This window comes from Danio rerio, chromosome 12 (genome assembly GCF_049306965.1).
Source record: "Danio rerio strain Tuebingen ecotype United States chromosome 12, GRCz12tu, whole genome shotgun sequence".
Taxonomy (NCBI): Eukaryota; Metazoa; Chordata; class Actinopteri; order Cypriniformes; family Danionidae; genus Danio; species Danio rerio.
Window position 1 is genome coordinate 32621996 of NC_133187.1, and position 72089 is coordinate 32694084.

The window sequence follows — 72089 nt, forward strand, 5'->3', positions numbered from 1 at the left end:
AATTATGCAACACATGACATGCATCGCTCTCAATTGACGGGCTCTGCTTTCTGTTTTAACATAATCAAGCAGCTTAAAAAATAATTTGATGAAGAGAAATGACAGGAAAAAAAATAATAAAAAAAAAAATAAAAAGATTAAACGTATCGGGACTGTTAAAAGAACATTCCTCTTTAATATATTCTTTCGACTCAGATACATCAGCTAAGATTATGAATGACGGAGTAGGCTATCTCTCCTGCTTGCCTCAGCAGCGTGTGTCCAGCTGGTTATGAACGAGGACGCGGAGAGAATGCGCTGTTTAGTTTCGGTTTGATATAAAAACTAACACCGAACTGCTTATAACGCTCAAAAAGTTAAACTAAAATGCACAACCCTTGTTGGTTGCACCCGCAAGTTGTGTTATTTATATTTGTGGCTGTGAAGTTTATTAATATATATATATATATATATATATATATATATATATATATATATATATATATATATATATATATATATATATATATATATATATATATATATATTGAGATACTGAGCCATTACAAGTAAAAAAAACAACAACAAAAAACTAAAATTTTACTTTAAAGAAGAACAGACGTTTTGAGAAAAAAAAAAACTGAACAGAACTGGAACTAAATTATTAAAACTAAACTTGCAGGACTTCGTTTATGTCCTGCGGCAACTTTATTTTTATAACACTTTTTTTTTGCCCCGAGTCTGGGAAAGATGGCTTGCCGTCATTACACCGATCGCACACGAGTTACATGCGTCAAACACATAAATAAATAAATAAATAAGGGAAATAAAACATCTAACCTTATAGGCTGAGGTCTTTTTGCTTATAATCGCCCTTTCCGTTTTAAAGGCTGTTGCATAATACAATTTTAATTTATAAGTGACTTTGTTGCGTCCCCTTGATGTTTCAATAACGCATAATAATCTATACACCATATTAAAGACAACAGAAAGACATAAATCTTTACAAATTACCTGTCCCCTTTTGTAGACTCAAAACAAGTGTCAAATCTTGAAAAAATTGCCTGAGCCATATTAAAATATAATTTAAAGAATTATTATCGGATAAAACCGCATTAAATAAATAAACCAATATAAAACAAGCAAAAGCAAGCTATAACAGTTTAGGTATAGGTCTATGTAGCGTACATAAATGAAACCGTTAAAGTCAAATTAAACTTTCATTTTACAAGATATTTTTTTTTTAAAGATTTTAGATATTTTCTAAAAACAATAAACACCAGAGAAAGTTTAAATAATTATATAGTGGTTACGATGATAATAATTAAATCGTTCAAACAGGGCTGCGTTTCCCGATAACGATTGATCTTAGCACTTAAGAGCGTTTTCTACGAGTCATTTTGCGAACGTTCGTTATTGTTTCACGTGCGTTTCCCAAAAATGGACTTAACACAATTGCACGTAGCCCAGCTTTAAGTGCAACTTAGGAGTCGCTATCCGTTTGTTAAGTGCTGAAATGTCACGCTATAGAATGGCTCGTTATTGTTGCACATGTTATAGCAATCCATATAATTGTTCTTCTACTTGTGTGAATGTATATTCAACTCGAATAGCATAAAAAAAAAATATTTTTGAGCCAGTTTAAAAACATAAATTAACTGGAAATGTCGTACTGTAAAAACACTGTCTTGCTCCAATCTCGCATAAAACTAATTCTAACAGTCCTTGCCGGAAATGACATCAGCATCATTTTCGATATTTATATGAAACCTTAATTAAGTAGAATTATTTATCAATTTCTTTATCAAAAATTGCTTATCTCACATCAAAATAAATAAATAAGTAAATAAATAAATAAATAAATAAGCTCTTACATTTATTTTTGAAAAGTTTAGCCTAATTATCCCCACCTGATGTGCATTTGCTAATAGGACAAAAATATAAATGAATAGAGATATACGTACAAATAAAATGAATAATGACTTTGAAGATAAGTAAATTGTAGGTGCAATTTGCCGGTTGTCCAGCAGGTGCCCTCATAACTCTGTCTCCTTACGATGCACTTAAGGCTTTACGATTACTCCAGAGCACTCGTAGATCCACTAAGATTTTCAAGTGCTACTTAAGTTACGATGCTTTTGGGAAACAGACCGTAATATTAAGATCATCATTTCTACGAACTTCTTAGGCTTACGATGCTTTTGGGAAACGCAGCCCAGGGCTGCGTTTCCCAAAAGCATCGTAAGCCTAAGAAGTTCGTAGAAATGATCGTACGACTGATCTTAATATTACGGTCTGTTTCCCAAAAGCATCGTAACTTAAGTAGCACTTGAAAATCTTAGTGGATCTACGAGTGCTCTGGAGTAATCGTAAAGCCTTAAGTGCATCGTAAGGAGACAGAGTTATGAGGGCACCTGCTGGACAACCGGCAAATTGCACCTACAATTTACTTCTCTTCAAAGTCATTATTCATTTTATTTGTACGTATATCTCTATTCATTTATATTTTCTACACATTACACAATTCAATATACAAATAATAATAATTAATAATTAGGCTAAACTTTTCAAAAATAAATGTAAGAGCTTATTTATTTATTTATTTATTTACTTATTTATTTATTTTGATGTGAGATAAGCAATTTTTGATAAAGAAATTGATAAATAATTCTACTTAATTAAGGTTTCATATAAATATCGAAAATGATGCTGATGTCATTTCCGGCAAGGACTGTTAGAATTAGTTTTATGCGAGATTGGAGCAAGACAGTGTTTTTACAGTACGACATTTCCAGTTAATTTATGTTTTTAAACTGGCTCAAAAATATTTTTTTTTATGTTATTCGAGTTGAATATACATTCACACAAGTAGAAGAAGAATTATATGGATTGCTATAACATGTGCAACAATAACGAGCCATTCTATAGCGTGACATTTCAGCACTTAACAAACGGATAGCGACTCCTAAGTTGCACTTAAAGCTGGGCTACGTGCAATTGTGTTAAGTGCATTTTTGGGAAACGCACGTGAAACAATAACGAACGTTCGCAAAATGACTCGTAGAAAACGCTCTTAAGTGCTAAGATCAATCGTTATCGGGAAACGCAGCCCAGAGCATTTTTTGGGGAGAGTGAAAGCAGAATGCGACCTTTTGATGAATTCGCTCTAACCTTTGACAGTTTTTTTTTCTTTCCGCGGTTATGCGCGCATTATATTTCAAATGCATATGCAAGGTGACTGAAATTGAAATTAAAATACAAAACATACTAGGCCATTAAGTAAAAAAAACAAAACAACAGTTATACTTATAGAGAACTTTAAAGAGAACATTGTTGTTTTGAAACAAAAAAAAAATAACTGAAAACTATTAAAAATAAACCTGCTAGATATGTCCTGCGGCAAAATTATTTTATGAAGCAGTATTCAACTTAAGCTCTTTAGACCATGCGCCTGACCGTTTCTTAGTGTTTCACCACATGTCCTTAAATACATAAGGCCTATTTTTATTATTTTTCATTATTCGTTTATTATTATGTACATTAATTGTGACATAAAATTAAATAGTAAAATATAATCAACAACGAAAATGTAAATAAAAAGGTAAATTAAAACATAAATGAAAAGGTCTTGTGTTAGTCCTACCAAAATAGCAAACACTGAAAATCTCTTTACATTTAGGCTAAAAGACTGCTTTAATTTTTTAATTTAGGCATACTTAGAATATTTGAACTGAATGTTTGTGCTTTCATATTAGTTGTCTTTAACTTATTCAATTCTATTTTTCAAAAAGAATCCTCTTTGCACCTAAAAAGTTTAGAATAGCAATAATTCGTGTTAACAAATTTTAAATGATTAATAAAGGAATTATAATGCTTTGACTTATTGTTTAATCTCATTTACAAGCACATAGCATATTTAAGGCTGCTGTGTGGGCTATTTCTGTCGGTTCGCATCCCGTCCCTTTGCGCCCCCTGGCGGCTCATTCACAAACTGCGGTCATACACTAAAAACAAAGCGGCTCCTATTTCAAACGGCAGCGGTATATGACGCGGCGGTAATAGTCACTTTGAACTCTCACCTACTGTATATATATATATATATATATATATATATATATATATATATATATATATATATATATATATATATATATTGACAGAAAACTGGCAAAGTATAGATGAATTACCATGTTTGTAAAAATTAAAGATGCGCACACCGAGGTTGCAGAAAAAAACCGGAGCACTAGCATTTACAGCGAAGGAATGACATCTGATATTGGATAAGACGAAATGGCCAAGCATCCAGCCTGAAATATGCAATCTCATTGAAGCTCCAAGTGTTTTTACAAGAGAGAAGTTAAAGGCCTACTAGTCTTTGGATGCCAACAATTTTGTTCTGTGTGGTCATGTGTAAGAAATAATGTTCCATAATTACCAGATTCAAAACTTAGTGCTAGAAACCGAGGTTCTGCCTAGCCAAAGACAAGGAAAAAAAGACTGAGCTGTACAACCCCTGGGTAATCACCAACAAGCAAAACAACTGTATTCTGACAGGGAACTGCACCTGTATGGCAGGGTATGTGAACTTACATTTCATTTTAAGTATTCAGTGTTCGCAGTTTAATTAACCATATATAACTGTTTTTGCTAAAATCATTGCTGCGATCAAAAACGGGTAATGTGTATGATTCAGCATAGCGTGAACTTACCTGATATGAAAACTGAAGAGTCGAATATTTTCAGTTAGGCCATCACTTCATTCAGCCCCCTTTTAGCCAAAGACGTCTACGGTTGGCATTAAAAGCAGTGTGGTGTACAGTAAAAGTTAAGTTTTCTATTTTCGGACTTTGAATTTGGCATCCTAGCACACAACACAACATGTTTGCTATTGCAACCATTCTCTACTTGCAACCGGGAACCCGTTTGACATAGGTTAATGGTAATTCCTCTATTCACTGGACTTTGGATTCAGATTGTAAATAAGGGATGTGTGTTGTAAGATCATAATATATATATTTTGGGAAGATCACCGAGCCTATGTATATCACTTTCAACTTAAAGGTCACTGTCCGGTAGGTGAGAGTTTTTTTCGTAAATAATAAATAAAAACAAAAGACAAAATTGTCTAAACCTGAATTATATATAATATTCTTATATCACCTATACTTTTCAGGTGTAAACTCCAGATGTGTGGTGACAGCTTAAAAATGTGTATTTATTTTAATAGTATTTTAACAAAAGAAATGATACTTTTATTCTGCAATTTATGTTACAAAAAAAAAAAATCTTAGTTCAAGTTATACATTGAGACATTACAAAGGTACTTAAATTGCTCATGTAATGGATTTCAGCTTTGTCAGCACCAGCTTTGTTATGCAGATTTATCCAGTAGCACTGCATGAAAGTTTATAGCTGAAAGAAGAGAGGCGACGATGCGTTTGCATGCCTGTAGTTTATGCTTATGACTTTGTATTATACAACATTGTGTGTATCTGCAGGGGAGGAGCAGTCCAGCAGTGAGAAGGTGGAAGTGAAGGTGGATGGTCATTCTGGGACAGCCTTATCAGATTGTGCAGACAGGTTGCAGAGGCTCCGCTGCTGTTTGCATTTGACTGCGGTACATCTACGCGGAGCACTGTGGGGTGTCGCTATGGTCATCTGCATCTGCATGTCTTGGTCAGGAAGCACTCAGTTGGCCAAAATAACTGTTAGACGCTTGAATATCCCATTCACCCTCACTTGGTTCTCCACCTCCTGGAACTGTGCCATCTTCCCCATCTACTACCTGGGTCACCTGTGCTGGAGCAAGGACAGACAGACCCCCAGACAGCGCTTTAGGTGAGATGGGTTGTGTTCATACAAGGAGATATATTTTTTTTCGGATTCTATACTGAAATTCACTGCATGCCAAAATAAGAAGTATTTGCAAAAGTGCTGCACTTTGTAATAGTCTGGATTTATGCAGACACCTCAATTTGGCTTGCAGAACTAGAGTGACTGTTGACTTTGCAGTTTTGTTGCGCTGGGCTGCTCAGATAGAGGACTTGACCCCAACCTCATTTTCTTAACAATGTCCCATGGCATCTTGCTTTTTTATGAGTTCAGCACAGCATACTTATTTTAAAGGTTGTCTTTTGTGCTAAGCTGCACTTCTGAAGTAGGTGTAGTTCAACAAAAAATATAATTTCACTGGTTTGGGTTCAAATTGGACAATTTTATTGAGTTTAAATAGTGAATATTTCTTAAAGTTCTTATTTTCCACTCGTGTTTTCAGTGATGTTTTTTTTTCAGGTATTGACATGCAATCAAATGTGTCTTTTTGTGACCACTTGTGTTCAGATTTCATTTAGACAATTCCCTCATTTTATCACGTTTGACAGCACCTTTACTGGAGTGCTAATGTGCAAACATTATTGGATGAACAAATCCATGTTGCACGACTTTAAGAAAGCAAGCAGTTTAATTGAATGTGGATATACAGATACAATTTTCATAATGTGTATGTTTTGGTACAACGCAGAAAAGCCTTAAAACGTTGTTTCAGCGCTCTTTCTCAAAACATGTTCCCAAACACTTTAGGTCGGATGGAAAGTCTTATGTAATTGTTTGAATGTATTCAGCTCTAATTTTTTTTCCTTTACAAAAGCAAATCAGGTGAGTTATTTAGTCTGCCTCTGAAAATTATTGAATGTGGACAAATTCAAAACATTAGACCCTGTTTTGACATGCCAATATTCAATAATTCAATATATTATGGTAATGAACATGCATGACATTGATATCATGGGCACTTCAAAATAAGGTGAATAGTTGTTTATTATTAAAATTTTTACTGTGCACTTCAAGAATATACAGATTGCTGTATTTCACAGCAGCGAATAATAAACACTTGACAGATGGTTTATTTTTAAGCATAATCATTATTTAATGATCATAAGTTAATCTGACTTACGATGCTGAAAATTCTGACTATCTACTGTAAAGCCCTTTCGTTTATTAACTGAACAGTAAGGCTTCATTTGTTAATGTCATGTAAAAAGCATTTTCCACTTGTGATAGGGACAAAGCCACCCTGAAAATCCATTTGCCATCCATTAGAAATGTTTTAGGTCTTATGTGCATCTAATTAGAGGATTTCATGTCTAAGGGAAAAAAGTTCTTATCTGCATGTGTGTGGATTCACAACAGAGAGTGTTGTCAGTTTCTGGGAGATGACGGCTTGTCTCTGAAGATGCTGCTCTCTCGCGTGGCTCCCTTTGGAGTCTTGTGGACTCTCACCAGCTACTTATACCTGCAAGGCCTTCGCAGAATCCCTGCCACTGATGCCTGTGCGCTGTTCTGCTGCAGTCGTGCCTTTGTCTTCCTCATATCCTGGATTGTCCTGCGGGATCGCTTCATGGGAGTAAGGGTGAGAATATGTCAAAATTATTTTGTTGTGGTTCAGTTTTAATTTAGCATGATCCTTTAGTATAATTTAAGGTAATAACAAACTTGTTAATAAAATTTTAAAATCCCCCCATTATGTCATAACAAAGTGTCATCTTTGCATTGCATCACTGAGTGAATGACACTGCAATTCATGAAATCTAATTCATATCCATGACATGTATCAAGTAATGATTATGAAGGTTTCATGCCAGTTTTATGAACACCCCTTCAAGTAAAGTGTTACTTTGTTATTATAAAGTTGTTGGTGTTTATCTGTATTCTCATCATAGAATCCATTGTTTATTTCGTCATTGTTTATTTTTATCATTTCATCCATTGATTATCTGTATTCTATCTCAGATTGTGGCGGCCGTTTTAGCCATCGGTGGGATTGTTATGATGACATATGCCGACGGTTTCCACAGTTACTCTGTGATCGGCATCTCACTTGTCGTTGGGTCTGCATCTACAGCAGCTATTTACAAAGTAAGAGATGATTATTAAGCAAAACAAACACATTTTTCAGTGTCATACAGTACTGACCAGTGATGTTTATAATGAGCATTCAATTATGTGTTTCTTCAGGTTCTTTTCAAGCTTGTTTTGGGTAGTGCGAAGCTGGGTGAAGCGGCGGTGTATCTTACCATTCTCGGCGGAGCTAATTTGATCTTCATTAGCGCTGTACCTCTCATACTGCTGCTCACTGGGGCAGAGGACTTCATTTCACCTAGAGATTTACCCTGGTCAAGCATATGTGGCATGTCTGCTTTACTACTGGGTAAGAGGATGGACACAAATACACAAACTTGGTAAATCCTAAAAGCTTGTTATCTCCTCTTATAATGTCATAATAACATTCTTCTTTGGTTGCACTCCTAGTGTTCAACTTCCTGTTGAATTGTGGTGTTTTGATAACACTTCCTACTCTGATTTCTCTGGGTGTTGTCCTCAGTGTGCCGGTCAATGCTGGTAAGTCATACTGGAACCAGTTGCTGATTTTAAAGGGAAAGTTACATCAAAATTGTATCTGATCATTATTTACTAAGCTTTATGTTTTTACATCTGAAAGCATATAAGTGTTGCTCTTTTCTATTGATTAGGAGTGGTGACTGGGAGCTATCAATCTGCAAAAATTGTAAACAAACTAAATAATTAATAAACTAACCTTCCAGTTGTGTTCAGGTCAAATCTGACTGATTTACAACTTAAAACACAGTGTTTCACATCTGATTGCCTTAAGGCAGGGGTGTCCAAAGTCGGTCCCGGAGGGCCAGTGTCCTGCTGACTTTAGCTCCAACTTGCTTCAACACACCTGCCTGGAAGTTTCTAGTATATCTAGCTGGAGCTTGATTAGCTGGTTCAGGTGTGTTTGATTAGGGTTGGAGCTAAACTCTCCAGGACACTGGCCCTCCAGGGCCGAGTGTGGACACCCCCGCCTTAAGGCCTTATGATATCCTCCACACTATGTACTTGAACATATAAAAGTGATCACCTCTTTCATTGAATTTTGAGTGTTTTAATCAACCTTGTTACACCTGTGGTGTTCCCTGTCAAAATTGATGGCCATAGGAAATAAATGGGTATTCAGACTATATTTAACCATCAAACAGAAAACATTCCCATACACACCACACCACCCCAACTCACTCTCTCATACATGAGTTTTTGTAAACATTTTCAGTCTATTTGTATTTTCACTGCATTTGTTTTATGTCTAATTCTATAAATTCATGTTAAACACTAGTTGAAATTGTTCACAGCTAAAGAATGTTGAATAAATATTTGGTGGTGGAAAATGCTTTTTGAGCAATTTAAGAGCAGTTAAAGAGAGCGCTTCAATGGTCAATTTTGACGGGGAACACTAAAGGGGCGGGAGGTGAACATGACAGGAAGGTAAATAAAACATTTACTATAAATGTGCAAAAATTTAAGTTACTGTGTTTTTTATTTGTGCAATTTTGCATATTTTTTCTCCCCAAAAAAACAACAACTCACATTTAGCCTGATGTCATGCCAAACCAGGATTAATGCATTTTTCTCATCAAGAAAATAAGATAAATTTAGTGGAATGTGAAAACTTGGAACTCTATTTGGACAACTTTTTAGTCACCATTCACTTTTACTGAATACATTTTTTTTTTATTAAACTTTTTTAAAAGAATATGGCTACTAAGTAAATATTTTATTATATATTTATTTCTTATTGGTGTTTTGGGAAAAAAAATGCCCACCAAGGCATTTATAAAATACAGTTTATCATACTGTACTTTACAATAAGGTTTCATCAGTTAATCTATTTACTAACATGTCATGAATGAATTACTGTATGAACAATACTTGTACACCATTTATTAATCATAGTTTATGTTTTATAATTGAAAAATTATAAGAAAAGTTTATTTATAAACTAATTTCAAGAGGATCACGTGCTTATAATGCACCACGACTGGACCCACATTCGCTAATACATGATTCTCCAATCAGACGATTCCTAAGTCACTATAAATAACCATAGCCTTCATACCACAGTCATCTTCGTCTTGAAAAATCCCCCTTCCTCCCCTATTCCTCCTTTTTTTTTTCTTAATCCTTACTAGGCCAGTCAACTTTTCTGTGCAGAGTTTACATGATCTCCCCGTGCTCGTGTGGGTTTCCCCCAGGTTCCCCTGTATCCTCCCACCATCCAAAGACATGCTTCATAAGTAAATTAACTGACCCAAATTGGCACCATAGTCAAGTCTCTATCCAACAGTATTTTTTCCATCAAGCAATTCGTCATTATCCATAAACAATAAGGGAGTTCTCGAGATCTACCTGAGCTCAATCACCCCTCTTGCCCTGCAAACCCAAGGGGAGCCCAGGGCTCGAGGATCTTATAAGCTCAGGGAACTCTACCAGGACAGCATGCCAAACAAGCTAATAATCACACATCAGCTAAGTGTGAACTCTTGAATTTACCAAATCATATTAATTAACATTCACTAATGCATTATTAACATCCAAATTCATGCTAGTTAATGTTGAACTTGGAACAACTGCATTTTCTTTAACCAGTGCTATCTAACATGAAGAAATACTGTAATAAATGTATTGTTCATTGTTTGTTCATGTTAGTAAATGCATTATTTAACATTACCTAATATCTTATTAGAAAATGTTACCCAGAGACATTATCCCAACCCCATACATCAACCCCCCCTCTCCTCACTTTCAACTTGTCAGAGGGCCCGTGGCGGCCAGCGGCAACCCTTCATACAAATATTGACTGTTTTAATACTATGATGGTGAAGCATGTTTTTGAGAGGGGTCTAGATGCAGACCTGGTGCAGTGCAATCTGAGCTGCATCCAATGCTTTTTAATGCGCTTACCCCACCCGTCACAGTGACGTCACTCACTCCATTGAGTGCATTGTGTCTGACATTGCATCGCCGAGTGATGCAATCTCAGCTTGCATCATAAAGGTTGCATCCAGATACTATTGATGTTTTTGGCAGCAATAATGCATTTTACAGCATCACTTGATCTTTAAGAAATATTCTAAAATGATGATTCAGTTTTACAATGTTAAAGTATTAATCCTACCAACAATTACTACTAACCCTAGACTTTTTGAATGGTAGTGCAAATAAATCTTTCTTTTTTTTTAAATAGTAATCATTAATTAGATTATTTAAACGTAATATACTGTATCTACTCCATCCTCTAGTCATAGATCGCTACATGTATGACATCCAGCTCAACAGCGTGCGCGTCATTGCGGTATCCATCATCTGTCTGGGCTTTCTTTTGCTCCTGCTGCCCGAGGACTGGGACCAGTGCCTGCCGCAATTGCGATCAATCCTGCACAGCCGAAGACAACCACAAGAGAGCGCCAGAGACAAACACTCAGAGACGCTTCACATACGACCCAGAGAGGCCAAAAACTGCAACTCCAAAACTACCGGTGTCCGCTGAATCCCCGTTTGATTCAATCCACGAGCTTCGTATGGGAAAACAACTCCTTTAATGACTCTCTTGGACATACATGATGCGCATCAAGTTATTGAATGGGAATAACTACGCGGAGAAATATCAATAAAGGAAGGTGCTATCCCTAGAATATTAGAAAACTGACTAATTCTATGCAAAGCTTTAAGATTTGATTGTTTCTGTACTGTCAATGATGAGTAAGTTATTTTTTTAAGCACAACCATGTGAGTTTGGAAATTTGTATATTTAATTGCCGCTTGAAGTATATTTGGTAACACTTTAGGTCACAATTCACAGTATTAACAAACCATGAACTAACACTACAAGCGTAATAAATGACTAATTGGCTGCTTTCCTATTAATAGTTAGTAGGGTAGAAGTTGGGTTTAGGTTTTGGGTAGGATTAGGGATGCAGAATAAGATCATCCTTTAACAAACGGCTAATATCCTAATAATAGACAGGTAATAAACCAGTAGTTATTAGCATGACTTGTGACCTAAACTAAAGTGTTACCGTATATTTGCCAATATATTCACTGCAAAAATATTCCTAATGAATAAGCCCATCTATACTCACACTGGGTCTATATATCATTAATATGTATATGCCCGTGTTATTGCCTCTTGTGTGATCTGTAAGAAAGGCTATTGCTATTGATTCATCATCAGATTAATCTCCTATGTTGTATCTTTATCAGTGGCAATATTTTGTTCATATATTCCTGTGGAATTAAGGCTTGATGTAAACCTTTGTAAGGATTTTAGTTACTTCTCAATAGCAATAATAATCAAGAATCAATGTGTATCTCATGCATACTGTCGCAAGAAAAAATATTATAAGGATTATATTAAAACAATTCTATATTATGACAAATGTTCAAAATAAAAAATAGTTGTAATTGTTGTGATTTTTTTTTAATCAACCAAATTATTAATTTCTTAATGGTTTTGAAGGTAACTATTAGTATTGTGTTGTCTAAAAAAATAAATATAAAAATTAAAGTTGAAAACTGGATTTTCATTCATTATCAAAATCTCACTTTTAAAAAAAAATATTCATCAGGAGTTTACAGAATAAACCAATATTTTACTTAAATTACTTAAGTAGGGGAGAGCGTAACATGGGATGAAAGTAAAAAAAAAACGATTTTCTCGAAGCCCTGACAACATTTGCTTTCTAGGCTGTAACAGCACATTCAGCAATCAACCCTTGATGAAGCTGCCAAATATCAGCTGATTTCGTCCCGCAATAAGCTCCAAATTTTATCTTTGATGTGCAAAAAGAAATGATTGTATTGCAGTTTTTTTTCCGCATTACAAGTTGTGTTCCTCTTTTCATGGATCACACTAATGATCAACTACAGGTTATTTAATGCAATAACACATTATTGAGTTTGCAATCAAACTCAAATCAATTTTAAAAGTTTTTCAGTTTAAAAATAAATCAGGTTTAAATGACAAAAGCTCCTGTGGGAACGAAAGTAACACTGTTATTTATGTCCCACTGCTAATAGCCAAACCCTATTTTTCACTTCCACATTAGAGTTTGCAGTGTTTGGATTGAGATGTTTTATAAGATTAATGCATATTGCCAATAAAAATATTCCAAAATTGTAGAAAATTTTAACATTTTGCATTGTTGGATTGCTTTTGAGACATTTGATGGAAATTCCATTTGATATTTTTTGTGAACATAAAGGACAAAATATTTTTGTTGTAAACATTAACATGGTCGTAGTCAGATGTATTTAAAATAAACAAGATAAATTTAGCAAATATTGTTACTTTTGACCTATGTGTTACTTATGTTTTTACTGACGGGGTCAAAATTAACAATATGCAAAGTGAACTCTATCGCTAGAAAGAATGCCAAATCATTTGAGTAGCTATATATACTTTGTAAAACCCAAAAAGTTAAGGTATGAAACCGTTTGAGGAAAACCGATTGCAGCAAACCATTTAAGTTAAAAAAAAAATAATCCTAATGAGAACTGTGAACCTAATCAGTTTGAGTAAATGAAGCAACTTGAGCTCAGTAAAGCTGCAGTCACGCTGGATTTTTCTCCCTATAGACTTCCATTCATACGCACGCGAATGCCTCAGATCGGAAATGCAAGGTCATGCTTCAAGTTTGCAGGTCGCTGTGGTGCAAAGTTCAAGCTTGGTGAACTCTGACCTGCGAAATCGCATCACTGCGCGAGACCAATCGAGGATCAAAACATGACATCTCTGGACAGAAATTTAAAACATAGAGCAATCACACGCTTTTTAAATGTCCAATTCTTTTGTTTAATCCCACCCCTTTTCGCAGAGCCGTGCGACAGAATTTCACAAGCTCAAACTCTAGTGTGACCGCAGCTTTAAACCCTATAAATAAAGAGAACTTAAACCAACTACTGCAAAACCCAATAAGTTAAGGCAGCTCAAACCATTTGAGGAAACCGATTGCAACAAACCATTTGAGTTAAAAAACTAATCTATATGAGTATTGTGAACTTACTCCATTTACGTTGCATGTAATGAGGTATTTAATCAACTCATTACTTTCAACACTGAGATCAAAACTCTTTTCGAATGAGTAGAATTTACTTTCAGTCTATTTTGAGTTATTCATTTAATTTGATAAAGTTGACTGTTGGGTTTTACAATGTAGTTGTTTGGACTTCAAGTTAATTGATCAGTTTAAGTTAATTGAACTAATAGGGATTTGATAAACTATTTAAGTTACTGATACTCATAGTAACTTATTAAGTAACTTAAATACTAATACGTTTGATGGTATTAACACAAATGATATATGTGTATGTGACACAACATATACATTTACAGTACTCAACCATTTTGTTAAAAAACTTACATGGTTGCCGCAATCGATTTCCTCAAAACTGTTAACTTATCAGGTTTTACGGTGTTTTTATAAAGAATGTTACACTGTACAACCCAACAGTCCACTTTATTAAATGAAATGAGTGTAGTTAACTCAAAATTGACTGAAAGTTAATTCTACTCATTTGAAAAGATTTTTGGACTCAGCGTTGACTGTTATGAGTTAATTAAATAACTCATTACTTCAGCTTAAATGAAACAAGTTGACTGTTCATTAGATTCGTTTTTTTTTTAACTCAAATGGTTTGTAGCAATCAGATTTTCTTAAACGGTTTGAGTTGACTTAACTTTACGGTACTCAGTTGGTTTGAGTTCTCTTCATTTATTGGGTTTTACTGTGCTTAAATTGCTTCATTTACTCAAATGCACTCAAGTTTACTCAAGTTCACAGTACTCATTAGGATTAGTTTTTGAACTGAAATAGTTTGTTGCAATCGGTTTGAGTTACCTTAACTTTTGGGGGTTTACAGTGTACTTTTGTCCCTGCTCACCGCTATCAAGCAGCTCAATTTAATTTAATTTACCATTTTGTACCCTAATTTACCCTATATTTACATTTACTATAAATTCAATATGAGAATAAAATTAATAAAACAAGATTTTTTATTTTTTTACATTTGAATATTACTTAATATTGTTTATATTTACTTGAATTGATAAATGCAGCCTTGCTGAGTGTAAGAGACCTTTTAGAAAACAAATGAAAAAAGTACATTTAATAGAAAAGTTGCTACAATTGTACATAAAATAGATAAACACAACATCTCACATAATTTTACACATCAACTCAGAGCATACAGGTTTTTCAGATCTGGAATGTGTCTTACAGAAGCAGACATGAACAAATGATTACTTTAACTTTTTGTTACATTGTGATATTACAAAATATGGCGAAACAAACTGACACACAGAAAAAGCAGAAAACAAACATGCAATGACACTTAAAATGGCCTCACATTTTTCAATTCATTAAAAATGTGCTATGCTGAAATTACATATTTAAAGATTGATATCCAGTGATAATACATATGAACAAGGCAAAAAAGATCAACATCAACGACAAGAAACTGGCATCAAGATGTGTGCTTTTCTTTGCATAAATGGGGAGACCTTCAATTCAGACTAAACGCACACCATATATCCAATGTCAGTGCACTTTTCGTTTGAAGGTAGCTCGCCAACCCTTTTCCACCCAGTCCCCAAAAGCTAAAACCTGACTTGATTTTTAAGAACATTTAAAGTGGTCACAAAGAAATGGGCAAAGAGTTTAATGTCCCTTCAGCTGCAGTGGAACTAGAAACCCATTACTCTCCTAAAACCTGCTTGTCCTTCACATGAGGTACGGATTCTTTGAAATGTAAAACCGCTTGGATAAAGGCAAAACCTGATTTCGGATCTATTAATATTCTGCAGAGATAAAAACACATCCAATATTAAGAGATCACAGCACAGTATTTTTGTCTAAATAATGTCTTTCTGGGCTGTTTTAGTAAAGCGACGGAAATAAATGTAGGCCATAATGATGAGGACGAGTATCAAAAGTGAGAAGAGGATCATAAATGTGACGTATCCTCCATGAGGCATCAGTGGCTTGTCTGGATCTTCAGCCGGAATCATGTTGGTCAGGTTAAGCATGTAACCTAAAGTCCAGCCTGCATCACTGTCTCCAATCTGCACAAAAAGAGCAAGTCAGTGACAAATACGGCAAGCTGTTTAAAAATTTAATCTAAAACTAAGCTATTATTTGTTTTTTACAGTATATAGCCATTTCATATACTTATTTTCTTCTTCTTATTTATTTATTTTTTTTGCTTTTTCGAAAGTGAACAATACAGAACACCAAAAGTTAACAACAAACAAAATAATACACACACAGCATATACAGCAGGGAAAATAAGTATTGAATATGTCATGTTTTTTCCTTAAAATAATACTTCTAATGGAGCTCTTGACATGGAATTTTAGTAAAAACCCAAACAATACAAAGCTTGATTTTCTGTCTGGGCCTTCACTTCTACACCTCCATTTCTTCATGTGTTCAATGCTTTTTCCCTGTGGCATTTAATTTTATTACACATAACTTAATTTGTAAACCATTTAGATTTGTTTTCTTTGCATGTATTGGTTTCTGTGGTTGTTACTCAGATACAGCATATTACATTTGAATGTGATAAACTGCCATTAAAAAATGTATAGACTTAATTTTGCACCTTTAACAATATTATTGATAAGTAAATTGGTGACGAGTTCAATCCTTATTTTCCTCTCTGTAAAAATAAATAATACAAAGCAAGGAGATACAACTAAAGGGGTAAACTATTTTGTCAAATCAAATCATGTGGTGCTGTTTTTACATAATTCAAATTATCAAAAATTATCAAAAAATTATCAGAAAATTGAATCAAATTCAAATCTTTTTAAACAATTTACCACTTCCACTTAAAGAATATGTGATATTCTCTAATATACAGTTGCAAACTTCTGAGATTCACTTCTCTATTTATTTTTTCCCCCAATTTCTGTTTAACGGAGAGATGTTTTTCAACACTTTTCTAAACATAAAAGTTTTAATAACTCATTTCTAATAACTGGTTTATTTTATCTTTGTCATGATGACAGTACATAATATTTGACTATATTTTTTCGAGACACTCCTATACAGCTTAAAGTGACATTTAAAAGCTTAACTAGGTTAATTTGGTTAACTAGGCAGGTTAGGGTAATTATGCAAATTATTGTATAAAGATGGTTTGTTCTGTAGACTATTGAAAAAAATGTAGCTTAAAGGGGCTAATAATTTTGACCCTAAAATTTTTTTTTTCGGCTTTTATTCTAGCCGAAAAAACAAAACAAAAGACTTTCTCCAGAAGAAAAAAATATTATCAGACATACTGTGAAAACTTCCTTGCTCTGTTAAACATCAATATTTGAAAAACAAAATCAAAATAAAAATGGGGCTAATAATTCTGACTTTAACTGTATATACTTATTCTTTAAGTGTTTTAAACATTTTACATTGTCATTTAGCAGGCACTGTAAATTTAGCTGGCAATACACAAAATAAGTGCTAATTATACAAATGAACTGTTAGCGCTTATAGAGTATTATGCACTAAAGTAAGGAGGGAGTGTTTTTATAGAGAGATGGGTGTTTCTACCACAGGTGGTTTGTCAAGCCCACTCACCTATGTGAAGAACACTTCATTAATGCAGTGTTTATTTATTTATTTTGAGATATGGAGTGATTATAAAACTGTCTGGTGCAAATGTCCATTAAAGATGTTAGAGAGCTGAAAGTGAAAGTTTTCTACATGTGGTTTGTCAAGCCCACTTACCTGTGTGAGGCACACTCGGAAGTGAATAATGTTTAAGTTAGATTTGAAGAGAAACAAGTCAGCATTGCTTTTATTTCCATCACGCTCACCTTCTTGATAAACTTGATGTCGTTCCAGTTGTCTGAGGTGAAATTGTATCCATGTTCCAGGAGAGTGAGAATGTATGTTGCTGAGAAGCAGTATTCAGAAAGGTACTTCTCTTTTACTTTTGGGTGATCTTGTACAATCTGAAAAAAGCCAAACATGTTCACATTTACATCCCAACCAAGATACCAGCATTTTACACAGAAGTAACTCAATTTCACCTTTTGCCATGGGGTAGAGCAGTACATTGCCAGCCTCTGCTTTGTTTTGTCCAATGAATCGTTTTTCAGATTTAAAAAGTCCATTACAAAAAAGAAAGCAGAAAAAGCCTAGAAAGTCAAACGGCACAAGTGTTAACACAGATTGTGACTTAAAACTTAACCAATTCATACAAACAATCTTCATTGTTTCCTACCCCAAATTTTCCTTCAACAGTAGGTTGGAAAACACCATTGAATGAGCAGCCTGAATAAGGACAATGGCTAGTATTAAAAACCTTTCTGATTGATTCTTGGCACTGAGACCAATTTCCAAGCCCCACATGGGAGAACTGCTCCTTTGGCATTTTCAGTGGTTTCATACATGGTGTATTGACACTTTCAAGCGTCTTGGTGGTGTTATATCCAGGATGAAAACAAGGATCCCTTAACAAAATGGCATCTGTCTTTCGAAGGAAAGAAAACGGATTAAAAAACATATAGTAAAATCACATGTAGCCTATGAAATGCAGTAGTTACATTTAACAGAAGTTTTCATGCCAAAATGCAACTTCCAATTGAAAAGTTTGCACAGTTCAAACTAAGTCGCTTTAGACAAGAGTGACTACTAAATGGCTAAATGTAAGATTTGCTTTCTCAAAGCTCCTCATTTCTAAAATCCTAAATACCATGAATTGGTCAGCTGTCAAAAGTTTATAGTAAATATCAAAATGAAATGTCTATTAGTATATCTAATATCAGGCAGCGCGGTAGCGCAGTGGGTGGCGCTCTCGCCTCACAGCAAGAAGGTCACTGGTTCAAGCCTCGGCTGGGTCTGTTGGCATTACTGTGTGAAGTTTGCATGTTAAAATTAAAATATTAAGGATATATATAGGATATAATAAAAATATATAGGATATAAATATAAAGGATTACAATATTACAAAACATATTATTTTCTAGCCTACATAAATTTAAAAACCACTGCCTTCATGCAGGCTTTTTCAGTTCATTAATAACAATTTGCTTTTGTATAATGTTATCATTATTAGCAGTATTATTTTTTATATGCATGTTTATATTTGTTTTATTAAAAACAAGCTTAGATTTGCCCACCTGTCAGGTTTCAGACCACATGGGGCACAGCATGTGTATTTTGATATAACTCAGGTTTTTGACCCTTCGTTATTATTGTTCATTTATTTGTTTGCTGGAAATTAGAACTGAATTTAGAAATAGTTTTGAAACAAATCTTTCCGCTTAACAAACGAAATTAATTATTTAAAGGCTAAAGTCTGTGCGTACAAGATTTCCCTATCCACGAGAGCGAAAGTGAAAGTAGATAATGAGACGCCTTATCTTTCATTCTCGCGCTGCAGATGCTCTGTTTAACTGTTTTCTTGCTAGTGAAATGCTCATTTTTTCCACTTACAAAGTCCGTCATGTAAATAGCAAATGCGCTTATGGCGCGACGCAACTGGCTCTTAAAGGGAATGGGAGATGACACTCTGATTGGTTTATTCTCAAAACACAACTATAACTCATTAAAAAAATAACATTTTTATAAGATAAAGATTTTTCCGTCCTTATATTAGCAAAAGTGGAATCTGACATGCCTTGAAAGTGTTTGTGCCCTGCGCTTTGCACTCCGTCAAAATAGAGCCCTTAATCTATAACCCGTATCTATTTTCATGTTACTAGTGCTTTTTTTTTTTTAGATATATTTAGCTTATTTTTTTTTTACTAGTACTTATTCATTAGATACTAGTGTTTTTTTTTAAATATACTAGTTCTTACTCATTAGACACAAATTATTTTTATTAGATACTAGTACCTATTAAAAAGATACTAGTTTCTAATGAATTAGTACTTGCAGCTAATGAATAAGTATAAGACCTAATGATTAACTACCAGCACATAAACAATATGTACTAGAATGAGATGAGTACTAGTACCTATTAAATAGACACTAGTATAATGAATGAGTACTAGTATCTGATATATGAGTACTAGTACATATTAAATAGACACTAGTATAATGAATGAGTACTAGTATCTGATATATGAGTACTAGTACATATTAAATAGACACTAGTATAATGAATGAGTACTAGTATCTGATATATGAGTACTAGTACCTATTAAATAGACACTAGTATAATGAATGAGTACTAGTATCTGATAAATGAGTACTAGTACATATTAAATAGACACTAGTATAATGAATGAGTACTAGTATCTGATATATGAGTACTAGTACATATTAAATAGACACTAGTATAATGAATGAGTACTAGTATCTGATAAATGAGTACTAGTACATATTAAATAGACACTAGTATAATGAATGAGTACTAGTATCTGATATATGAGTACTAGTACATATTAAATAGACACTAGTATAATGAATGAGTACTAGTATCTGATATATGAGTACTAGTACATATTAAATAGACACTAGTATAATGAATGAGTACTAGTATCTGATATATGAGTACTAGTACATATTAAATAGACACTAGTATAATGAATGAGTACTAGTATCTGATAAATGAGTACTAGTACATATTAAATAGACACTAGTATAATGAATGAGTACTAGTATCTGATATATGAGTACTAGTACATATTAAATAGACACTAGTATAATGAATGAGTACTAGTATCTGATAAATGAGTACTAGTACATATTAAATAGACACTAGTATAATGAATGAGTACTAGTATCTAATGAAAAGAACTAGTGTCTAATGAGTAAGAATTAGTTTATTTTTAAAGTTTTACTTAAACTAGTACTTAATGGAGAAGACATCTAAAAAATTAGCACTAGTAACATGAAAATAGATACTAGTACAGGGTATAGATTGTCAAAATGGCTTGCCACACATTCTATACTATGATACACTATGGAAGGCTTGTTACCAGTATTGAAAAAGATTTAATGACGGCAGCTCCCTTATTTGAATATGATGCAGGAATTTAGGACAAACAATTAAAGCTGGTCGATATAACTGTATCAGTCAAGAAATTCTCATTTTTAATATTATTGTTATCAGGCAAATAATGAAATTAAGTATTGGCAGGTAAATTATGTGTTATTTCCATAATAGGTTGCATATGATGTGACATGTTGCACATGGCAGACACACACACTTTAAATTAGTTCATGCTAGAGCGAAAATAAGATGGCAATGTGCACGTTTTTCATTAAACAAATAAGAGGACTTCTGAATTGTAATTTGTAACTACATTTGGTAGTTCCCACATTTTCTATAGTTTTAAAATAAAATCCATTGTCCACCATATTTCTTTGTGTTTTGTTTTGGTAATAAGAAAAATGCATATTAAGATTTCTATTTATCGGCATGTATATCGGTTATCAGCTTCCAAATGTAAAAAGCAATCAGTATCAGGCAAAATTTACTTATTGAATCATTTGCAACTTTTTAAATTTACAAACAGCTATATGCCACACTACATTACAGATAATGTCTGAGCGGTCATAGTGGGGGCACTGCAACCCTTCGCTTTATGCGTATATGTAATATTTAAACCCTACTACGGTCTACAATTTTTTCAATTGCAGTGACGAGCATGGCATACCTTGTCAGGTGTTGAGCGCAATTTCTCAGCCATAGCAAGCTTGAGAGCTTGGTCCTTCCCATAACAGAGAAAGCTGTGGGTGTATAGATGATAATCATTTCCATACAGTCTGAAGTCAATCGAATTGTCAGATGATTCAATAATCTGCTGAGGTACGAAGGTTATTTGAGTAGAGGCTCCACCAAGGTCCAGAGCTCCAAGAGTGCCTGCGGGCTGCGTGATAAATACAGGGATTATTGTACATTATTTGCCTTCCTCTATACTCTCTACATATTACATTTATTACTCTATATATATTTGATGCAGTGAAAACACAACTGTACCTTTCTCAAGTTTTCACTAAGGTAGTTGACTGTAATCCACCCAAAAGCTCCCTCCTCTTGGCCTGAAAGGATACGAGCTCCCTGATAGGAGAAGGGGTACGTCTTCAGTGAATGTGCAACGGAGGTAAGCACTTTTTCTGAGGCCATTTCATCCTCCATCCTTGAGAAAATAAATAGTTTTGGAATTTACCTTTTGACAGTTAATTCAAAAATACACTTGATGAATTATATAGACTATATGAAGTTGGGAATAAGGCACATTTTGTTTGCTAATTACTTATGCTTACTTGCATATTATTTTTTATTAAAAATGTGATTGAAAAAAACAATCTTGTGGAAAAATGTGCTGTGTGTGTAGATTTTTGCTAGTTTGTGCTCTTTTAATGATCTAGGCGCAAAGTCTAAAGCGCATGGCACAAAAGCATTTGGGATGTGTCTGAGACCACTTTTACTAAGGATGGAAAAATAAGGTTTGCATCACAGCGCATGGTCTAACCGGGCTGTGCTTATTCTCTTAATGAGTTATGGGTATGTTTTGAGCCTAATGTGCATTAAACCAACTAGACTCTTGTCTCCCATTCCCTTTAAGAGTCACCCCTTTAAGTTGCATCATGCTGGAATTTGTAAGTGGAAAAACTGAATGCTTCATTAGTGAGTTAAACAGACCATCTGCAGTGCGAGGATAAAGAATAAGCCTCCTCCATCCAGCCTCTTTGTCTTTACTTTTACTCTTTGCTCCTTTACTTTTGCGGACAAGGAAACGATGTTGTACACACTCCACTGAAAACACTCAACAGCCAACATATTTAATTTCGTTTGTTAAGCGCAAAGATTTGTTTTAAAACTATTTCTAAATTCAGTTTTAATTTCCAGCAAGCGAATAAATGAACAATAATAACAAAGTGTTTTCGAAAAAACTAAGCTACATCCAAACACGCATCCTATTCTTATGTCCCATATGGTGATGCAGACGTCTCCAAAAACCCGACAGGTGGACAAATCTAAACTTGTTTTATTAAAAACAAATATGCATATAATAAATAATACTGCTAATAATATTAACAACAACATAATACAAAAGCAAATTACTGTATAGGAGCCATTGTTTTTATATGTATGTATAAAATAATAATTTTTGTAATATTTTTGTCCTTTTATCCTTTTTCATTTGTATAGATATTTGCGTATAGCTGTACATCCTGTGTGTTTTCAGCAATTTGTATGTGTTTAAGGCACACAACTAACGCACTTCGTTGGACTTTAAACCTGCTTTCAGCTGTCTATTTTAGTTCCTCAAAACAGCAATGCGCCAACATTGCTCCTTAACACACCTCCTGTCTTGATGGTAACACCCATGGGTCCAAAAAGCAGTGCAAATGGATTTACTATTAAAGCAACTTGGCAAAACATGAAAACTAGGGTAGCGCTGGTCTGAAAATAACAACAACTCGCACCAAGCACATCTTTGATTCAGCATAAGAGACTCTATATTACTCCAAACTTTAAAACTCTAGTGAAATCACATAATAAAGAGGATTCATCTTTACCATATTTAAAGGATAGTTCACCCAAAAGTAAACATTTACTCTCTATTTAATTGCCATCTAGTGGTTTGAAACCTTTATGGGTTTCATTTTTATGTGGAAAACAATAGAGGATATTTTGAAGAATGTTGGAAACTGATAACCATTCACACATAATAAAACACAAATAATATGGAAGTCAATGGTTACCAGTTTCTTACATTTTTTCAAAATAACTCAAACATGTTTGTAACAAATGCAGGGTACATTAATAAAGACAGAATGTTCCATTTTGAATAAACTATCTAGTCTCTGGATCACATACTAAAAATTTTACTTAGAATAATCCTAATAATGGCTTATTAAAAATATGCAGCAGTGATTACTTGAGCAGTCTCATGCCAGCCGTGGCTCCCAGGTAGACAGGGGTTTCGCTGTGTCTGTGAGCAGGTATTTTCTCCTTGGCCTCCTTCATGCACTCCTCCAGAGATGCACCAGCCCCATGTGGTTTATCGAAGTAACTGGAGATGCCTTTGCCTACAGGGCACAAACACGTTTCTCAGAGTTTCCCACACTTTGCCTACAGGCTTTTTTAATATGCGGATGTATTGCTGGAAATGATGGTGTGTGTTGACATAACTACTAAAGCGAAATGAAATTAAACATCTGTCATGATGTGCTGTTGACTTTGCCTTTCAAAGAGAGGTTTAGCAGAATAGCTCGAGTACTGAAAGCCCTTCAGTAGCTTTGTGTGAGAAACACACTGAAGTATAAAGTCACCGTGAAATCAATATTGACATATATTATGGAAAGGAATAATACAAATAAATTATTTATACACATTTATGAAAACAAAGTAGGAAACCACTAAACAATTCTCGGTTTTTGTGCGTTAGATATGTGTTGGAGTCAAGCATAACTTTTAGTTTTATGCGATAATAATAAATTAAACATTTCTGGAGACACTTATTCCAAATTTACAATAAAAATGCAGTCATTAAAATGGCCTTTATCTGAAAAACCGGAACTTTGCTGAAGGAAACACAATAAAGGAGTTTTGTCATTTTTTGAAAGTAACAAAAATGACATGTTGTCCGATTTATTTAGTTTTTTTTAGACAACCCAATGTCAACATTTTATCTTAGGAGGAGTTATCTGTTGGAAAAACCCTGAAAAATGTGTTATTCGGGAAAAGCTCTACATGACAATATTTAAATGAATAAGCCCTGGCGATAGTTAAATATAATCGTCTTTTGTTAGATGATGCATTTACTGGTTTGAGGGCGAAACAATCTTTTACTCTATTGAGATGATCAAGAGTAACCACAATCATCCATTGATCCAATCAATTCATGACAAACATCAAGTTCTGTCCTACATTTTTCTATTGTTTGAGAAGCCAATTCACATCAGATATGCATCACATTGATTATTGTGCCTATTGTAAAGCCACAATATACCTTTTAAAGTAATCAGATAAACTTTTGTGACGTCGTCACAAAATCAATCCAAAATAAAGTTGTTAAAGATAGTATTAGAAGTTCAAATCAAATTGAAAAGTGAACTGTTCCAGATGAGTGGGCATCTTTTTGGAAATACCTTTGAACAACCATTAGTCAGTGGTGATTATGCAATAAAAGGTTCCTACTCTAAGTCAAACGTATAATGCCCTAATTTTTCCTGACCTTCACAGAAAAAGCTGAATTTCAATGATGAATAGAAAAACAGGCAGCTGTTGGGTTTAGTCCCTCTAAAATTCTGTGATTCTGCGATAACTGAATATAGGGCAAAAGTCAAGCAAAAGGAGCCAAATTTAAATAAATTCCTGCATATATTGAACAGACATGTTTGAACATTCAAATTCCTTCCGCACCTTCTGCATTGCTTTATATTAAATAACATTATATTTGCATATAGACAGTACTCATCCAGTGTGAGATACCGTTGACACAGCACTGCACTGCCTTTTTCTTTGTGACCCACTTTAGATGTGTCATGTGACATTAAACTGTAAAAAAGTGATTTTCTTTTTTAGATTTTCTGTTTTGTTTCTAGTCCAAATATAAAAAAAAAAAAAAAATTCTAGACAAGCAAAACATATTGTCTTGATTTAAGAAGTAATATGCCAAAATGAAGTAAGTTTTTCCTTAAAACAAGCAGAATAATTTGCCAATGGGGGAAGAAAAAAAATCCTATAATCTATTTTGATAATATTTTACTTTATTTTAATAAAAAAACTCCCTTATTTTTGGCATATTATTTCTGAAAACAAGATTTTATATTTTGCTTGCCTAGAAAATGCTTCTTGATATAAGAATTTTTTAATATTTAGACTAAAATCTAAGTAAGAAAAACATTTTTTTGCAGTGTATCGCAATGTGTATTCAGCCAAAGCCTGTTTGAAGAAGGCCATGTTCATTCTATCAAATTCTAAAAATCTTCTAAGCTATTGTTAAAGAGATTTTAAAGGAACACTCCACTTTTTTTTAAAATAGGCTCATTTTACAAGTCATCTAAAGTTAAACTGTTGAGTACCAATTGCCATTTCTAAATCCATTTAGCACTTTTAACTTAGCTTAGCATACATCATTGAATTGGATTAGACCAATAGCATTTCGCTCAAAAAAAAAAAAGTGTTAGAAAAGAGTTTCAGGCATGGTTTGGCAACAAAGTTCCTTGATTATTACGCTGGAATAAAGGTATAGTATTTCACTTTCCGTCTATCTTAGTACATGATGTACAGTAACTACAGAAGTGTCAAGCTTTAAATAGGAAAAATCTCCAAATTCTTTTCTAACTCGTATTTGAAATCTGAGCGAGATGTTGATAGTCTAATCAGATTCAGTGACTAATGCTAAGCTAAGCCAAAAGTGCTCCTGCCAGCTATGTTTATTTTGATCATTTAGATACATTCATGAATCAAATATGATGTAGGCTTTATGAAGTAAACACTTTCTGTTTGTTTCTTTAAGTGTTTCATTTATATGAAATATAGAGACCAATGGTTCTTGAGTTTAAAAAGTGATGATAATAATAATTGGGTTGTGGAAATTTGTGGTTATTTTAACATTAAAACAACACAATAAATGCAGGAAATATTGCCACAAATATTAAGCAAAGTTGCAACAAAATCAGTAATTTTAGGGCACGATATTTATACATTTTCCACAAAATCCAGGACTGGTTTGAGCAGTTAATTAATCAATAGATAAAATATTTTACAAAATAGCCTAACCATAACACATGAAAAACAAGGTATAGGAAAAAAAAACCTTTTTGATAAGTGGGAAGAAATCTTCAAAATGATGAACAAAATTCCCTGATATTAGAAAAAAATCTAAAATTCCCTGACTACAATGTCTGCTATATTGATATTATTATTATATTAATGATATTCCAGAAGTTCCATGACCTTTAGGAAGCCTAGCAATAGGGGGGTCTGTAATATTCATAAAAAATCATGCTTGTCACCTGTGGCCACTATATGGAAAAGAGCAGCTTGGACAATCTGCTTAATACTGTACCTTCTTTTTTGATCCCCAAAAGAAACAATATCATAGGATTTTAAAATTACGAAAGGTTCAGTTTTTCAATATACTTGGTTAACCTGCTGTGGCCAGTAAATAAGGGATCGCTCACCTTTAACATTGCACGTGTGATGCTGCTGTACCATGCCTGTGTTGTTCTCTTTCTCTGCTGGCCATTTATAGATAAACACAGAGGTGTGAGAGGAGCCGGCATCCAGGACTATTCCATACTGTTGAGTGTACAGAGACCAATTTATTAGTCAAATCTGCATAGATCTAATGTCTTTTATTATGTTTCTCTCTGAGTTTTAGTCATACCTTGTACTTTTGGGGTAAAGGCTTGTGCTGGACAACAGAAATGGATACCATGATGACAATCCCCACGGCAACAACAGCCATCAGAAAGATGACAACCGGCCTGTGCCATGGGTTTTTGACTTTTACTTCTGAAATGAGAGAATAAAGCTGATTGACAATTAATACATATAAGCACATTTTTTCTGCAGTTAGGGTATCAATCATATCATTAAAATGTTTTTCATTTGAATATTGTAATCAAGCTCAGACAATTTCACATGAACAGGCCCGCAGCCAGTGAAAGAAGATTTTTTTTTCTCATTTGTTGTCCTCATTTTTTATTTAATTTTAAATGCTGCATTTAGATGACATTTTAAGCAATATTTATACCTGAATTAGCTCGTCGGATGGTCATCATTTCAACACTTTTTGATGTACCAAACACATTTGCTAAATATTCAGAATAAAGAAATATGATAAATATTTATTTTTAAAATACAAATTTATTGCATCATATATCATTAGAAAATTAAAAGCTCTAGCCTGTTGTAACTTAGACAAATAACAAACAGATCAGCACATTCAACTTTCTTCAGTCAAAATTTGGCCATTTGAATAATAAAAAAATTCAAACATAATAATAATAATAATAATTTAGAGTTTCACAATTTTTCTAGCCTCTTTTGTAAAAGTGCATCTCGCTTTTTTATTGGTTATGTTTTTTTTTTTTCAAGAATAAGGTCCAAGATAGAATAAACGTTACTTGTCACGGTTAGGGGTGGGGTTGGGTGCCATGCCTCATTTTTTAAATCGTACATTTTTGTACGACTCAACTTTGTATGAATTAGCCAAAATTCTAACGTTTCTATGTTGCCCAGAACTTCCATATTAGTTCATACATAGGTGCAATTTTGCATTTTTAAAAACATATTGGTTTGTACAATAAGCTGAAGTACTTTTAAGTATTTTTGAGGCTTTTTGATTACATTTTTGGAGAAGATCTGGGAGTAATTTGTTAGGATTTTTACATTCACTGTTAATCGTATAATAAAAGATAATAAAATATACATTATAGATAAAATATAAAATTGAAAAATACAAAAATATATACAGTTAAATTCAGAATTATTAGCCCTCCCTGAATTATTAGCCCTCCTGTTTATTTTTTCCCCAATTTTTGTTTAATGAAGAGAAGATTTTTTCAACACATTTCTAAACATAACAGTTTTAATAACTAATTTCTAATCACTTATTTATTTAATCTTCGCCATGATGACAGTACATAATATTTGATTAGATATTTTTCAAGACACCTCTATACAGCTTAAAGTGACATTTAAAGGCTTAACTAGGTTCATTAGGTTAACTAGGCAGGTTAGGGGAATTAGGCAAGTTATTGTATAACGATGGTTTGTTCTGTACTATCGAAAAATATATAGCTTAAAGGGGCTAATAATTTTGTCCCTAAAATGGTTTTTAAAAAATTAAAAACTGCTTTTATTCTAGCCTAAATAAAGCAAATAAGACTTTCTCCAAAAAAAAAAAAAAAAAAAAAAAAAAAAAAAATATATATATATATATATATATATATATATATATATATATATATATATATATATATATATATATATAAAATCAGACATACTGTAAAAATTTCCTTGCTCTGTTAAACATCATTTAGGAAATATAAAAAAATAAAAATTCAAAGGGGGGCTAATAATTCTGACTTCAACTGTATATATAATGAGACACTTTAACAGCCTCACTGCTTAATATTGTGTGAACTCAACTGCATAATGCACTGAAATATTAATAATTCAAAATGAACACATGCTCTTAATTTATTTAACAATATTTAGCTTTTTAAATTATTAACAACAGTACAATGACATTTAAATCAACATTTAATTTATATTTTAGTTAATTTTTTCAAACTATATAACCAGGTCCCAATAATAATTGTGAAGGATACTGTGGGTACCGTGATGTGCGAGTGCTTTTTGAGCTGTTAAAAGAGGACTAATCAAGTGATAATACCTACTGTCAGGTGAACGGAAAAGCAAACAGACTTTGAAAGCGTGATGGCAGTGTGTGTTATTACAGATGTTGCCACACTGTGTACACTAGAAAAACCTCTAAGAGGCTCTTCGTTCATGTTTTGGTTTGATATAGATTTTTTACAGCTCATGAGAATTTTCCGGTCCTGTAAGAAAATATCCAGTTCATATTTTCTCTGATGAACAGGCCATCTGTTCTGGGTGTTTCCTTGTTTTTAGCTCTAAACCCGAGGATTCCTATGCACACACAATTGGAGCAATGGATGGGTAGTAGTGCTGTCAAACTTGCATCCAAAATAAAAGTTTAGATTTACAAAATATATTTTCCCAGACTATATGGTATAAAATATTTGTTTACACACAAACATATAAATATATGAACCAGCTAGAACACTGTATATATATATATAGTTGAAGTCAAAATTAATAGCCCCCCTTTCAATTTTATTTTCCTTTTTTTAAATATTTCCCAAATTATATTTAACAGAGCAAGGACATTTTCACAGTATGTCTGATTATATTTTTTCTTCTGGAGAAAGTCTTATTTGTTTTATTTTGACAAGAATAAAAGCAGTTTTAAATGTTTTGAAGCCCATTTTAAGGTCAAAATTATTATCCCCTTTATATTTTTTTGGATAGTCTACAGAACAAACCATCATTGTACAATAACTTGCCTAATTACCCTATCCTGCATAGTTAACCTAATTAACCTAGTTTTAACCTTTAAATGTCACTTTAAGCTGTATAGAAGTTTCTTGAAAAATATCTAGTAAAATATTATTTACTGTCATCATGGCAATAATAAAATAAATCAGTTATTAGAAATTAGTTAATTAAACTATTATGTTTAGAAATGTGTTAAAAATACACACACACACACACACACACACACACACACACACACACACACAAGTTGTATTTATATATATTAATCACAATTAACCGTTTGACAATACTAAGGTATAGCTAATATTTTGGCTAAAAGTTGTATACCATTAGCAAAGATATTACATGCTTCTAGTTTGTATATGAATTTTGCATTCAGATTGACTGGTAAATGTTTTTCTTATTATTATAATATGATTTAAAAAAAATGTATTATATCAGTTAGATTCTTTGATTTATCGAAGTCATTTATTTAGCTGTAAACAAAGGCTTACAATCATCTGGAATTCACCTATAGGAGAGCAGGGAATGTTGCAGTAATGAGCGAGATGTAACACCATCTCTTCAACCAATTAGAATGAGCTACAAGGGTGATACATGTCCTCCATCTCATCACAGGATAAATTTGCAAAACAATAATAGCAATGATTGCCACCTGAAATGATTGTTATAAAGCAAGTTCTATAGCTAGACCATTAGAAGGGTTTTTCAGTACAGAAATTGGCAAAAAAAAAAAAAAAGGGCCAAAGTTTCTGTTACTTCTCATAAATTTTTTTGTCCATTGTTTATTATGTGAAGTATAGTATATGCATTCCAAGGAAGAAAAAAATGTTTTTGATTCCCTACACCATTCTGCCCTTCAAATGGATTATGCAGTAGAAATCAGGTTTTTGGAATGGAACAGGCTACGTTATATGTCTCTATGTAAAAGTTATAAAGTATTAACATGACACAACAATTTAGATGTTTTCATATTGGTTTCAAAATGTAATTTATGACATAATTATTCAAATGAAACTAGCTAAATGACTTTTAAATGATCTAACCATTGTTTATTTAATATTTATGTTAGAAAATAATTATGTGGACAAGTCAATTTAATAGCCTAACATTGATGCATATTGAAATTTAAAATAATCTGTTAGAAATCTACCTCTGGTAAAATGTTTTTTTGACACTAACATTATACAGAAATAAACAAAACTGTAATATAGCAAACACGTGGAATTGATTGAGGCAAAGTTGGTTTCATATTTACACATCCAGACTTTTTCCTTAATAATATAATTTCAGAAAAGTATTCTTTGCAAGATCACTACAACATCGTTTACAGTCAAATAAATATAAGGCTAATGTTGTTTTGAAGTAATTGTTATACGTGATTTCAGACCTAATATTCAAAGTTCCATGGTAAACAATATAGGGAGCATATCACAAGTTTAGCTCAATATTGAATTGTCACATTTCAATTAAATCTCAAACGTTCCATAACAGTGACCATGTTAAATAGCCTCAATGTTTTCGACCAAAAAGCACAACTGATCTGAACTATAACGATAATAGTTTGCTTCTAGCTTTTTTTTTTTTTTAATATATTATAGCAAGAAAGCTAAAGCAAGCTGAAAGATGTTACCATTTAAGCCAGAATTACGGCATTTAAATCAGCGCGCCCTGCTGCGCTTTTCACCTACCCATCAGGACGTGCGCCGGGCATCTGTTGCCGGTGAGATCGGTGTGTGTGTATCAGCGACTGTCAGCGCGGCTTGTGAAGTAAGTGCCAACCAAAACAGTGTTTATCGAGTCCTGCAAGTTTAATTGTTGCCTATTAATACGAGTGAGCAGCTTGAGCAACAGTCGATGACACCTGTGTGCGTAGCGCTAACTACGCAACTGGCTTTTTCTTGGGAAGCGCGTTCATGTGTTTTTTGGGAAACACCCACTGTGCAAGTGGAGCCAGGCTTGTGGTGACGTCACGGGCAAGATCGGACGGAATTCCCTCGGTGCACCCGCTTGGAGACTATAGAGACTTTAGAGAGCTCGAGTGATTTGCATACAGATGAGCTCCTGTCTTTGCAAGTCAGTGGCTGACTTGGTGTTTTGGAAACATTATGGTCTGACTGTAATGGTCCTTTTAATTACAGCAAGCAAAAACTATTTGAAATTGAGGGTTTTTATTTAGGAGTAATCTAAATAATTGTGAAGTGTTTGCTTAAAAGAATGAAGTGGATTTGTTTGTGTTTTATTTGCGTGTGTAGCAGCACGGTGGCTCAGTGGTTAGCACTGCTGCCTCAGAGCAAGGTCGTTAGTTTGAGTCCCTGCTGGGTCAGTTGTCATTTCTGTGTGAGTTTGCATGTTCTTTCCATGTTCGCGTGGGTTTCCTCTGGGTGCTCCAGTTTCCTTCACAGTCCAAGGATATGCCATTAGATGAATCAATAAACAATATTTTGTGGCCATAGTGTGTGAAAGAGAGAGTGTATGGGTGTTTCCTATGGGTTGTGGCTGGAAGGGCATCCGCTGCATAAAAACATATGCCGAAAAAGTTGCTGGTTCATTCCGTTGTGGTGACCCCTGATAAATAAGGGACTAAGCCAAAGGAAAATAAATGAATGATTATTTTTGTAAGGCTGCTCGGTGTAAATAGTTATTATTTATTCCATCATTAGTCAGTTCCAAGTTTTAAAATGCAGCAAATTATCATCTTGTTCTTAATTAAAATGCATTACATCTGGTTTGGTGGTTGCATACATTCTAGCCGTTGAGGTTTAAATATTTCAATGCAGCAGATTCTCATCTCCCTTACTGTTCTTCGTTGTACTTGCAATTGTTTCTCGGAGAAAGTTAGCTAAAACAGCTTTGCATGGTCAGTCTATGTGTTAACACAACTACATTTTACATTGGGTTTAGAAAATGTTGATAGTCTGCAATCACAACCATTTGTCTGACTGACTTTAAACTTTGCATACATTTGTGCAAAGTGCCATCATCAAATATAATGTAGAGATGTAACTCAGTAACAAATGTTTAACTGTTGTTTGCTTAAAGCATTAAAAAAAAAGATTTAGATTCTAGTTTGCTTCTCTGAAGACCAGGAATACAGCAGATGAGTTATCTGGTCCAGTTTCTGACAGTTTTATGTCATTTTTATAGCCTGACATACCTATTCCCTGGTGCAAAATGGATTTCCAGGAATCTGCACAAAAAAAAAAATCATCTTTGGCATTCCATAGAAGTTAATGCTGTGAGGGCCGAAAAATAATTTTTATTCCTGAGAAACAACAATGGTGTTATTGGTTCTGAAAAATGACCTGTAAAAATACAGGTCAGGTCAGTATCCTCAGCAGTAAATAAATGTTTTAATTTTTTTTTGCTTTTAAGCAAATATTTTTAAACAAAAAGTTAAAGTTTTTTTTGAGATGCATTATTGTCAGTTGCATGGATATCAATTGCCAGCTTGGACAAAGGAACAAACGTGAACAAGGGAAAATTAAAACCCGTTAAAAAAAAGAATTAAGAACTTTAACAACATTTCAATAGATTTAAGACTTTTTAAGGCCTAAAAGGTAGCTTTTGAGATTAAGACATTTCAAGACTTTGTGAGACCTTGCTGATACCCTTTTTAATGATGAATTTAAACTCACAATCTCACAAATTAAATGCCCTTCAAATACTGTAGATGGAGGAATGCTTCATTTTTATGCATGTTATTATGGAAGTTGCTTAAGGACAAAAATCCTTAAAGTAAATTAGACTATGTTAACACACATTTTGATTATGGTGATAAAATATGTCCAACATGCTATTAAATATTGTGTGTTTTAACGAACAATAGGGCTGTGCGATTTGGGGCGGTTTATTATATATATATATATATATATATATATATATATATATATATATATATATATATATATATATATATATATATATATATATTTTTTTTTTTTTTTTTTTTTTTATACAGATATTGCGATTTGATTAGCAATTTAGTTTTTTAGTTAAGCTTCAGCTCAATCACACCTCATATAGCCGCTTGTGGTGCTTTTTTAGGTGCTGGTTGTTGTATTTTCTCATGTTGTGGCAACAATTCTGTGACAGCACTTACAAATTACCGGTTTTTGTTCAGTGTCTGTGACTTTGAAACCAAAATGCTCCCATATTACCGACATGCTGTTTTTCTTTTATATTAATTTATATAAACTTAAATGTATTCAATTAATTCATAAAAACAATAATTAAGCTGAATTCATTAATTTGTATTGAGACAACATGAAGGAATTGTGTGGAACCCTGCCCTTCTTACAGTAAGCTCTGTTTTATTGCTCTAAACACCAGTATTAATATTAGCTTTGTTGTTTTTCCAACACAATCTTGTAACTTTCCTATTATTTTAAGCAATAGTTGAATATTCCATTAGTACTTTAGATCTTTCCATGTGGAAAACAGATTTTCTTCTCTGATCAAGACATCTTTCTTCATTTTCCTTTCATACCTCTTGGGAATGCATTGCTTGACAGTACAGAACATTAGCAGATTGCGAAGAAAAACAGCAGGACCGCTGTTATGCTAACAAAATAACTTTCAAACCAAAACAACCCACTCAATAGTCTTTTATTTACAAAGCTTCTTCTGCACTGTTCATTGCATTCTTCCAGACACTAAGATAAATGCATCACCCCTGAGCTTTTACTGTAAATGTCTTTGCTTTTCTGCCAAATGCAAGTTGTTACTGATTAAGAAAGAGCCCAAAAACAGTCTCCTGCACCACTGGTGTGCTGCATACTTTTCTAAACTATAAAACTAACTTGAATTTCCTCATGACACAAAAAGGTTTCTTTGAGAAAGGTCAGGCATTTTAGAGGATGTTTGTATAGTAGCCACATCTCAGCTGTGAGTCTTTTATGCAAACTCATACTACACAAGTACACAGACATCCATAGATCAGCAGTTATTGAGACGCTGTAGTCATCGACTAAATCCTTTGGAAAGCAGAGTACAGCACGGACATCTTTCATTATGTCTAATCCGACTGAAGAGTCACCGTAGTTTAAATCCATGACTAAACATGTTACATCAGGTTTAGTGGCTCCTCTGTGAAGTTCTTCTGTGCCAACACGCCTCGGGTGCCTGAATTAACTTGTATGAGGTAATCAAAGTCCAGATGACACTCATGGGACGCAGTAAATAATGGTACTTGTCAATTCACACCCTACATTGGGAACTCTGACAGTGTTTTTTTGCAACACATTCGTGAGAAAGCTTGATGGAGGTGTCAGGTTATAATGTCTTTTGAATGATTTGCTGTTGTCATGGATCTAATGAACAAAAGCTTTTCTTTTCAATAAGGAATGAATGAAATTTTATTCTTCATTCAAATGTGTGCTGGATTACAAAGTACATGGATATATATTTCCATATGGCTCAAGGGAATATGGAAAAAGCTGTGTGTGTTGATCTATCTATCTATCTATCTATCTATCTATCTATCTATCTATCTATCTATCTATCTGTCTGTCTGTCTGTCTGTCTGTCTGTCTGTCTGTCTGTCTGTCTGTCTGTCTGTCTGTCTATCTATCTATCTATCTATCTATCTATCTATCAAACATCCATCCATCCATCTATCCAACTATCTGTCTACTCAAACATCCATCTATCCATCCATCCACCCATCTATACTCAGTCTGTCCATCGGGGCTGTCTTTTTTTCTATTGATCAATTCCATCTAATCGATTCCCCTCCATCCATCCATCCATCCATCCAACTGTCTGTCTACTCAAATGTCCATCCGTCCATCCATCTATCCATCCCTCCATCCATCCATTCATCTACCCATTTATCTATTCATACTCAGACATCCTTCCATTTATCTGTCTGTTTACTCAAACATCCACCCATCCATCCATCCATCCATCCATCCATCCATCCATCCATCCATCCATCCATCCATCCATCCATCCATCAATCCATCCATCTATATACTCAGACATATATCCATCCATTCAACTGTGTGTTTACTCAAACATCCATCCATCCATCCATCCATCCATCCATCCATCCAACTGTCTGTTTACTCAAATGTCCATCCGTCCATCCATCTATCCATCCTTTCATCCATCCATTCATCCATTCATCTACCCATTTATCTATTCATACTCAGACATCCTTCCATTTATCTGTCTGTTTACTCAAACATCCATCCATCCATCCATCCATCCATCCATCCATCTATATACTCAGACATATATCCATCCATTCAACTGTGTTTACTCAAACATCCATCCATCCATCCATCCATCCATCCATTCATTCATCCATCAACACAAGCAACACAATACAAGGACACGACACATTTGCCCATAAAAGAAAAATACTAATAATTGTGTGCTAACACTTAACACAATGAAGTTAGAGCAGCAGATATTGGTAAGCGATGTCACACACATAGAAAAATGTGTAATGGTAGCATAAATTGTGCTTTCAAACTCCATTTTAATTGTATAAATAAACATTTTTTGCTAAAAAGGACATATTTTTCAGCAAAAATAAAATAACAGTGCACATGCAGGTAATTTACAGGCCTCTATCTCTCTCTCTCTTCTCTCTCTCTCTCTCTATCTCTCTGTGCAAGATAAATGTCAATTTTTTGTTTGAAGCCAATTATAACTACTTTGAAACTGCTTATAAGGGCAAGAATAAGCCATGATTTTAATTTTTATTTATCGATGAAAGAGTTAGACAAGTTTGAAGGCATTTGGAGTTTGAAATATGTCGTGTTAGGTTTTTGATGAAAACATTGTGATTTGGAAAGATGTTTTTTTTTATATCAAAGAACCACATGTTGTGGTTTAAAAAAAATTGTATTAAATAAAGGTGTATTAAATGTAAAAAAAAAATCTCTCTCGTAAATTTATTTGAATTCACATCTTACGGAACTGCATTTCACTTCAGTGATCTAAGCTGTAGATTAAATAACAAAATCAATAGTAGATCAGGCACATTTTAGAAAGCAAACATCCAAGTTTTAACCTAACCATTGTGTGAAGTAATAATGTTAGTACAGGCATTTAAAACTCATGACTCAAGTCATTTCTAAGGTAAATGCAAACAGGCAGGACAAAAAAAGGCTGTAGTCAAAAGACCAAGACCCTTAGTATAAATGTGGCTCTTGACGCTTTTACTTTCACACATAGCTTTAATTAGGGATTGTTAACTTTCTGTTTTAAAAGTCACCTAGAGTTTCTATGCTTGGTGTCATTCTCAATAGCTCACTTTCCTTTCACATTAAAATTATATATTTTCACCTTCGTAACAATAATCGTCTCTGCCCCTCTCTCACAGCCCGCTCCACCTCTCTCCTAATACATAGCCTTGTCACTTTATGCATTTACAATTATAGAAATTCTCTCCTCTATGGCCTTCCTCAAAAACTCCTCCATAAGCTTCAACTGGTCTACTATTCAGCTGCTTACATCATCACCAAAAATACCTCATTTCATCATATTCCTTCATCATATACAAGATCTGGACTGGCTTCCAATCAGATCCAGAGTTAAATTCAAAATCCTCCTTTTTATACATTAAAGGCCATCCATAACCTCGCTTCTTCTTTTCTATCTGATCTCCTCCACATCACTACCCATTCCTGCTGATCCCCTTCCTCCATCCACCTCACAATAGAGAGAAGAGCTTGAATATTTGTAATAATGAGTCTCTCCTTCTGTTCAAATCCAGACTGCAGTGCTTCATTTTGTATCATTGGTCTTTGTATTTGATTTCTTATACTGTTTGTTTTTTTAAAATTGTATATATTTCTTTAATTCAGTGACCTATATTTTAATGAAACACACTTTAAATAAAATGTATTATCAACATTAGGGTTAAACAGTTTAGTTTGATCATTTTTAATCCATTCAGCTTACCTTCAGGTTAAGCGGGAGCACTTTTAGCTTGGCTTAGCTTAGCATTCATTAATTCATTTTTCATCGGCTTAGTACCTTTATTCATCAAGGGTTGCCACAGTGTAATGAACTGCCAACTTATCCAGCATATGTTTTTTACACAGCGGATGCCCTTTCTGCTGCAACCCAGTACTGGGAAACATCCATACACTCTCATTAACACACATACACTACAGCCACTTTAGTTTATTCAATTCACCTCTAGCGCATGTCTTTGGACTGTGGGGGAAACCAGAGCACCTGGAGGAAACCCACGCAAACACAAGGAGAAAATGCAAACTCCACACAGAAATGCCAACTGACCCAGCCAGGACTTGAAACAGCGACCTTCTTGTTCTGAGGAGGCAGTGCTAACCACTGAGGCACTGTGTTGCCTTAGCTTAGCATACATTTTTAAACCAGATTAGATTAGTTACATTTATTCAGACCACAGGAAAACAGAAAGTTGCTATTTACTACGTCGATATGGGGCTAGTAATTTTGGGGCCCGAAGCAATTCCAGCCATGGTGCCCAAGTCCTGAAATGCACCTTTTCTACTTTTATTTAATTTTTATTTATATTACTGTTTTTTATCACATCATCTTTTCGACATTTTAAATGAATGCAATCTCTTCATTTTAAGAAAATTAATCATTTAATATGTATTTACAACTAAAAATAATACATTTTTTAAAATAAATTTGACAGCTCCACAATATATATTTTATTTTGTAATGTTATATTCTTATAACACAAAATTACATTATTATAATAATACTAAATCTTATTGTATACTAAATAATATTTAATTACATTAAAATTGTATTTGTTTAACTCTCATCGCACAAAATATGGTAGAAAACAATGTTATATATAATTTATACATATAATTTATACTTCTGGATATTTAATGGGGGCCCCCAGGTTTTCTTGGGACCCTACGCGACCTTGTTTAGTGGTTAAATCCGCCCCTGGATTTAGATAGGAACTTGAAACTATCCTCTCATTCTCGTTCTGTCGATTTGTCCTACCTTGTCAGATTGTCCTACCTTCCATTCAAAAAGTAGGCAGCACATTTTGATGGCGCAATATGCTACCCAAGAAATTTTACTACCAGTTTAAATTTTTTAATGTGGAGTAGTGTGATTTAAAGCTGGAATATCGCCCTAACCTACCTAATCCTTAACGCCAACCTCAGAACCATTCAAAACAGTGTTGGTAGCATAATCTGATGGGTAGAATAAAATGTCAGGACACCAGCATAATAATCAAGGGACTTTCATGGCATACCATGGCTGCAGCAGGCACCTTAAAATAGTCCCCTGCTACCTGTAGGTATCTTCAACAGATTTTCAGATGCTGCATAATATCATTGCCATTTTTGAGAAAGATGCTAAAGGTATGATCCGATACAGTGATCCATGCTAAGCTAAGATAAACGTGACCCGGAAGTCGGCTAAATGTTTTAAAAGGTGGTAACACACAACTGTTTAACTCGAGGCGAGATGTTAAATGAGCTTTTCTTTTATTAAAATGGAGTGTTCCTTTAACAGACAACACAGTCTGTACATGCAAAAATGTAGCATTCACAAATGGGTGGTAAAACTGTCAGGCTAACAAATGTGAATCCTACTTCCAGCACCATCAGCCAAATATCAGGGGTGTGTATAATACAATATCCCATCATAACACGTATTTCTCTAGCCTTTCAGTTTAAAGTCATTCAAGATTTACAGTAATGCTTTTCCTTTGAGTGCACATTTCCCATTCATCTGTGAGTGCTGCTTTTCCTAGAAGAGTAATAAAATAAACTGTGCATTTTGTTCCTCTTTAATATGCTATTGCTATCTAATGAAGCCCATTTGAAAGCAATTTTATGTGAGAGCCACAAAGCGTTTTTAGATCAGTGGGATATGGTTACGCATTATAAGGTTCATTCACACTTACAGAGTTATAGAGACAAGACAAGAGCCAACCGAAAGTGTCTGGTTTAGTGGTTTGTAAAAATAGCACTCAAACTTTCCATAGAAGAGAGCGGCTTTTCTCGCACACCCATGTTTGAAGCGCGTGGCAGTGTGATCTTGCGGTCAACATGGGCTTGTCAGCACAAACACATGCTTAAGAAACACAAACTCTCAGCAGATGTTCTTGAATCTGTCTTGCGCCAACATTTAACTTCAAATAAAAATGAAACATAATTGCTGCAAAAAAAAAAACTGTAGGCCTAAGGCTTTGTTTATTATGCCATTTATTTTTAATTATCTGACAAGAGTTATTTTGAATAGATTTTTATATAATATAAACAACAGTTATGAAATATTTTCCAAAATGTACTTAGATAATTACAGATAATTACAAAAATACACACTGGAGTTATTACTGCAATAGTTTTAATATAACATAAATAACGTACTAATATAATTATTTATTATCTTTCTTTTGTGCATTTTAAAAAAAATTTAAGCAAATTTTAATTCCTCATTAGCTTTATTCCATATGTGTACCCCTTTAAAAGATATAAACATTTTTATATCATACATTCGTTCATTTATAAATGGATTTTTTTTGGCTTAATCCCTTTATTCATCAGGGGTTGCCACAGCGGTATGAACCGCCAACTTATCCAGCATATGTTTTACACAGCAGATGCCCTTTCAGCTGCAAACCCGTACTGGGAAACACACACACACACACACACACACACACCCAATACAGCCAATTTGGTTTATACAATTCACCTATAGTGCATGTCTTTTAACAGCGTTTGCAGGTAAAAAAAACAAAACAAAACAAAACTGCAACGTTTAAATAAAATGTACTTTTAAAAGTTAATTAAAAACGGCGCTGTTCTTAAAAAGTAAAAGGAAAACTGCTGAACTTAAATGTAAAGTATTAACTCAGTAGCCTATTCATCAAAACCTGGAAATGTGGCTTGAATATTATAAATGTAGGTTATATGTCATTCATATTTATACAGTTTTTGAGAAAATTTTAAATATATGTAAAATAAAACATTGCTGCACTCTGATATAAGTTTTTTCCATGCAGAAACGTGTTCTAAGTTTGTTTGAGAGTCTACCAAAATTATACTCCCTACAAAATATGAAGCTGATTGGTCGTTTCTTGTCACGTGACGCGTGGTGCGGCATTCTGAAAAGTTAAGAGGTTTTCAACTTGGCACACCTGCAATACGTGGGGGCTTCATACTGCTTGTGCCTTTATTATAAATAATGAACTTGCGCGTGGAAATGATGTGCTATGTGAACAGCTTCCATGATTGGCGAATCTACAGCAGATGATCTTCTTCTTGCACAGACATGCTGGGTTCATCTGATTTGTTGATTAAATGATTTGCGGATCCATTCATTTTGCTAGCCTGTGGTTTAAGTTTTGGCGCTCAGGAGACGGAGATGTATCAAGAGAATACGGTCATTTTTCAAAATAAAAGATTTTTTTAAATAAAAGAATGTTCAGACTTGGATAATAAATAAAACAGAAATAATTAAGGATTTCTTGTGCAGCCTGGTAGCAATTGATCCTCAAAATCCCCGCTGGCCCGGGAGTTGGGGACCACTGCTCTGGCGCATATCTGCTGTGCAAGCGCCACACGCCTCTTTCTCTAGTTCTGCATTAATTGGATGCATAGTAAAAATGTATCCAATTAACGCAGAACTAGAGAAAGAGGCGCATGGTGCTTGCATTCTAAGCACAGCGCTTTGATTGTGGGATTTATAGAGAACAGCCAATGTTGATCACATTTGTGTTATCGTACACATCAAATTATTAAAATTATATTCATTTTTTTCTTTCATTACCCAGCGATTCTTCCACTTGAGACTAGAAGTAAGCCTGCGTCCCACTAGTGGCACACGTACCACAGTTTTAGAACCACTGCATTATGCAATATATCAGTATATCAGTTAAATCAATCAATCATGACTGAAGAAATTTAATGAACTGTTAGTTAGATCACAATAATTCATCTTTTAACAATCTTTACAGCTTTCTTTTGTTTTATTTATTATATAGTTTTATATATGAATCCACACGTCTACACAATATGTGATGTTTGGAGCCATGAGCACACAAAACATTATATTTTTAAATTCAAAATATGTTTTGTTCTGTTCAATATACTACAATAGATTTGGATATTTTAGTTTTTTTTAGATGTGGTTGCTTACATAATTCATGATCTATTATATCACCCTCAAAATTTTATCATAGACCATTTTGAGGGATGTAAACAAAAACAATGGTCCCAACGTTTTTTTTTTTTTTTATCATATAGTATTTTGGTGCTTTTAAACAAAACAGATTTATTAAAAATAGATATTTAGTTAAACAATATTTTAGTCACCAAACATATTTAGAAATAGAAAGATAATCAATTAAATTATACATAAAAAGTATATATAAATTATATATAAAAAAATAATGCTAAAATATATTAAAACTGTTTCTTCTTGAGAACATAGTGATGTGCTACATTGATATCCTCCTTGGCATTAGGGTTTGGGGAAAGCGGTTTAGATCTCCACTTTGATCTCCAAAACAAATAACCATAATGATGTTTATACAGTATTTTAACCACAGGAAAGGCATAGTTATGACTTGTATTGTTTGTTGTTTAATTTTGAAAACTGTAGAGTATGTGACGTTATAATGCACAATCTATTTCTGAAATGAAGTGACCGTGTGAAGTGTGATGTACATCTCTGCACTTCAGATGTATTTCAGGACAGTTTTCCCACAAGGGGAACAGGATCACCTGAAAAGGATGTTTATTTCAACTGCGGCGAGTCGTTGTGAGGTTAGAGGAAGTGAGGATGTCTGTGAATTGAGAAATGACTGATCACTGACAACATCCTATGTTCATCTATCCAACATGCTATCCATATATATAGAGAGATTTCTTTTAAAGTATATAAATTTGCTTATACCATCCAATATTCATGTGCATTTGATTAAAATATAAAATAAGGGTAAAATTATTACAATAAATATTTAACATATTTGACATATGAATTGAAATATACTAGCAAGTAGTCCGTATAATTATATGCAGTCAAAACGTTGGAATTAAAAAAAGTCTCTTCTGTTCACCAAGGCAGCCTTTGTCTGACAAAGATATGAACAACACAGGGTTAAAGCACTATTGATTGATTTCAGTTCAGTTCAGATCCTTTTATTTATAGATAATATTTAAAAAATGACCACATGCCGACTAACGTGCTGTACAGATAGGACTAAAAGTAGCTTAATTATACTAATAACAGTATAACAAAATAAATTTTAAGATGCGATTTCAACTCAAAGTGGAAGCTGATTTTATATAAAGTGGGAGTTTGTTCCAGCCACTTCAAAGGTTCGGTTTTCTCTTGATATGAATCCAAATCTGAGTATCTGTAGGAGGCATTTAGTTTCAGATCCTAGTTTTCTGGTGGAAGAGTATGAGTGAGTTAAATCAGACATATAGGGAGCAGCTAAAAGATTTAGAGATTTAATAGAAGTAATGGGATTTTAAATTCAACTCAAAAACTCATGGGAAGCCAGGTGTCTTAGGATGGAGGTAGCATGGTCAAACTTTCTTTTCCCCTTTAAGAATCTCGCTACAGAGTTTTGTACAACCTGTTAGCGATCTGTTTGTGACTTTGATATTCCATGGTAAAGGCAGTTGCAATAATCTATGTGTGAGGTATTGAGAGCATGCATAGCAATGTCCATGGAATGTTTAGGGAGGAATGGTTTGATTTTGGATGGAGAGTGAAGATGGAAAATGACTGGAGCTGACAGCCGCGCTATCAAATTTAAGGCCGTTATCAACCAACACTCCTAGATACCAGTAGTAGGGACAGATGAACTGGCATAGTGATTCAGGGTCAAGATGCCAGTTGTTTTAAACTTTGAGGGGTTAAAAACAATGACTTCTGTTTGAGTTCACAAAAAAGAAAGTTCTTGAAAACAAGGCTTTCACATCCTCAGGACGTGCTGTTAGACTGTCTAGAGCACTCTTTCTAGTATTGTCAAATAGATCTGGATATCATCAGCATAGCGGTGAAATTTGAAAGCATGCATGCCAATTGGAACTGCGCTCCTTTTTGATATCTCTCCTACCATTACTAAACACGCCTCTAACTGCTGATTGGCTGCAAGTGTGTTTTTTGACTCAATAAAACAGTATGTAAAAGCTTTTTTTGCTCTACTCCAAGTTATGTCTACAGCAGCTATACCTCTTTGCTGTTCCCAATGCACTGGTAAACCATACACTGCTAAAATCTTGGTTGCCTTAAATTGTTGAATTAAATTAACTTTATGGCTCCATTGAACTTCTGTTATGTTAAACTGGCTTAAAACAACTTGTGTAACTTATAAAATGAGAACATGATTAACTTAGTTTAACAAGTTATGATGAACTCAAAACAAATGCTGTCAGGACAAATCGATCATATAATTTTTTAGTGTAGCTTCTTGGTGATTATTGCTTTAAAATGAGCTCCTGAATTCTGAATATGTTTCAGAACTCAGAACTTTCTTGTTAGTGTAAAATTGTACACAGTTGAGGTCAGAATTATTAGCCCCCCTGAATTATTAGGCCCCTGTTTATCCCCCCCCCCCCCCCCAATTTCTGTTCAACAGAGAGCAGATTTCTAAACATAATAGTTTTAATAACTTATCTATAATAACTGATTTATTTTCTCTTTGCCATGATGACAGTAAATAATATTTTACTAGATATTTTTCAAGACACTTCTATACAGCTTAAAGTGACATTTAAAGGCTTAACTATGGTAATTTGGTTAACTAGGCAGGTTAGGGTAATTAAGCAAGTTATTGTATAACGAAAGTTTGTTTTGTAGACTAGACTATAAAATAAATAGCTGTAAGGGGCTAATAATTTTGACCTTAAAATGGCTTTTAAAAAAATAAAAACTGCTTTTAATCTAACTGAAATAAAACAAATAAGACTTTCTCCAGAAGAAAAAATATTATAAAACATCATTTGGGAAATATTCAAAAAATAAAAAATAATAAAAGGGGGCTAATAACTCTGACTTTAACTGTATATGCACACAGACTCTTAGTTTTCATCCAGGTGTTACCCCACCGGTCCTACACCACCCAACCCATCCGAGCTGGGATCAAACTGGCGACCTTCTGCATGGGAGTCGGTTGCTCTAACAGGAAGGCTAAAGACCAAGGCCTCTAGCATCTGTTGCTAGAGCACCTTTAGAGGTCAGAGGAGTGAGGTTTACCTGCACAGCACACACTAGCTGGCCTCAGTCGCACTCACCCCGTTAAACCTCACTCCCTTCCCAGGTTTCGGCACCAATGTAACCCCGCCAGTCCTACGCCACCCAACCCACTCCGAGCTGGGATTGAACCGGCGTCCTTCTGCATGGGAGTCGGTTGCTCTAACAAGGAGGCTAAAGACCATGGCCTGTAGCGTCTGTCGCTAGAGCACCTTTAGAGGCCAGAGGAGTGAGGTTTGCCTGCACAGCACACACTAGCTGGCCTCCATTACACTGGCAGCCCAAGGGCTTCCGTCTTATTACAAAACTGTCACATTTAAAATCTGATTTCTTTAAGAATTAGCGATCTTCACTGCCTGTTAGGTATATGATACGGAGTAGTCTCAGACTGGACAATAAGCACTGCATTAAATTCCATTTCCCCCTGCCATGTCTGTGAAAATGACAGTGCACCTAAAGCACTTATCATAAATAAAATAATAACAGATAACAATCTTAATGCACTCTGTCTCACTGGAACCTGGCTGAAACAAAATGACTATATTAGCTTAAATGAAGCAACTCCTTAAACACTAAAAACTGAACTACGCTGATCCAGTTACTATCACCATTTATGTGAAGCTGCTTTGACACAATCTACATTGTAAAAGCGCAATAAAAATAAAGCTGAGTTGAATTGAATCAAATTTTACCCCAGTATTTTCAATGCCATTTCTGCGCTAGCCTGTTGCTACTGGCAGCGCTAGTGGTTACAACGGTCTTTCATCGCATTTTACACTTAATAAATGCTTAAGTCTGTTTAACTGAATGTATTGTATTTACATTACAACATCGATGCTGTAAAAACAACCTTGTGAAATTGAAAATACACTGGAAGTTTATTGTTGGCTTTAAAACTCTAGTTGTGCATAGAGCCCATTATTTCAAACTACTAAAATGTCAACAAAAGTCACTTTGTTAAACAGTAGAGTTAAAAATTCAACATCAGACGTCGACAGCGCAGAGATCAATGTCCCAAATCAAAACTGTAAATAAACAGAAAACAAAAAATATGGAAACTGTTAATCGACAGATAGTTTTTACAGTATAAGTTCAAGATGCATTTATTTTTGTTGTAATTATTTTTACTTTTTATATTATATATTTTTTTGTAAATATTTTTTCTCAGTAAATGCGACTGCAGAACCAGTTCATTTGTGACACGTTCTCACGGACAGTGTTATGAGAAGGCTCTGTTCAGCGTATCTAAGGCAGTGGTATAGCAATTGGTGTCAATTTCAACCCACACATTTCTTACACATTTGACGTGTATCATGGCAGATCTGAGTAATATGATTCATTGACCCACACGCAATAAACCCCACTCAGATCATGACAAACCCATCATGCATGCAACATTTTCCTATATGTTACAGTGTATATAGCCCACCTCAAAAAAAAAAAAAAAAAAAAATCCTAATATTCAAATAATATCTACAAATTACAAACCTAATTGACGTATAACAAAGCACATATTAAATGAACTGTAACAATAAATGGTTGTATTTTTGTTATTAACACATGTTGGAAGCTTGTTCCGATTGAGAAGTGTTGCCAAATATTTAAATAATACACAGTAATAGACTTGTCTTTTAATTTGCTATTTTAACATTTTTAAAAGTATTTAATAACATTTTACAATAAGGTTGTATTAGTTAACATTACTTAGTGCATTATTTATTAGTTAACACAAATTAATGACGGACAACACTACTGTTAAGCATTACTTAATCTTTTTTAATATTAGCTATATATAATATACTTATATATTATTATTATATAATAATGTGTTGTTAATGGATTAGAACAAAAAGTAAACACGGACTTCATTCAGCATTGCATAATGCTTGTTAATGTTAACTTTATATTTTAATATCTTCTGACAGAAATTGAAATGCAACCATTCAGAAGCACAGAATAGTGCACTTACTGCACTACGACGAAATGGTAAATTTTATAATATAATTAATGTATGTTCAACCTATTAAACATGTGCATGCTGAATCACTGATATGTGTTGCTTGCACTGAGTAACATTTCTAAAGTTCAGTTTTACTTTCAAGATCTGAGGTGAACTATCTGTTGCTGCTGCTTTCAGTACTATGGCAATACACATCATGTAAACTTGCATTAACAGCATTTAGCACTGAATAATTCACATGAGGTGTATCTGAGGAGATCATTGTCAGTTTCTCTTATAGTTTAGCTTCAGAAATATAGAAGCCATTTCTCAAATACAGGAGTTGGTTAGAGCAAAAACTTATTTTATATGGAAAATATTCCTTGTACCGCATGCCGTTGCTTTTACTTAGAACACGGCTTAACTCCGCTTTTAGGCTTAACAGTCGGTCTCGCTCCTGTTGTTGTCGTCAATCTGGCAACCTGCGCTTTTGTGTGTTTTAAACCAAGCATGCAATACCAAGTTCAAGCACTGGGTGTCAAAAGTACACACTGCACCTTTTTATTATTCTAGTTACCACAAATAATTTTATTCTAGTTTGTACAACTTAATTTTTCTAGTAGCCTCAAGTTAATTTATCTAGTTTCTCCCAACTTAATTTAGTTCCTCCAACTTAATTGTTCAAGCTGTCACAACTTATTTTTCCTATTTGCTACAACTTAATTTTCTAGTTACTCCAACTTTATTATTCTAGTTGCCCCAACTTAATTATTTTAGCTGTCAAAACTTGTTTTTTTTTCTAGTTGCTACAGCTTAATTTTGTCTAGTTTGCTCAACTTTTTTTTCTAATTACCCCAACTTATTTAAGTTACTCCGACTTTATTATTTTAGTTTTCCCAACTTTTTTGTATTAAAAGCTCATCCCTGCCCAAAATGCATTGCATTTTTTAAGTAGCTCTATAAATAAAAGGGAATCTCTTCAGCTTGGCTTCCAAAAGAGGCCCCACGAGTAGAAAGGGAGGGACTTCCTCATTCGCACATGACTGGAATAATGAGGAACATCTACACTGACCTTGTTGTGTCAGCGACAGGAAGTTAGGTTTGATCAAGGCACTGAGTGCAGAGCAGAAGATGGCACAGTGAGTACAGTTTCCTCATTTCAGCCTGAGAAAGAAGAGGTAGTTTCTTGCCCCCTGCAAGAATGCAATGCTTTTTAAGACATGGGGGGATGTTTTGTTGCTGAGATTGCTCAAGTACCAGATGGCCAGTACAATCTCAGGACGAAATCCTCCGGTGTTATATAACAATCTTTCTCTCTCTTTCTGACGATGTCTCAGCGCTTTCAGTCCTGTCACAGGCTACGGCAGCTATAAAGCTGTTAGATGCACACCAGATGCTGAAATCTGATGCTGAAACCTGATGCATTAGATGACCACGCACTCTATGGAGAATTCTCAGCATTTCATGTCTTCTTTTAATAACATTTATACTTTTATTCTGTTTAACTAAGCCAAATGTAGACAAAGATCACCAAACAATAGAGGTTTTTACTGGCACATTTTCAATTCTTTATTCGCAATAGATCTTCTTAAAGGTTGTAAATAAAATGGATGCATGAACTTTTGAACTGCTCTGCAGGTAGTCAGACGGTTAATAAAAAATAAAAAAAAAACTGCATGATGCAACTGCATAATTTAGGTAGCAGACTGCTCATTGTTTCATTTGAAGTGTTGCATTAGTTTTTGCTATATTAGTATTAGTACAAACAACAAAACTGAAAACCACCAAAAAGCATTTGGAAAATAAAATCCATATAATTCCAGAACAGTCTGCCTAAAGTTTACCTAAAAAGAAAGCTTGATCTAGCATACTCGAAATCAGAGCATATCTGCAGCTCTTCAGCCCCAAACTTCCTGAAGTTAAGCATTGTTGTTTCTTGCCAAATTACATCCTGCCCTGCTCTGAAGCCAACATGGTGAAGTGTGTGTTCATGTAAGAGGTGCTGTTGTTATAGACTTACCTCCCTGTTCATCCATGAGTGCAGTGTCCTATAATCCTCTCTCTCTTTCTCTCTCACCCTCTTTCGGACTCGTCCCGGCTCTCAAAGTGCTCTTTCGTGTGTTTGGCTCAGCTCTCTTAGGGGGTCTTTCCCACTCTTGAGGTTCTTTATAAGGGGCAAGAGTGGGCGGGAGCGTCGCCAAGCTTTCTTCTTCCCTCCCTCCACCACTAACCATACGAATGATCTGACTGTTACCTCAACTGTGTGTGTGTGTGTGTGTGTGTGTGTGAGAGAGAGAGAAAGAGAGACAAAGACGCTGACAAATAGTGTGTGTGTATGTGTGTGAGACTAACAGAGCTTACCTTACCATATCATTATCCACAATCTCTCTCTCTAACCGTTTTTGTACCACTTCTGCCAGAGCGTGGACCAAAAACAAAGGCATTTTTGTTTCTCTCTGGGTTCCAACTAGCTCTGTCACTATTGGTAGTCATGAAAAAAGCATCAAAACACAACAAAAGTCATGTTGTGTTCTCGTCTTTTGTGCTCTCTCTGTTTATGTCTGGGTCTTTCACGCAGGTGTTGCCCTGAGGACAGGGAGATGCGTTTATTGTTATTAATAATGATCTCATTTATAATGATGATCATTTTTAGGCTTGTCTGGTTTAGTATTACAGTATGTAGTTTAGAAATTTGGACAAAGAGTTTGTACAGGTGCTGGAAATTCTTGAAAATGCATGAATTTTAATATAGGGTTTTCAAGGTTTGAAAAGTGCTTACATTTTAGATAAATGCTTGACATTGCTTGAAAATGTAATTGTAATAGTAAAATTAGTGGCTTTAAAAATCATCTGTCTTACTAAATAGGTTATAATAAATAAATATTTGAAATAAATTGAATAGATCTTAATAAAGTGAGTAAAGGAGAGTAATTATTTGAGGGGGGTCTGGCTGCAGACCTGGTGCAGTGCAATCTGGGTTGCATCCAATGCTTTTTAATGGGCTTACCTAACCCCACCCCTAACCCTACCCTTCACAGTGACGTCACTAACTCCATTTGAGTGCATTGTGTCTGACATTGCATCGCTGAGTGATGCAGTCTCAGCTTGCATCATAAAGGCTGCATCCAGATACTATTGAATTATTTGGGCTTGAAAGTACAACTTTGGGCTTGAGGCAGGCATATTAAGACTTTAGATGCAAAAAACTCTAAAATGAGTATTTTTATCAGGCTACTGTGTGTATGTTAAGTAATTTCACTTTTATGGCAAAGAATAAGTTCTTTTTCTGGTATTTAAAGTGAAGTATCTCATTGTAAACTAAGGAGGCTTACAAAAATATTAATTTTAATTGGAAATTTCAGACGGCATTTCAAGGTTTTTGCATCTGAACTCATCATATCATCCATTTTTTTATTGATATTTTTACTTAAAATTCTATATTTCCCAATAGTGGGTTGTGGCTGTAAGGGAATCTACTGCGTAAAACATATGCTGCAATAGTTGGCAATTCATTCTGCTGTGGCGACCTCTGAAATACAGACTAACCTGATGGAAATGAATGAAAATACTATAACAAATGTAATGTAATGTGTATTTATATAGCGCAGTTATTGTGTATGGCCATACACCCAAAGTGCTTCACAATCATGAGGGGGGTCTCTCCACACCCCCACCAGTGTGCCGCATTCACTTGGGTGATGCAACAACAGCCAGAGGACAACAACGCCAGTGCGCTCACCACACACTAGCTATTGGTGGAGTGGAGAGATTTTTAATGACCACAGAGAGTCAGGACCTTGGTTTAACGTCGGCACTCACTGACAGTATAGTGTCCCCTTCACTATACTGGGAAATTAGGACTCAACCTAGTTTTTCCTACTGTATGTGGTCTCCCATCCAGGTACTGACCAGGCTCAGCCCTGCTTAGCTTCAGAGTAACTGGTCTTGTGCTGCAGGGTGATATGGCTGTGCCCATGATATAATGTGATGGAGTAGCACGGTGGCTCAGTAGTCAGCACTGTCGCCAGGGGCGGACTGGGACTTTAAAATCAGCCCTGGCACTGTAGCCACACCAGCCCACATTACTACACTGACACAGCCCCATCCATGGACACGCACATTCACTACTTATATTGGTGTACAGATAGTTAAAATAATATAAGCAGTAACATATGTATTAGATATTTACACATTTAAGGTTTGTGACTGGAACAAAAACAAACCATTTATAACAAATTTATATATGAAATCATTAATTTTCGTTTTAGCTTTGTCCCTTTTTTAACCTGGGATCGCCACAGCAGAATGAACCGCTAACTTATTTAGTATATGTTTTACGCAGCGGATGCCCTCCAAGCTGCAACCCATCACTGGGAAACCCCTATACACACATTTACATACATGCACTACAGACAATTAAGCCTACCCTATTCACCTATGAGGTGAGGTGACAACGCTACCCACTGCGCCACTGCGCTGCCCCCTTTCGAGAATAGTTCAGTTCATTTTATGCATTTGGCAATATCTGATTTTAGAGCCTTTTTTTTTGTGCTTTTTTTTAGCTTTTCGGCTCTGCCTTTCCTTTTTTTATGGTCCATCTCTGACAATTAGCTTGTGTTGCACTTACTGTTTGTTTGACATTCTTGACAGATTTTGATTACATTCCGCGTAACCTCTGATTAGGATGGTCCATCTCGAAACCAGCCTGTCGTTGCCGATTGGGCCAATGCTTTACATTTATTATTATTATTCTTACTATTACCATCATCAAAAGCTGCCTACAGGTAAAAACAATACATATAAAAAAATAAATAATAAAATAGCTGACCGGCCCACTTTTAAAAAATGGTCCGGCCCATCTGGCATTTGCCAGAATTGCCAGACGGCCAGTCCGCCCCTGACTGTCGCCTCACAGCAAGAAGGTGGCTAGTTTGAGTCCCGGCTGGAGTTTGTGTGGAGTTTGCATGCTTGCATGGGTAAACAAGTGTGTGTGAATGTGAGTGTATGAGTGTTTCCCAGTACTGGGTTGTGGCTGGAAGTGTATCCGCTGAATAAAACGTGTTAATTCCGCTGTGACGAGGCCATGCAGCGACTAAGCCGAAGGAAAATGAATGAATGGATGAATGAATAATGTAATGAAGTATGTGTATGTATGTAAATTATGACATTTGCTAAACTTGTCAAGTGCTGGAAAAGTTTAAAAACGCTCCTGGAAAGTGCTTGAAAAGTGCTTACATTTGACTTTTGAAAATAAGTAAGAACCACACAAAATGAAACTTTTATTGTATGAAAAAGAGAGGAGACATTGTGCTAAATATATCCTTTTACTGTATGCAGTTCCAGAGAATAAAAGGTCAAGCAAATTAGAAATGGAATAAAGTACAGTTCTTAAGGTTGCATTTCCTCATGTAAAAAGTGATTTGAAACAATCCCACTATAAAAAGTCAGAAACTTGTAAGTACTGTCGCCTCACAGCAAGGTCACTGGTTCAATTCTTGGCTGGGTCAGTTGTCATTTCTGTTTGAGGTTTGCATGTTCTACCCTGGTTCACATGGGTTTCCTCTGGTTGCTCCGGTTTCCCCCACGGTCCAAAGACATGCAGTATAGGTGAACTGAATATGTGTATGTGTGTGAATGCGAGAGTGTACGGGTGGACTGTACCCAGTACTGGGTTGCGACTAGAAGGGCATCCCGCTGTGGCGACCTGTGAAATAGAGGCTAAACCGAAGGAAAATGAATGAATGAATAAATTAATGAAAAGCAGAAACAAGGAAATAAAGAAATTGCTTTAGCTAAGTATTTATTTGTTGAATTAGTTAATAATTAAATAAAAATATAGGATATAATAAATTATAGTAATAATGATAAATCAAATCTGCAGAGACTTATTCTAACCAGATCCTTTAAAATCAGTGGTCTCAAACTCAATTCCTGGAGGGCCACAGGTTTACATAGTTTACCTCCAACCACCTCCAACTCACACCTGCTTAATAGTCTCTAGTAGTCCTGAACACCTTGATTATTTGGATTAGGGTTGGAGCAAAACTTCAGAGCTGCGACCCACCAGGAATTGAGTTTGAGACCTTTAAATCAATATCATTAATTCAGGAATAACATGTTTTTTTTATACGGTATGTATGATATTATGCTTTGGAATCTTGTGTAGGAAAAGTTTCTTGAAATAAAAAAGATAGTTGAAATTAATACTGTATTTCATTAAAGATGAAACACTACGTTTCAAATATCAACCAATGACAAAATATAATTTTGAATTATAAAATAATGTATACTTGTGCTTGTAGTTAACCTAGAATTCTGCTTTCATGAAAATGGGATGTTGAAGAAAGTATATAAGACACTTGTGCAGCATTTTCACTTCCTTCACTAGAGGAACTAAATGACAAACGATTTCCAAGAAGGTATGTGGGCAACAGAACAATTATTTCGCAATTTACTGCAATTAAACTGTTTTTATTTTGAGTGCTAAGTAACACAGATGCTCATCCATCCTCTCCGCATTCTTGAAAGACCGGCGTAGTTTCCAACGGATCAGATGTTGCTATATTTAAAGAGATCGTTCCCTGAAAACTGAAAATTCAGTCATAATTTACTCATCGTTGACTTTTTTACTTTTCCAAACCTGTTTGAGTTTCTTTCTTCTGGTAAACACAAAGCAGAATATTATGAAGAAAGCTTGAGAATGAGTAAAAATGGAGTGAGAGTTTTAGAGTGAACTATCCCTTTCGTCATGTTCTGTTTGCTTCATCTTGTGTCCTAGTCACCATTCACTTTTACTGTGTGTTTTTTCAAAGCATACAGTGAGTGATGGTGGTTTGTTTTCTGCAATAAAAACCTACTATAGATTGTTTTGTGTGAATTGTTTCTTTAATCTCCTTATTTAAAGCAGTCATTCAGTTTCTGAGTACTAATCTTCATGTGAAATAAGTAGATCAAAGTCCTAAGATGCATTTTTATGTGTTTTGCTAAACGTTACTGAGCCATATTTTGAACATATTTCAGACAATAAAAGTCTTTGAGGCAATTACACTAGAGTGGTCACTCTAAGTGGAAAATAGATGGCCTTTTATATTTAGAACAAACAAGGGACCTCTGTGATACCAAATGCATAATACATAACTTTTTTGAAAGTTCAGTTCACTTTATGACTTTCCTCACGAAAATGCATAGTCTGCGTGACTTCCTGGGGCCCCCAAAACAGATTTAAACAGCATATTCTTTCAATTAAACTTTCAGAAAGCTTTTTCCTGGTGCATGTTTATATCCCCAGTACTTGTGTGGTAACAACGTAATCAAGTGTCTCGTCTTGTTTCCATGAGATTTTTTTCTTCCCCTAGCAGTGGAACAATGTAATTGGACTAAATTATCTGCATTGGAAAAAAAAAAAACCAGATGCGTTCATACCTTAGAAATTAAGACTCTATTAATCACTTTTCATCCCCAGGATACGGCGATTGAACTGTTCAGTGTTACTGAAAGAACAGTCTAATTTTGCCTGTGACCTTCCCATAAAAAAAACCCTGTGGATTTCACTCATTGTCTCACCCTGCTGCCTATTGTAGACTTCCAAGGAGCCAAGTAAATAAAGCAGTTTCTCACCCAAGCCATTCATGCAAGTTAAATGATTGTTTGAAAATACCAATTGTTTTAGCATCAGGTCAAAGATGTGGCCATTTTTGCACAGATCTTTATACTGTATATCAGTTCATTGCACAGATTTAAGTGTTACAGGAAATTATTAAATGAACCCCAACAGTGCTAATGGCATTAGCACATCTTGAAAACCTAAACAGAAAACTTTGTAAACTTTGGAAATGTTGATTCAATGCCAGCAGCCCTACTATAATGACCGTCTGGCAATGATGTCAGCCATCTGCTTCCCACTTGGAGAAACTCTCTTCCCTTTGAAAAGGTTTCCTGCTACATGTTAAACAAAGCACATTTGTGGTGCACGGCATGCACCGAGTTAAGTTATACTTTTCAAATTAATTCATTAACCCTCCTTGTTGACCCTTGTCCAGTACAAATAAAATAAAAAATATTTTAATATTGAAGTTTGGAGATTTTATTTATTATAATTTTTTTTAATGGCACCAAAAAAAGTCTGTATATAAAGTACAATGTCTCAAGGGTCAAGTGGCAGCTATAAACACATTTAAAAAAAAAAAGAAAAAGAGAGATGGAGAGAGAAAGAGATAACAATCTGCTGCTTTAACTTTTATATATATAGCTAAAAGCTAAAAACATTTTATACAGGTACATTTAGCATAGGAAAATATTCAATTCAATTTATCATTTTGTCTATAGCACTTTTACAATGTAGACTGTGTCAAAGCAGCTTAACATCGAACTCCTATTGAAATTCTAGTAAATTGAAACTGTATCGGTTCAGTTTTCAGAGTTGAAGTTCAGCTTAGTTCAGTTCAGTGTGGTTTAATTTTCACTGCTGAAAGTCTAAACACTGCAGAGCAAATCCATCAATGTGCAGCTCTACAAGTCAGTGGCGACAGTGGCGAGGAACAAAACTTCACCGATTGACGAAAGTAAAGGGGAAAAAACTTGAGAGAAACCAGGCTCAGTTGTACACGACCATTTCTCCTCTGGCCAATCTTTCTGTGCAGAGCTGCAGTCTGGGCACCGGAGGCTAAAGGAACACTGGACGTTCATGCTGGAAAAGCTGCAGATGTGAGTAGGTCACTAGCGGGTGATCATACTGGCTCAGAATCAATCACATACTCAGAATCAATGCAGACTCACCTGTCACTGGGGTCTTTCAGAAATCAGTCTCATGCTCTCCACTTCTCCATGACCACCGCTGCATTTGCTCAGGATAAGACCTGATCCAGGATTATAGATAACCCTATAGAGGTACTCTATGGTTGGCATCATCTCTTCGTATGTTTCATTCTTGAGGTCTTCGATGGTTGGCATCATCTCTTCACAGGATTGAATCTCATCAATGGCGCTGCACAGTCTCTAGAGGCCCCAGGATGAGCATCCCCAGGTGGAAATAGTGAACAAAGAAAATAATTAGCGTAGCTGGTGTTCATAGTGTATTTAAACAAGAGTTATCAAATATCAATGCAAAAACGAAGTGCTATAAATGAAAATAGTAGTTATATTAACAAACATAGAAACAAACATGTAAAGCATATGAATATTTCTTACAAAATGTCTGGTTTGTCAAGCCTACTCACCTGCATAGAGCACATTCATGCATCATATTGTTATGTGATGCATTGGGTGTATGCTTTAATAAAAGATAGGTCTTTAGTCTAGTTTTGAACTGAGAGAGTGTGTCTGAGCCTTGGAGATTAAAAGGCTATTCCAGGAGCCATAAATGAGAAGGCTCGACCTCCTTTAGTACACTTTGCTATTCTGTACAAAACTGGGTTTTGAGATCTTAAAGAGCGAGTTGGATTGTAGTGAGACAGAAGGTTGGCTTTGATAAACAGGAGCTACATTATTTAAAGCTTTAAATGTATGAAGCAATATTTTATAATCAACACAGAACTTAGCATGCAGCCAGTGTAAGGAGGATAAAATTGGGGTGATATGAACATATTTTCTAGACTTGGTAAGAACTCTGGCAGCTGCATTTTGATAAACTGAAGTTTATTAATAGAGAATGCTGGGCAATCAGTGAACAGAGCATTAGAGTTATCAAGCCTAGATGTCATAAAAGCATGAACTCGTATTTCTGCGTCTGAGATGGATAGCATACTTCGTAACTTAACAATGTTTCTTAGATGAAAGTGGGTGGTTTTTGTGAAATGGAAGTTATGATTTTCAAAAGTGAAGTTGCTGTTAAATATGACACCCAGATATTTTACAGTTGAGCTAATACTAACTTTGTATCCCTCTAATTAAATATAAAACTTTATCATAGTAAAAAACAAGAGGTGCCCACTGATTAAACATTGATAAAAATATTGCACATTGATGAGAGAAAATCTAGACGCTCATCAAGTTGATGAACGATGAGGTTGTTTCTTCATGCAAAATAGACTTTTCTGCTTTATTGTGGAGGTTTTAAGACGAGTCATTTTTGACTCGTAGGACAAATGACACACAGAATTCTAAGAACACATAATGGGTTCATTTTAATTTCCTCATATGCTAAAGAACAGCAATATTTAATAATGAAACTTCAGAGGAATCATATGGCCTTTTAGCATTTCTCTTTAAATGAGAAATACTTGCATGCTTCCGTTTATATACAGCAAATTATTTCTGCTTTCAGTGATTAGATCACAGATTTTATTTATTTATTTTTTTTTACTTTAACTCAACACATTTTTGTAAAAAGTCATCATTTATCAGTGCATGTGAAGATCTATTTAAAGAACTAAGTCAGCGGGGATTGCATTTTCATTTGATTTCTTAAGATAAAAGTGTGCCTAAAGTGATGGAGGAGATATTGTGAATGAGATGCTTCTAAGTGGTACTCTCTGAAATAGATTTTAAATTAGTTTAGCAAAACATTAAAGAGTTCTTCAGTACTTTTAAAACCTACTATCATGCCCTGCATATGAATTCATCCATTGATTCACTTAAACACTGGAAAATACATTAATGAAGAGTGCAGATATACAATATTTCTTGTCTTTTAAATAAGTTCTCCATAGCAGAAGATGAAGAGTTCTGTCAAACACAAGAGTTTTGCCAGGTGTTTCTTGCTATCTGTGCCAGGAAACACTCTGGGACTTGTCTTAGATACAGTCACGGGTTCAAAGCTTTTAACTAAGAGAGTGTGGAATGTGGAAAATTAATAAAACCTGTTTGAACATCTGGGCTCTGTTGTTTATGGTACACTTGTTAGTGACACACTTTTTTAAATTATTTTTTAGTCATGATACGAAGAATGAACGGATTAGATGAGGCTTTTTGGGTCATTCCTTGTTATGCAATAATATGTCTCTTATTGTAGTAGTAGTAGTATCAAGTCTGGTGTTTAAACTTATTTTAATAACTTTCATAATGTGACACTTTAGAATTAAACATTGAGTTAAACTTGAAATAATGTAGGAGGTGATTTGAACTGTCATTATAAAATGTTTTATTATATTGTTTTTTTAGATTACCTTTGTTGTTATTTAATTTGAAAACACTTTATTACAATTAAGATTTTTGTATTACTATTTTGAGTTGGTACATGGAAAATAATAACAATAACAGTTTCTTCTTAAATCTTTTTTTCTCATTTGAAAAAAATATTTTTAATATTTAAAAAATTTTAAAGTTTTTTTTCACAAATGTTTATATTTCGAACAAAGTTTGTTTCTATAAATAGATTATTTTAGAGTACTGTTATACTTTTTAATGTAACTGTCCACCCTATTATTTAACATCCATTTTAGGGTTTCAGTTATTCTGTGAATTGTCTTGAAAGCATCCTTAAAAAACAATTTGGAAACAAACACCTAAAGTTCATTAAAAATGCTGTATTCAACCCTTGTGCACTGTTCAGATGTACTGACCTTTTGTTATGTTAAAAATGAACACATCCACAGAATTAAACTGCTGTAAAAATGCATCAGATAAATATTTTTTAGATATATTTGCATAAATCTGTTAATCAACCTTCGCCCTGATCAAAACTACTAAATGTTTTTAAAACTTACAGGATTTTTAATTGCCAAGTTAACAAATGACGTGACTGATTTGGTGAAGAAAAAAACACACACATACAATGTTGTATTTGCAATATAAGAAGTGTTTGTGGACTGGATTGTTTTTTACCTTTTATCACAGTCTTGGACATGTAAACTATTAGTAACAACATTGGCTGTGATGCATTGTTCGATTTTAATTTTTTCTTATTGACTGTTGGTGGCTGTTTTTGCCCCATTGACTTCCATTATAACCACATTTGGTGCATAAATACACAGTCCATGTTTTTGTTTACTCCATGTAGTTCTGAGAGCTAAGATGCATATTTTGATTTTCTCTGACACATCAAGGTAAGTGCGCAAAGATCACTCACACAATCAGATTTATGCCAACTTTAAAAAAAAAAACATTATCTGATGCAATTTTACAGCAGTTTAATTCAATAGATGTTTTCATCCCAAGGGTAGTAAATTCTCCCAGAGTGTATCGTTTTTTAAATTCAAAACATTTTCTCAGAATATGTGTCAAAATAAGCTTTGTCACCAGAAATCAGAAATCACCCCAATTAGGACTCAAAATCACCCCAGAGAGCATGAAAACACCCTCAACAATACATAAGGGTTAAAGTAATATATGCCTCATCTTTTTTATTTCTACTTAATTCATTTTTTTTTCACCATAATTAATGGAGGTGCTAAGCAAAACTTGACATGCCATTGCACAAAATGTAACTGAAAGTAAAAAAAATAATCAATTTCATTGATCGTAAGAAAGCTTACTACTTTTAAACAGCCAATTTTTACTTTATGATTTATTTTTGAAAAGATCCCTTTAGCTACAATTGAGTTTAAAAATTCTATATTCTGTTATCATTTACTCTGTACTTGTTTCAAAAAACGTTGTCTGTCTTTCTTCTGGTAAACACAAAAGAAAATATTTTAAAGGAAGTTGTAAATATTGACTTCCACAGTAGCCTATTTGTTTAAGCTACTAGTCAATGGTTACAACTTCCTTCAAGTCATCTCCTTTTGTGTTCAACAGAATTAAAAAAAAAACTCATAGTGGTTTGTAAACAGTTGAGGATGGGTTAATAGTGATTAATATTTGTTTTAGGTGAGCTATATAGCAATATTTCTTTAATGACCCCAGAATCTGCACTGCATCATTCACAATATACAAGACATTTAACGATTCAGTCCAGACAAGGGGCTGTTATAGGAGAATTGATGGAGGCAGAACTGGGTCACCAACTCTCCAAAGTCCTAAGAAAACTATGCAAAATATCAGCATTGAGAATAGTCCATTGTCTACGACCTGCTGCTGGAATGTCGTTGACCGGTCAGTCAGGGATGAAGATACCGCCCTCTAGTGCTCGAGAAAAAAATTCAAACACATGTGGAGTATAAAACAACGTTGGCCATTGTGGTCGAGATACCAATTAAATACCTCATAATGCACATTCTGACTCTTACTGGAATGATATAAATGCTCGAGTTGTTATATAAACGAAACCGTATTTTTCCCGCTGTTTGCGTAAATGAGGTAAACGGTGAAATCATGCGAGCGTAAATACGTTTGTGAATTGACGGCACTGAACGTAATATAATTGGTTGCGTACGCTCGTTGCGTATCGACGTGGATAAACGTCAACATGGCTGAACCCATGCGAGCAGCTGTTGAGAGTTGATGTGGCATCGAAGAACAGCAGTGGCAGTGAACTTGAGCTAAATTATTCATATTTATTGCACAGATTAAGGTATGTATAATTATATTTACACAATATTGCATTACACGTTCACTTTTATTAAAAATATAACGCTAACGTTACCTCATGTATCTTTCTTTCTTGCATCATCCGCCGTGTCTCTAAAGAAAGTTAATTGAGTACGCTAATAAGACGTGTTGTTAGTGTTTGTAATGTGTGTTTGTATACATTTTGTGTGTTTGTTAATAAAATAATTAGGAATAATTATTAAGAACCTCGTATTTTGTTAAATATTACTGTAGACGGCACGCAAATCTTAAGAAGTCTAAACATCTCCGTAAGAAATCAAATAAAAATGGCAAGTGAAGTAATAAAATCACATAAACGCTCCTTAATAACACTTTCTGTTATGAAAGGTTTTTAAAGAATGAACTTCACTTCGAATCTGAATTGAATGTAGGTCACGTGTGTTTAAGCTTTTAAGTTTATGAATAAAATTTCACATAAGTTGTCACATAACTTAGTTTATTTAACTTATATGAGGAATTTGCTTGAATTGTCAAATTAACGGAGTGGATTTGGTTATTTTATATGTGTAAATATCTGATGATTTCTGTTTCATTTACATTACAGATCAGATCACCATGTCTCTCCAGAGGATGTTCTCCTGTTCGCGGCTTTTAGCAAGACCAAATGCTCTGCAAACATTCAGGCGAGCAGCTTCACAAGGCAAAAGTATGTAGTTGCGTACCAAGTTTCTCATACCTCTTGAAAGAAACACATATAGGTATTAAAAGATATTGTGTTGCAAAACTGATTCTTTTGTACCAGTGTAGAATATATTCTAGTTAATAACTGACAGATGTTAATGTAGAAATAATAGACATACAAGTAGTTGATTTCATTGACAATGCTTGACCTTAATTTTCAGCACGTCTGTATCTCTCATTCACTGGGTCGCTGCTCTTTTTTGAGTTCTGTCCTGTCAGCGTTTGGCTGTCTCTGTCTCTGCTGATGTGGCAACCTTTACTATGTTATTTTCATTCATAAAGAATGCAGCGGGGCTTTGGTGGGCACTTTACAAGCTTGTAGCGGTGAATGGCTTGAACCATGTTTCTTTTTACTTGATTGATTGCATTGACCTTTATGTCAGATAAAAAAAAAAGTATGACTGCATTTGGTAATTGTTAATGTTGTCTGATGTCAGCCATTGTTGTGCTTTGCATGGATCATTAGTAAAAAGCTAAGGAGAGCTTTAAAAGATACTAATCAACATTTAAACTAATTTAACAACCAATAAGCAACATTTCAGAGTTAAACGTTGTCACTGTAGTAATGGCATTATGTTGATGCTTTAAGTTTAGATTACAGTACTTAATAACACTCTCAAATATTATCTTTTTAGTCTTAAAGTTTAAAAATATGTACATTTTGACTGCACACTTAGTAGTGCCATTTTAAACAACGTAGTTTAGCTTTTAGATACATTAAAGATATGCATTAAAATGGGTTGTAGTTTGGTTTTATCTCTCCTTAACATGATGCTAATCTGCGCTGATTGGTCTGATGACCCAGTCTGTTGTGATTTGTCGACTGCATTCAGCATAAGACAGAGAGAAATGCCCACCATGGCGTAACAAGATTGTTGAAGTTCTGAATCTCTGAAGTCTGAATGCAGATTGTATGTGTGAGCCCAACGCAGGAGTGAATTAGAGCAATGCAGTTTAACACCAGCATATTGCTCTATTCTTAACCATGAGTAAAAACAGTGACATTCATGTGTATAGGAACAGCTGAAGGTGGCCATAGCAACAACAAATGGGAGGGGATCTTGAGCTCAAATGCAATTAAATCCGTAAACAAAGCAAAATGTGTCGCGTTTTTAGCGTGGTTTTAGATGTTGTTATTATGAGAATATAAAGTTAACCAAAAACAGTACAAGCCACATGGAGCGGTTACAAAGTAATAAAACAATTAAATGCTTAATTTGCAAACTAGAGAAAACAAGGAGGCAACCAGTTTCACTTACTTGCACTTGTGAAATGCAGGATGAAATGGATCCATGAACTGTGTTTTGTAAAGTTCATGTCAAACTCTGACAATGTCCCATATTTCAATAGTCTGTTCTGATCCTTCCTTTTAAAAAACGGTTGATGAATCCCTCGTTGTAAGCCTGTAGATTGCTGAGGCTCTTGTCAGAAAAATGAGGGGAACGCAGCACAAGGCTGAGGTTTTTATATTATTATATAAATAATAAATAATTATTATATAATTATTATTATAAATAAATAAATAAATAATATATAACATTTTAATAATATAAATATTATAAATAATACATTAAATAATATTTATTATTAGAATAATATTAATATAAAATAATATTGAAAGATTGTTAAAAAAAAATAAAAAATCTTCAACTTAATGTTATTTGCCACAATATTGAAAATAGCCAGAAAACTGGCAAATAGCATTAAGCTGAATATTTTTCACATTATGGACTACAATAACATTCTATTTAATGTCCAAATAAATGAGCATTAATGTAATGCGTTTTTTAATCATTTTTATACATTTCCTATGAATTGTTATACATTTTTTTTTATTCATTTTTAATTATGAAATGTGTACAATAGACTTCATTTTGACTTAAGATTCTGGCTTGTTGATTTTTTTCATGTAGTCACACAAGAAAGCAGTGTGTTTGAGGTTTTCCTTAAAGGGCCATGAAACCCCCTCGTTTCAGCAGGGTGTTTTCACACCTCTTCTTTGGAAAAAGTCTGAAAAGTGGGGGTGTCCAGCTCTGTTTAGGGGGGAGTGTCGGAGGAACTAAAGTGGGAGGGTGTGGGAGTGTCTATTTGGGCACGCGCGAGTTTCAGTCAAAATACACAGGAGAAAGGGATGGTGTTTAACCTACATGGACATCTGTAGTCGAATTATTTGCCAAATTATTAAATGTTGGACTTTAACTGCAGTCTGGCTCTTTCATTCAGGGAATTCATTCATGCCCCTCGCGACACACGAGATATTTGATTCGAGGATCTGCTCTAAGCGTGTATTTTTCATGCAATGTTTGATACCGCACGGCGAATGACAGAAAAAAAACTCAGCATTTCCCGGAAACTTAGATGCACACGGCAGGTAGCGTCCGAAAGCCGCGTGTGTTATTCCGGTCACAAAATGCGGTGCTAACATGTTTGCACTCAATGCAATAGTTAACTTATTTGATACGAACAAACTGAATATACAAAGAGCACTGGTCGCTCACTTACCAAATCTGTAGAGACAGGACAATCACCAGCAACTAGAGCCGCGTCTATTCTACAATTGTGCCTTCAATTACTGTAACTCAAATGTTGTCTATTAGCTATTCAGAAACTTCCAAAATCTTGAAACCATCATTTGAGCTTTTTCAGAGGCATAATAATCTTATTGTATGTAAACTTGGCTTTCAAGAAAAGTTATAACAATTTCTCAAAAAAATATCTCTCATTTTGCTAATAAGCATAACAGAAACAAATTTTATAATACTAACTTGCCCAAAAGAGAAAAAGTTTAGTCACATTAACCTCTGACTTTTTTCTAAATGGTTATGTGCCTTTTTATACAGTGTATGTAAACGTCCGGTTTCACCTGTATATACAGTATAATAAATACAAATATTACAGCAACGGTGATGTGCCAGCACAATCCGTTGACCAGCATATGGTTAATTTTTTTGTTTATATTTACATTTTAGCAGTTACTATAACAATAAAGGAACTTTTGCCACAGATTCAGTGATATTCATCTTGAGCATACACTTTACATTTCCTGTTTTCTTTTCTTGTCTCTTGCCATTTCCCCTCATATACACCCTCTCCTCACTGCATCACTGATGATTGCAAGTACAATCAGTGGACATTAACACACTCCATCAATGCACTCATGGCTTTCCTGCATGGCATGGCTCCTCACTGGGTCCTTTTCCTGGCTCTCTCTCCCATGCAGATCCCTCTTCCTCCCCATTTCACACAGTCCATGCTGTGCGTCAGTGGAGTAACGTGCCTTTTTTTACAGTGCCGCTGGCACGGGCGCATGGTAAGTCATTCGCTCACCGGAGCGAGCTGCGCCAGGCCAAGAGAATCGTCGTCAAGTTGGGAAGTGCTGTCGTAACCCGAGGTGATGAGTGTGGCCTCGCTTTGGGCCGACTCGCTTCAATCGTAGAGCAGGTAAAGATTAGCGGAGGGCAAGAATTTGCAAAAGAAAAGTCTTGATGCTTTGAATAATATTAGCATCCCTTTTTAAATTTTTCACACATTTTGATGCTTGTGTTGATTTTTGTTTTGAGGTGGCCATGCTTCAGAATCAGGGTAGGGAAATGATGATCGTGACCAGTGGCGCTGTGGCATTTGGAAAACAAAGGCTGAGGCATGAAATACTTCTCTCACAGAGTGTCAGACAAGCCCTGCATTCAGGCCAGAATCAGCTCAAAGACATGGTGAGACCTACTGTACAAACCCGTTAACAGAATTTTTGGTCAAAATGGAAAATGTAACAAAAATGTAATAATTTATACAACTTTACAGTCAAAGTAAACAAAATATGCTTACCCTCACATTTTTTATTTTTTATTTTAGAAAAATATTATTGCATTCAGCCAAAATGTTAAAGTTTAAAAAGTGATTTTATGATGATTGCAGAAAATGCACACATGATCTTTTACTTTAATCCAAACTCTCTGAAGAGGTTTTTGTGATTTTTACATTAACAATTATGAAATTAGTTAATGCAGTAACTAGCAATGTGTAATAGCTGTTTATGTATGAATTTGTGTTCTCATTAGTTTCTTTATATGCCACAAGGTCCTGACATAAAACTGATTATTTGCATGTTTATTCATTAATAAAACGACTGTATTAGTGCAGCAGTTCAATTAGATTTTGATAATTGTATATTGTTAAAACATCTAGAGACCACAAAGGAAGTTTCTGTGGTTTCTTCTCTGTAAAGAATAACTTCACACCGGAACTGTGCTAATCTGATGACACTTGACAGCTGACAGATTACTTTCTGTTTTGATGAACACGACTGGTATTTTTACCTCATTGTTTTGTTTCTATTAATCTTGATTTCTCAACTTGTTTTTGGCTGATTTGAACTGAACGTCTGAGCTAGTAGACTCATAAATGTGCAGTCATGCACAAAGATTAACAGTTAAGGTCAGGATTAAACATTAAATGTAGTTTTTGTTTTGAACAGACTCCATTGTAAACCCCAGAATACTAATACACCATGCTTTTTTTTTTCTTTTTTTTTTAATCTTATTGCTACATGAGCACAATCAGAACATTTCAACCATTTTGTGGTGCAAAATAGAAAGAAGGACATACACCATTTAACACCACCAGAGTGTGTAAATGATCTCTGAAATGAATTGTCATTTCTAAATGAACTATGCCTTTAATTTTAGAAGTTATACTGCTGATGCTGGATGTTTCTTTTGGCAGTCATTGCCGGTTCTAGAGGCGAGAGCTTGTGCCGCTGCAGGACAGAGTGGCCTTATGGCTCTGTATGAGGCAATGTTCACTCAGTACAGCACTTGCACGGCCCAGGTAAGCGCATACACACTAATATATGTGCATGGTGACTCCACAAAATACACTTGCTTTTGTTCGTTTTTATTTAATTTTATTTCATGGTCTGTTGAAATTCTTGACACTTATTGGCTAGAAGGTGTGCAGTAAAATCATTCAATGCACAAGCAGATCCAGTTTTTGATCGCAGTTTTAATTGAATTTGTTGTCAAACATTGGTAGTAACCATACCAAATCGCTGAATTGCTGGAGATTCATTTGTGTGCTTCACCAGTGACCTGATAGAGATCAACCAATTTGCTAATATGCTCAAATATATAAAACTGATGTTAATATGAGTTATTAGATATGCCTGTGTCATTTACATGTGCATATACACAATCTCTCACCCTTGCACTTTCTCTCCCTTATTGATTTATTCTAAGTGGGAAGATCTAGCAAATTATAACACATATATTTGAGCTCTGGCTGTGTTTGTAAGTACCAAGATTATTGAGAAACTTGTGTAAAAACAAAAGTGTATTGTATGCAACTACAGTATAAATGTTGTGTATCTTTATGCAAATATTAGGTTTATTGTTAGTTAATGACTATTATTGTGAAACATTTAGAAAGAATAGTTACTTTACTAAAACTCAAAATAATTTTATAAAATACCATTTTTTTTTTTTAATAATGCTGAATTATTTATGCTTTTTCACACAAAATGCCCTTCAATGCTTATCTGAGACACTGCAAATATGCATTACATATCATTCATTATATTAAAACGCTGTTAAAAGTAATATTTATTGTTAAAACAGTGGATCATAAAAATGATAATTTGTTATACCTAAAACTGCTTAGTTACAACATTAAGCCAGGCTTTGAAAGCTGCATTGAAATGATGTTTATAATGGATAGATCTCAAGACTACATTGATCATTACATTGATTACATGTCAGTTACTCAATATTACTTATGACCGAAACACATACAGAGATTGAGATGGTATACAACACACTTAATCTAATAAGTATTGAATATTAGTAAATGTAATAATAAATAACTGTTATACATTATAATAAGCAATATGCATAGATTGTTAAAGGATATTCTTTAAATGAACACTTTTTTGGAAATAGGTTAATTTTACAAGTCTCCTAGAATTAAATTGTTAAATTTTACCATTTTCAAATCCATTCCAGCTCTGGCGGGTTGGGGAACACTTTTAGCTTAGCATAAAACATTGAATCAGATTAGACTATAAGAATCTTGTTTAAAAAAAAATAATAATTTATTATTATTTTTTTTTAAAATGCATAACAATCAAGGGACTTCCATGGCTTAATTGATTATGCAGTGCTGTTACATAGCTGGGGACTATTTTCAGATGCAAAGTAATATCATTGCACCTGTTGCAGCCATGTTACTGCAACAAAGTCCCTTAATTCTAAAGTCAGAATGAGAGTGTTTTTTTCTAGAAATCATTTTGACCTAAAAAAAAAGCCAACTTTTATGTGGTCTTGGTACATGATATAACTACATAATTCAGGAAAATGTATAGGAAAATATATAGGACATTTATATAGGAAATATCAAAAATCCTTTTTAAAGTTTTGAGAAACATTCTAGTGGTCTGATTGTAATATGACAACAAACTTAAGAGGTAGGAATGTGCAAAATAATGTATTGACTCTTATACCGCATATATTGATGTTTTGTTTTTGTTTATTTGCATCAGATCCTGGTAACAAACCTAGACTTCCACGACGAACAGAAAAGACGAAACTTGAATAGCACTCTGTACGAGCTGCTGCGAATGAACATCGTTCCCATCATCAACACCAACGATGCCGTGGTGCCTCCCCCAGAACCCAACAGCGACCTACAGGGGGTAAATGTGGGTACAGAGCACAATGAATGGGGAGAGAGAATCTGCCCAGCAGCCTTGCCACCATCTTCTTCCTTCTGGAACTGCATGCTGGGAGGGGCCTTTACTGATGCATGCTGGGAGACAGAGAAATACAGAGGCTTGATCTTTATCTTCTGCACTATTGCAGCCTGAGGGGTTTTTCTCCATTCCTTTAGAAACTGGAAGGAATCTAAAATTACCTCATTCACATTATTCTTCCTTACTCTCTGGGCTCATCTATGCTTGCTCTATCATGCACTTGCTGCGGCTTCAAATGTGGTTCTTGTGGAATTCTTCTTTTTCATACACTAGATAGTCACTGTTCATCACAACTATTTTTATGTTGGTAGTTTAGAGGGAAGTGCTTAGTGCTTATGCAGAATGATGTATATATAGAGATGATGTCCTGCTTTGGGGGTGTCAGAAGACAAGGGTAACTGTCTGTAGCTTGCTCTTTTGAGACTGCGTTCATGCTCTGTATTTCTTTTTTTTTTTTATACCGTAGGTTATCAGCATTAAGGATAATGACAGTCTTGCTGCAAGGCTTGCTGTGGAAATGAGGGCAGATCTCCTTATTGCTCTCTCTGATGTAGAGGGTAAGATTTCAGATTTAATGCATTTATCAGTACCGTATTAGTCAGTGTATGATGTGTCGACTTTATCTGTATATATTGCATATTTACATTTTGGTGCATCGGTAAAGTTTGTTTAGAAATAAAAATATAATAAAATATAAAGAAAAATATTATATAAGTGAGCAATATCACAAGTAGTAGTGTGATATCACTGTTCTGTAACAATTTGTTCATCTGTAGTTTGAAACATACGCTGAAAAAATGCAGTTTTTATCCCCTAAGGACTTATGCGATCTCTGTCACCATCTTGTGGTGGAACCTCAATTGTCTTTTCTCTGCTCAGTATGACAGGCTGGCCACCAATGCGCTGAATCTCTGAAATTCTAAATATTTAAAATAGGCACTGTCTTTCAAAATAAACTGCATAGTTGCAATATAACCCATTACGTTCTCACCTAAACCTCAAAAGTACATTATGTTGTACAACACCTGCAATATTTGTCAAACTGTTGTCCTCTGCATGTCACTCGTGTGGGCAGAGTAATATACAAGGTTGTAAGAGTGCTGATATTACTTGGATATCTCATGGCTATCAGCCAATCAAATTCAAGAACCAGACAGAACTGTTGTACAAATATTTATATACAATGTCTTTTCAAAATATGTTGTGTATATAAATAAATAATTTTGAATTTTTAGTGTTAAAAAAACAAATCTGTTGTAACACTATAAATTTTATTATAAAATTTATGTATTATAAAATACTACAAAAAAGATTATTGATTTAAAAATTATTTTTAATAAAGTTATAGTTAATATGCAAATAGGCTTCCCACTTACATAAAAAAAAATTGCTTATTTCACTGCTTTTTATGTAGTTGCAATTGATGCTAGCTCATTACATGCCAAGAAATAATGCCAGACTTTTCATTTTGGAATGACATCATGAACCATTTTACTCTGTTTTCTCTTGATCCTCTCTCCAGGCCTTTATGACAGTCCACCAGGGTCAGATGATGCCAAGCTTTTGGACACATTTTACCCTGGAGACCAGCAATCAATAACCTATGGCACAAAGTCTAGGGTCGGCATCGGAGGAATGGAAGCCAAGGTATTATTAACGGCTAACTGAGTCACTCATCATACTTCTTCCTATAGCTAATAATTCAATTCATATTTATTTCTATAGAGCTTTTACAATGTTGATTGTCAAAGCAGCTTAACATAGAAGTTGTAATAAATTGAAACTACTTCACTCCAGTTTTCAGAGTTGAAGTTCAGTTTCAACAAAGTGAAACTAACAGTCTGTGTAACTAACCTTTAGGTAAAAGCTGCTCTCTGGGCTCTCCAAGGAGGAACGTCTGTGGTCATTGCTAACGGTACACACCCCAAAGTCACAGGTCATGTGATCACTGATATTGTTGAGGGCAAGAAAGTGGGAACCTTCTTCTCAGAGGTCAAGCCAGCAGGTGAGTGTGCAGTGATGAATCAGGTTTCCTCCGGTGACTCCTTTATGCTTGTCTGCGAAAAAAAAACTACTTTTCTTCATGCACAGGCCCCACGGTGGAGCAGCAGACAGAAATGGCTCGCTCTGCTGGCAGGACTCTTGCTTCCCTTGAACCAGAGCAGGTTAGCTATAATATTAAACATTCATTTTTAATGACTCGTACTGAATCATACTGTGTGTAATCGTATAAAGGGATTTTTATCGGGATATACATTTGCTGCTCATGGATTCACCCTCAGGCCATGCAAGGTCCAGGTGCCTTTTTTTTTGTCCTGTAAAAGATATTTATTTATTTATTTTTAAAGCTGAAATTGTGGTCCTTGGCATTTCATAAAATTTTAAAGTCTATTGCTACTTCATATTTCAAAAAACACAGAAGCCTTGTAGAAGTTTTATGTACCATCAATTATTGATTTATGAAGTTAATATTTTTATTATTTAACGTTTTTATCTATATTGATCCCGCCATGATATAGCCTTAAGTTGCAGATGCAACAGTAAACAAACAAACAAACAAACAAACAAACGTAATTCAGTCTAAACAATTAGTATCTGTAGCTATGTTTCCATCTAAAAATGCAAATTAAATTTGTGCAAAACTGGAATATCGCATAAAAGACATGCGGATAAAGCAGCATTTCCATCCAATGCGTCAAAGAGAACAAAATCATCACTTCCTGATTAACTAGCACCAAATATCAACAGTAAAAACGAAATTAGCTGCAGCAGGAGAAGCTGCATCAATCTTTTCTTTATTTAACAAATTAGCTGTGCCCCAGAAGACAATGCCGACATGCAATGAACGGGTGGTTTACTATTCTGGAGGTAATTAATAATATAATAAATATACACTAATTACAAACTATTTACAGAACAAGCATTGACAAGCATATGACAATCTAAAAATCTATGTCAACAGGCAAAAAGATCAAACAAGCCAGTAGCACAAATAAAACAAACACAAAACAAACGATATTCACAAATTTCAATAGTCACAAACTTTAACACATACAAAAACTTTGCACTATCCAACATACAAACATTTCAAAGAACAAAGCAAGTGAGCAAAACAAGATGGGCACCAAGGAAGTTCTGTCATGACTTTTTTAAAAATACTTTAGGCCAATCAGGAGCAAGAAATCAGTCGGAAGTGGCCAATCAGAGGTTTTCAAGGCAGAGCAGAGAGAGAGATTAGACATGGCAACCATAGGGTTGTAACAATCTCTGTCTAAAAATAGTAAAAAAATAAAAATTTGTCGTCTACATCTCTATCTAATCATTCTGTTGTCTACAGAGAAGTGACATCATCTGTGCATTGGCTGACCTTCTCACAGAGAGGAAAGAAGAAATCCTGTCTGCCAACAAGAAGGACATGGAGAACGCTGTCAACACGGGTAACCAGAAATGACTGCTACTTTCCAAACCATATGCAATGAGATTTCTTTTCCCCTTATTAAAGTGGCATATTGCAAAGTATCCTTTTTGTGTGATGTTACAGGTCGCCTGTCTCCAGCTATGCTGAAGCGGCTTAGTTTGTCATCGTCTAAGCTGAACAGTCTGTCCATCGGTCTGCGTCAGATCGCGGTGTCCTCTCAGGACAGTGTTGGCAGGGTTTTGCGCAGGACTCGTGTTGCAAACAACCTGGAGCTGGAGCAGATCACTGTGCCCATAGGAGTACTGCTGGTCATCTTTGAGTCACGGCCAGACTGCCTGCCTCAGGTCAGCACAAAATGCACAACTGTACATAAATGGATAAATTGTGTTTGTTTTATATTCTTGCGTTTGCTTGTGTTTTTCTTTTTTTGAGTATGTTAACCACTTTAAAAAAAAAAAATTAGTCTCATTTTACAAGACACTTAGAATGAAATAGTTGAGTTACCATTTTTGAATCCATTGTTAGGGTCTGACAGGAACGCTTAGCTTAGCATAGATCATTGAATTGGATTAGACCATTAGCCTCTCTCTCAAAAATGACCAAATAATTTATTAATTTATTTCTTATTTCAAGATTGCATATTTTACAGATGGAAAATAAATTTTCTATTTTCTAGGTCAATACAACTAGGAACTTAAGCGAGATGTTAATTGTCACATCCAATTTATGCTTAGCTAAGTGCTCCTGGAGACTTGGTGATTGGCTGAATATATATATATATATATATATATATATATATATATATATATATATATATATATATA

General features: G+C 34.5%; 3 protein-coding genes across 8 annotated transcripts in view; 2 read left to right on the forward strand and 1 right to left on the reverse strand.

Annotated features, from left to right (window-relative positions):
- Positions 1-12276, forward strand: part of slc35f3a (solute carrier family 35 member F3a) — a 23357-nt gene extending 11081 nt beyond the window's left edge. Inside the window, 6 exon segments of one of the 2 annotated variants that reach the window (NM_001320053.1) lie at positions 5478-5817; positions 7168-7387; positions 7768-7893; positions 7993-8185; positions 8287-8376; positions 11115-12200. In NM_001320053.1, coding sequence (NP_001306982.1) covers positions 5478-5817; positions 7168-7387; positions 7768-7893; positions 7993-8185; positions 8287-8376; positions 11115-11362 — 1217 coding nt within the window. In that variant the 3' untranslated portion in view covers positions 11363-12200. 2 annotated transcript variants of the gene reach the window in all.
- Positions 12277-14950: 2674 nt separating this feature from the next.
- On the reverse strand, positions 14951-49142 carry entpd1 (ectonucleoside triphosphate diphosphohydrolase 1). Of its 2 annotated transcripts, none has more exons than XM_005156326.6 (10): positions 49023-49142; positions 27173-27300; positions 26967-27084; positions 23714-23864; positions 21805-21964; positions 21482-21694; positions 18097-18345; positions 17903-18010; positions 17687-17824; positions 14951-15934 (listed from the first exon to the last, which is right to left on the reverse strand). In XM_005156326.6, the coding sequence occupies exons 1-10, from the start codon at positions 49036-49038 to the stop codon at positions 15725-15727; spliced, it is 1491 nt and encodes a 496-aa protein (XP_005156383.2). In that variant the 5' UTR covers positions 49039-49142; the 3' UTR covers positions 14951-15724.
- Positions 49143-60270: 11128 nt separating this feature from the next.
- aldh18a1 (aldehyde dehydrogenase 18 family, member A1) overlaps positions 60271-72089 on the forward strand; it is a 20161-nt gene continuing 8342 nt past the window's right edge. The window contains 12 exon segments of one of the 4 annotated variants that reach the window (NM_001083546.3): positions 60271-60389; positions 60972-61073; positions 64398-64549; positions 64669-64818; positions 65828-65932; positions 67638-67796; positions 68314-68404; positions 69370-69494; positions 69708-69852; positions 69939-70012; positions 71185-71284; positions 71389-71609. In NM_001083546.3, coding sequence (NP_001077015.1) covers positions 60983-61073; positions 64398-64549; positions 64669-64818; positions 65828-65932; positions 67638-67796; positions 68314-68404; positions 69370-69494; positions 69708-69852; positions 69939-70012; positions 71185-71284; positions 71389-71609 — 1413 coding nt within the window. In that variant the 5' untranslated portion in view covers positions 60271-60389; positions 60972-60982. 4 annotated transcript variants of the gene reach the window in all.

Excerpts from the sequence above, each read along its gene's own strand:
- entpd1 (XM_005156326.6), bottom strand. Across the intron at positions 18,346-21,481 it reads TGCGCTCAACACCTGACAAG|ACAGATGCCATTTTGTTAAG; the intron begins GTATGCCATGCT and ends TTCCTTCGAAAG. Across the intron at positions 15,935-17,686 it reads ACATCAAGTTTATCAAGAAG|ATTGGAGACAGTGATGCAGG; the intron begins GTGAGCGTGATG and ends CTTTTTGTGCAG.